The following is a 72089-nucleotide window of genomic DNA, read 5'->3' as shown; positions in this document are numbered from 1 at the left end:
GGTACTATTTCTGGGTTAGCTGAGTCTGTAACCTGAAGCTTATGTAACTTGAAGCATATGTAACCCGAGGTACCACTGTATTCATTTCTCTACATTTGAGATTATATATATATATATATATATATATGCAGGTTTTGGTGTCCTCGGGTGTCTTCCCGTGTAAAAGTTGGGGTGTCTAGGCGACGTTTCGACGAGGTCTCACTCGTCATCTTCAGGCTGGTGCTTTCGGCTTCTTGTTACTGGAACAGAGCTCTGGCTCTGTTCCAGTAACAAGAAGCCGAAAGCACCAGCCTGAAGATGACGAGTGAGACCTCGTCGAAACGTCGCCTAGACACCCCAACTTTTACACGGGAAGACACCCGAGGACACCAAAACCTGCATTCCTATACCCGTGAAAATCTACGAAAGCATATATATATATATATATATATATATAATCATGAAAACCATCAGCATTTTAGTGTGACTTTCTCTTACTAAACACATTTCCATGTACAGTTTTGGTGAATATATACATTCTGTAAGCAATTTTCCCAATTGTAATGCAGAAGAAGATGAGAGAACACTATGGGCACATATGGAGTGCAAGGAGCTTGTGGATTGCAAGGAGCCATCTGCCTGCAGGAAAAGAGGGGGGGGGGGAGAGATGGCTAGGATAACTGTGGGGCAGCCCAGTGGCAGTGGAGAGGGAGAGAAGTGAGTCTGAATTATAGAACACACGCAAAAATCTCTTCAGGAGAGGAGAAAAGCGTTAAGTGGGAAGTCAGAGAGATCTGTGGTGGCGCAGAGAGATGAGAGATTGCTCTATAGGGCACACAGAGAGAAGATACCTGTTCAAAAGGAGAAGTTAACATTGTAACCAGCATTGTTTCCTGTGGTTAATGTAGCAAGATGGCCCTCTTGAGTTAGCAAAATTAGAAAAGTGGCTCTCGGAGTGATGTCCGTCTGCACCCCTGGATCAAATATGTACTGTCTTTCAGACAGATCTTTCTTAGCTGTGTATCCAGGTCTGGACATGTGCACCACGTGCCAACAATGGACAAGTGCAAGAGGTTCTGCAGGCTCATTCAAGTTTCCCTCTGTTCATTTCTCCCACTTTGTTTCCTCTTATTCCATCAGAGGAAGCACCCAAAGGTTCCCCAAATTCTGGGATCAGTTTATCTGGCAGTGCAGGTACCTTGGGTTAGAAGGGATTCCTCTAGTCTCCAGAGCAACGCTGCATGTGTGGCAGGTCCCTGCAGACGTGCAACAATTCTAACATTATTCACAACCTTTGTATCTCACCCTCCTTTCAAGGAACTTAGGGTGGCCTGCAAAGGGCTATCCCATTTTAACCTCACAGCAAGCCTGTGGGGTAGGGTAGCCTAGCTGCTTTGTCATAACAGTCTCCTTCAAATTCTTTGCCGTTTGATTCTCTGTGGAAACAATGCTATGCTGCAGCTTCTTGTTTTCTGCTGATTCCTTTGGCTGCCATTCCATGCATACTTTCATATTAAAAAAAAAAAGTGGTAAAAAAACCAATTCTCCTGGCAAAGGCTAGAATCCATCTAGGACAGTGTGTCAGATAAGGACAGAGTGACTGGCATTTCCTTATCTCTAGAATAAGTGGGATATGGAATGTATGAATAAATGCTTGAAGGTCCCCCCGGACACATGAAGAGATATGTCCCTTCTCCCATCAGGGAGCAAAAGAAATGATGACTATTCCTCACTCGCTGTTCTTGCCAGATATTTTTCCCAGGTTGTGCATTGCTGAAAATATGACCATAAATTCAGAAAATGTGTGTGTGTGTGTGTGTGTTTGTGTGCGGCGCGCGTGCAAACCAATACGCCCTTGCTCTTGCAATTCATCTTGGACTGAAATCCTAAAGATGGTCACAAAAGATGTATGCTTGCCTCCGTATGGATAACACTATACAGTATATACTGGGTAGAGTGGGTGGGACTGTGGTCTAAACCACTGAGCCTCTTGGACTTGCTGATCGGAAGGTTGGCAGTTTGACTCCATGCAACAGGGTGAGTTTCCGCTGCTGTGTCCCAGCTCCTGCCAACCTAGCAGTCTGAAAGCATGCCAGTGCAAGTAGATAAACAGGTACCGCTGTGGCAGGAAGGTAAATGGCATTTCCATGTGCTCTGGCTTCTGTCACCATGTTCTGTTGCGCCAGACTATTCCTCACTCGCTGTTCTTGCCACATGCTGGTCACATGAATTGGAAAGCTGTCTGTGGACAAGCGCTGGCTCCCTCGGCCTGAAAGTGAGATAAGTGCCGCACCCCATAGTCGCCTTTGACTGGACTTAACTGTCCAGGGGTCCTTTACCTTTACCTCTCCTGGGCTACAGTTCTGAAGGGTGTTGTGAACAGGTGTGTGTGAATCTGAACTTCTGATATGATTTATCTCTGTAGATCATGGCTTGAGTATAAGATTGACATAACAAATAGGACATGAGATTCTCCATCTTGAACCTTGCTTGACCTTGGCACAAGCTTGAAACTGGCCTCATCACAGGAAATATGTCACACCTTGAAAAGGTCAGCACATGCAAATCCAGTTGCCAGCAAAGTCTATTCAAACTATTGAATGGATGCCTTCAAGCTATGGTGTTACAGGAGGCAGACAAAGAGATAGCTAGGCTCAGTCAATCAATCCCTCACTATCACAAGTCTTTCGCCCTTTTGTTAAGCGAAACACACACAGAGCAAGAAGCAAACAGGATTGCCAGTTTTTAGCCATTTCTCACTAGAATGAGCAAGATGAAAAATGAGCAGGAATTCTGGGGGGAAGACAGAAATCGCTCATCTCAAAGCCCCTCCCGTCCCTACTAGGAGGCATTAACTAAGAATATTGTTTAAACCCCAGACTTTCCAGCAGTTAGCTAGCTCTTCTAGCTCCAACAGAACATAACTTATCCAAGAACTTTACAAGACTCAGCACACTTCTGCTTTGCTTTAAGGAAAGGTATACTTTCCTTCCCTATCCCATGTCTCTACTGCTAGGCTGGGTTTACAATAAAATTGTCATGCCCACCTTTCTGTGGGCTTTAAAAACTGGGCAACCCTCATGGTAATTGTTGAAAAGGAATTATGAGAAAGAGAACGTCAAGCAGAAATACCAACTTTCTGGTTGCTTAAAATATTGGGCTTGGGGAGATAAGTAATATATGCAAGTAATGCTGGTAAATAGAGTGAGTTGGTCACACAGCTGGAGAAAGAGGAAGAAGAGGAAGGCAGAAAAAAGAAGCCAGAAGCCAGACTTTGGGATCAGAACAAGCTACATGCCGAGAGGGCTGAAAACGGCTTTACTGCTAAGTATTGCCTTGGGCAGGCAAACATTCTGGACTAAGATTAGCCAGATGAGTTCTCCTATGTTATTTTCATTTGCTTTTATGGTTAACCATTCAAATTGTTTTAAAATAAGTTTGCTTTTAATAATATTTCCACCATTAACCGTTTAAGCTTTGGTAAAAGCATTTTGTTTTAACTTACCTTTGTCTGGGGCTTTGTTGTTTGCCTGATACTTGATTACCGTAATTAAAATCAGTGGGACAGCATCTGCTTTCCAGGCCCAAACCTGGGCATCTTCAGGAAGGCTAGGAAATATCCTTCCCTGAAGCCCTAGGGAACTGCTGCCTGCCATCGTAGTGTGGACAATACTGAGCTCAATGAAACAAGAGAAGAGATCTCCCTATGTTCCTATGTACCACCCTAGCTAGTACAGAGAGTTGGCTGAGCTAGCAAGTACCGTATTTTTTGCTCTATAAGACTCACTTTTTCCCTCCTAAAAAGTAAGGGGAAATGTGTGTGCATCTTATGGAGCGAATGCAGGCTGCGCAGCTATCCCAGAAGCCAGAAAAGCAAGAGGAATCGCTGCTTTCGCTGTGCAGCGATCCCTCTTGTTGTTCTGGCTTCTGAGATTCAGAATATTTTTTTTTCTTGTTTTCCTCCTCCAAAAACTAGGTGCATCTTATGGTCTGGTACGTCTTATAGAGCGAAAAATACAGAAAGTGTTTTTTAATAGAGGCAGCCAGGAAATAAAGGTATCTGTTTGGTGGTAGTAGGAAGGCCCAAACCTGGGAAAGTTTGGCCCTACTCCTTTTGATAACTCTCTCTCTCCAATGCCATCACACTTCTTTGCTTAATTCTGTAGTTGCCACCATCTTTCAGGATAACAAGGGTGGACTGGATTAAATACCTGTTCCCAAACATTAAGAATCCATAGAAATTTTGAGGAGGAAGATAAAAATCTTCTGTTCTTTACAAAAGCATCAGTAGAGCTAAGGAGGATGCCACACCATCTATGGTCATTTATTTTCTTTTATATATTTGTCTATCACCGGCACATCCTTGCAACAACCAAGGGTATCGTGAGGATTTGAAACTGGAGTGTTCACATAGAAGAACATCCCTGTTTGAAGTCTAGTGAGCAGTATCAAGGCGGACACAGGTTGCCAAAAGAAGGGGTCTTCACTTTTACTCTGCTCATACCCTTCTGCTGCTGACACTGCCTCTTCCAAGGGTCCCCAAATTCACTCTGGGGCAATCAGAGCTGGAAAGGGCAGATGCAGCAATGGTGCTTATTTCAACACTTGAGAAGCCTCTTGTTGAAAGGCCAATAGATTGTTAAGTCTTTAGAAGAGCAAGTCAGGGGGTGGCAGCTCTGATGTCAAGAGGAATGAATCTGTTAACTTTTATTTTAAAACTCTTTTAACATTAAACGAACTCTGAAGCTTTCCCCCTCTTTTTGTTCCACCCTGTTAAATGACTATATTGTTCCTAAAATGTGATGTACCGAATGAGATCTCAGCCCACCGGAGAGTGTGAATGGGGAGTTGTCGTGTGAGCCTCCTACACAACTTTCATCCCTCAACTTCCTACTTGGGAGAGGCCGGCTGTTCTGAGCGCAGATGAGCCACCCGTATCCACCCCTATTCTTCATGATAGGTAAACATGTGGACAGGTTTGCTTTGTAACTCCAGAAGAGGAATACTGAGTCCCCCTGTGCATGTCTGTAAGCCCTGGTTATGACCAAGAAAGAGTATTGGATTGCAGTCCTCCAGGCTGGATGTGTCAAAACATTTTTGCAGTCTGGAGTTCTGACATCAACAACAAGAGCCAGGGTCTGAATACAGTTGTACCTTGGTTGTCGAATGCCTTGGTATTCAGACGTTTTGACTCCCGAACGCCGCAAACCTGGAAGTAAGTGTTCCAGTTTGCAAACTTTTTTGGAAGCCGAACGTCTGTTTCGGCTGTCGGCATTGTTTCCGGGGCCAATCAGAAGCCGCACCTTGGTTTGCGAATGTTTTGGAAGTTGAACAGACTTCCGGAATGGATTAGGTTCGACAACCAAGGTATGACTGTACTGGAGAACAGCTGCCAATCTGGAGAACAACCAGGTTGGGGGGGGGGGAGAAAGGGAAGGGTTAATCCTTTCTTCTTTCCTTTATCTCCCCCCCCCCTCCTCCTCTGGTCTTGAAATAACAAAAACAGATGTTTTAAGTGTGTGAATTTATTTAATGGGTGAAATGTTCAATGTTCAGTCTGAACAAGCATATCAACTTGCCAGGCAGAACAATCCTCCCTCCCCTCCATCCATGTGCTGTTTTGAGGGTTTCCCCGATCCAGCTTCCAAGCCAATGTTGGAGGGAGAGCAGAGAAAGCCCTGTTGCATAAGCGTAAACCCTTGTGCAGGACAGTAGAGCAGAAGACTCTTAAACCATGGGTTGGCAGATTCGTGTCCCATGTTGGGCAGAAGATTTCTGCATTGCAGGGGATTGGACTAGATGAGTGTTGTGCTGCCTTCCAACTCTACAGTTCTATGATTCTATAACACAAGCATAACCGTGTTAGGCTTACTCCCAGACATGGATGGGCAAATCTATCAATTTTTGTTTCTCCCAGTTTATCATTTTTTCAAGTCTTCAGTTCTCCATATTAGTTTGCAGTTTGCTTTTTAAAAAATCATCAATATTTTAGGGTAAATTTCTCCTGACATACACATTTTTGTTTTCCCCTAATACACCCATTTCTGCAAAGCAATTTCCCCTAATATAATGCATATACATACATTTTTGATTTACACTTTAGTACATACAGTTTCGGATACATTACTTGACTGGAAAACTGCATCACAAAATACTGAGAAATGTAAATTTTGATCAATAGCCAAATAGTGTTTTGTCTTACATGCTGCTGCAGAAAGTGTGAATTGGTTGCGTTTGCCTTTAGATGTGAACTGTATCAGATTCCTCCCTCGGCCCTACTCCCAGGTAAGTGGGGTTGCAATCGCAGCCTTAGTCATGATTAGCAAAGCTGCCGCCTCCTTCACGTTCCATCTACGCTCTGCAGCGTTCTACTAGCCTTCTCCCACCACTCCAATAATACACTGGCACTGCTTCACTTTCCTCCTCCTGGGTTATCTCTGAATGACTCTTCCCCCTTCCTGCGGCTTACCTTGTTTGTTATTATATCTATAGCTTTTCCATAGAAAAATATCCTTGGGTGGTCATGATGTTTTGGCAACCCCATATTGAGATGCCTCTTAATATGATCTAGCATGATTGCAAATAAGTTTCTGGCAGCTCCCCTGTCTGGATTTAATTATTTGCCTCTTTGTCACCGGGAGAAGCACTACAATTTCCTAGCCGATCAGCCTTCTGTCATCCTTCTTCTCTGCATTTGCGAAGTTTTCTCTTTGCTCGGAGCAAACCTTCTTCTTTCCTGTCAACGGCCACTATGAAGAACGGTGCTTCTGCCTGCTAGTTTTGCTCTGTTTGGGGGGACAGGGGAAAATCTACATATCTCAGCATATTAATACAATTTCTTTATCAGCTTAGGGTGGCAGGGGGGAATAGTTTTGTTTCAGCAGAGCTCCGAAGCAAGTCTTGAAAGTGTCCCACTCTATATATTATGTTTACTTTTAATAGATTAACACAAGTAGGAAATATAGCAGAATAAATGTCTCTCCCGACCCCTCCAAAGATTTACAGGGAGGGATCAATTAACAATTTAATATCAAAACCACTGAATATGGATGAACTAGTGGCATAAAATTGGTTTAAGACTAGGGAAATCAGAAGCTTCAGAAATAATTTCAAACAGCAGCAGATACTGTTAATAGGAGAGATGGAAAATGTTTGGTTTAAACCATACCTGCTTGTTGATTCTGCATCTACTGTTAAGTTACTGTAGACATAGGGGGAAAGGCAAATTATATTCCTATAGCATTAACATGGCTCAGATAAATTTGCAGTTGTGATCCATAGCATGAATGCTCTGCATGGCAGAATGCAGCATTGTAGCAGCAGCAGCAGCCGCAGCAGCAGCAGCAGCTGGGGGGGATTGTTTTATTTATTTTCCAAAAAGAAGGGCAGTACAGTACACTGGGGGGAGAAGAGGGGAGGATGTTCCATCAGACAAGCAAAAATGCTTGCACTGACTTAGCAATCTCCTGAGTTGAATTCCTCCCAAAGTTCTGCATGTCTCATTCATATAACAGAAACCATGGCTTCCCATTATGACCAAACAAGGCCTTAATCTGAGGTTTCATTAGCTTAAAATATGTTGCTAGATACAGAAATCTCATTGTTTAAGGACTTAGAAAGCTGCCACATATGAAGTGGGGCCTACTGCGTGCAAAGCAGATTATAACACTATTAAGCATATACATATACATTTACTGGCTTTTAATATTAGCAACATTTGCTCCTAGTACATTCTTGCTGTATACCATATCTGCTACATGCACTTTGCTGTATATCACTGTAGCTTCAACATCAGCAACACTAATTTGGACTTTTTAATCATATGCAGATATTTGCCCAATGAAGAAAAAGGGTGTATTTCCTGCTCCGTTTGTTGAAAATAAATATATTGTTCCTTTACCCAGGTTCCTAAATTCTTTCAGAGAAGCTACAAGTAAAGGAAATAAACCTTGCTCATTTCAGGGGACTTGTTTTCTAAATGTCAGGTTTAGGAATCAAGCTGTTAAATGGACAGGTCAGATTTAAGATGTGTCTGTATCACGTCAAATTTAATTTTAAGTACATTATTCTGTATTGCAAGATTTCAAAGGCTGTCTAGTGGAGCATCTGGTCCAATGCAAAAACTGGACCGTTCGTGCATATATTAATGTATTCCCTCAGTCTGGCATATCGACAGAAGCTATTAAATCTATTGAGCTTAGTTACAGAAGATGAAATGACAGAGTGTCATCTCAATAGATCTCAACAGACATTAGCAGAATACCTATAGATGGATTACATGACTGAGTTCCCATTAACAGTGACATCTCGTCTGAGAGCTACAATGGCACAAGGACCATGTTACAACGTGTTGAAAATTTGTATTAACCACAACACAGGCAGTTAATAAGAGGGGAGCCAGTTTATGAAACACACCATTTTACGCACCCAAGCTTCTATAAAATGATAGCAATTTATACATAGCTACAAGGGAAAGTGAAAATTGTCTAGGTTAAAGAAAACTTTTATGCACACAAAAAATTACTTGGTCAAACAGAAAACTGAGAAATCAAGACTTTTAAAATTATAGTTAATAGCTAAATGATAGAGGGGGTAGATTTGTGGGAAAGCATCCCATAATTGTAATATAAATCTGGACAAGGTGTCTTACAGGTTTCATTCTGATGCCTCCATAGTGATAAAGTGATGCTAAAGATTGCTGCTTTCACCACCCACTTGAAAACTTAGGGATTCGCCCAACCCCACTTTTCCTTTTCCACTGATAAACAAACAGAGACAGCGAAGCAGGGCGGTACAGCAGCGGTGGGGAACTTCCAGCTCATGGGCCTCACCAGGCCTGGCAGGCCTCCTTATTTCGCCCACCAGGTCAAGTGTAGGGTGGGTGAAGTTGCATCTCAGTTGAATGGAGGTCTGCAAGCACTGCTGATCAGCTGATCAGTGGTGCCTGCAAAACCCTGTACAAACTGCTGTGCAGAGTGATTGACAGGTGCCAACGACCAGCGGCTCTCACTGTGCACAGGGCTGCCCAAGACCTGATGACCAGGTGGCCATCAGGCCTTCCAGAGTGCTGCACACGAAGCTTCACAAAACCCAACCATGACTTTGGGGAGGCATAGTGACAACCACTCACGGGTCTGTGAGGGAACTTGCACATCTCAGCAGAGCCACCAAGCTACCAAATGTTTTTGCCTTCCCCTATAGCATGCTTTTCCCCACAGCTATCTTCAGTTCTGACATCAGCTTGACATGCAATAAGTTACTGCTGGTTAATACTATTTGGGTGTGATGATATGGATTTTTATGTTTATTTATCATGTTTTCTTTATACACTGTGAATGATTAATAGAACTGCAGTCTTTTTTTTAAAAAAAGAAATAAACATCTATTCAGCTAGCATTTCTGTGAGGCACAGAAGGCTGTTCTCTGCTCATGGCAACAGATATTATTATTGTGTGAGCCAAACTATTTGTGGCAGTGGGGTGTGTGTGTGAAGGGATGTAATGTAACAATAGACTTGCTTTACAATGTATGCTCCCACCATAAGGACGTACTAGCTTCCCAGGACTTATTTAGCTCATACTAACACTCTGATTACTAAATATTGCTGAAGAGTTTTCAAGCTTGGGGTTTCTTGGGAATTTTCTTGTGTTCTTTTCTTCCTTACACATCAGAAAAATCAGCTTAGCAAGATCCGCCTTTGTGCTGGATGAGTGCCTCCAGGCTCTATACCCAAGTCAGTTGCAACATGCTTTGGTCAGACAATTATAAAATTAATACAGAGTTAAGTGGCATGTTTAACAATAAGTACCAAGCATCAGTGCTGTGCAAACTCAATTCATTCTGATGGAGATCACAGGGGAACTAATCCCATTGAAATGAACAGAAGTCAGGCGGCAGCAAGCGATTATTATTTCGGGTGTTTTAAATATGACTTTTCAGCATACAAGAGGGATTTAGAGGCAAATACTGTGCATGTTTGTTCAAAAGTAAGCCATACTGAGCTCAGTGGTAATAACTCTTGAGTAAGGCTGCCTTAGAATCCTCACTCTCATTTTATTCTATTTACTCTTCCTCAAAACTCCCATGAGGCTGATTAGGCTAGGCTTAAGTTCAAAACTTTGAAACGAATAGGAAAGAGAAGACACACAAACTACTCAGGCTTCTTATTTCCTCACTTCTGTAGCAACACCTAACAGATCTTGTTCAATTCACGAGAAATTGTAAGGGGGGGGAGAGAAGTAAAATAGGCTCACATTTTTGCTTTCTCCATCCAAAGCCCAGGGAGAGGTTCCATCTTCTGAATGCAGAAGATTCCAGGTTCCAGGCATCTCCAAGCAGTACTGAGAAAGAGTCCCATCTGAAACCCTGGGGAGTGGCATGGACCAGCATTTCCCAACCTGCTGCCTTCCAAATGTTTTGAATTACAACTCCCATTAATCCCAGCCAGCATTTGGGAGATGTTGGGCAAAACATTTGAAGGACACCAGGTTGGGGAACACTGGTCTGGGCAATAATGAACTAGACCGGCCAAAGGTCTAATGCAGTATAAAGCAACATCCTATGGTGGGGAATGTCTTTGCCATCTAGAACCAAGGGAACTCAGCAAATAACTCTATTGGGGCTCTCACTTTATTCATGACACCACCCTGCTTTATACTTTGTCTCTATGACACTTCTTAACATCTAATTACCACCATTTGCTAAGGTCCCTGTTATCTTTTTCAAAAACGTTCCCCTCAAGCAGTGATTGCTTTTTGTGTGTGTGCAAAAATATTGGAATATATTTACTGCAATCAACAATTCTTCCAAACATCTGGCTCAGAATTCAGAGGGGAATGTTGTCCTATCCTAGTACTCTCTGTTGCAAATAATGATGTATGTTCTACTATCTCATCTCATGAATATCCTTATTTTCCTTTTTGCTTCCAACACCAAAAGCTATTATGGATCTGTTTGCAACTCTGAATAGTGAGTTTTAAAAAATGCTTACGTAAGGCAGAAGCATGCCCTAATTCAACAGAAGGTACACCAGGAAAGCAATATAGACTCAGAGCTGAGGATCCAGGAATCGATTTATAGTGCTGGGTATGGGATTTGGATGGACACAACATTCTGCAGCATTCCCAAATGCTATTACTGCCCCCAAAAGTAGTGCATGCAGTATTTCATATAGTTGTGACACTGCTGGGGTGTCCCAATGCAACAGTGCACTGCAGTTTTGTATGAAGACATTTCAGCAGGGGCTATTTGTCATTTTGTAATACTTAAACAATAATAACAAAAAGCTACACCTGCCAAAATTCTACGGATGGTAAGTATAATGGTATTGTCTAAACTGAACATGGTTGTCTCACAAGTTCTTGGACAAGCTAGCCCACAAAACAGGGTTGGCCCTACCATTAGGCAGAGTGAGTCAGCGGCTTCAAGCAGCTTATTTTGGGTGTCAAGAATTGCTTATTTATTATTCTTGTATTTTCACTCCCAGGAAGAAGTACTTGTAGGATTCTTGTCTCAGGGGCCAAAATAACTTAGCTAGTCTTAGGTACTATGCACCTTAGGAAGAGTGACATTTGCCCTTCAACCTGAGGCAGCAAAATGTCTTAGGAATGCCCTTAATGCCCTGCTTATTTCACATTTGACCAGATTTCCTTGCAGAAAGCCTACATGATGGTTAGACTACATCCAATCTTTATTGAGCATCTAGTTTGTTTATGGGCTAGTTATATGACAATGATAATTCATCCTGGTTTGCTTGCAGGGAGTTTAGTCACTTGTTCAACCCACACTCTTTAACACACTTTGCAAACTTAGAAAACTTTGTAGTTCTTTTTAAAAAAATATGATTTGTTGCCCTAGAGCAACGTAGTACTTTAATCCACTTTAAATATGCAAACCTGAAGCTCTAGTGAGGGATGAGGGTGGCTCTGTGGATTAAACCATTGTGCCACTTGGGCTTGCCGATTGAAAGGTCAGTGGTTCGAATCCCTGCGATGGGGTGAGCTCCTGTTGTTCGGTCCCTGCTCCTGCCAACCTAGCAGTTCAAAAGCACACAGTGAAAGTAGATAAATAGGTACCGCTCCGGCGGGAAGGTAAATGGCATTTCCATGTGCTGTTCTGGTTTCTCCAGAAGCGGCTTAGTCATGTTGGCCACATGACCCAGAAAAACTGTGTGCAGAAGCAGACAAACGCCGGCTCCTTCGGCCTTTAAAGCAAGATGAGTGCCACAACCCCAGAGTTGTTCGCGACTGGACTTAATTGTCAGGGGTCCCTTTACCTTTAAAGCTCTAGAATGTACTTGAAGCCCTCTTGCCAAATACTGAGCATCTAGAGCAGTGTTTCCCAACCACTGTTCCGCGGCACACTAGTGTGCCGCGAGATGTTGCCTGGTGTGCCGCGGGAAAAATTAAAAAATTGAAAGATTTTTTTTTTTAAGCCAAATTTTCGATTGGGGCGCCGTCACTAGATGACCCCTGGGGTTCCCTCCCTCCCTCCCGCTCTGCGCCTCCCTCCTCCTCCTCCTCGTCCGGGGAGGCCCTTCCTGGCTCTCGGCCAAGGCTTGGCGGCTGCCACTCACTCACTCGCTCGCCCACCCGTCCCTCCATCCCTGTACCCGGCCTCTCCCCCTCCGTCCCCGGCGCGGGGGCTGCCGGGATCCGTAGTCCCCTCGCCCTTGGGCTCTGCGCCCGCGCGGGGTGCGCGAACTACGTTTCCCAGCATGGCCTGGCGGGCCGGGCGTTTTGTTTGAAGCGCTCTTCTCCCGGCCATGGAATGAGCGCAGCGGCGGCGGCCGGGCGGGCAGGGGCTCTTCCGCGCAGCCTGCCTGCGCCCCCCGGAGATCGGGCGGCAGGATGGAGCCCGGGGATCCCCGCGGAGGCGGAGCGGCGGAGGCTGCCCCCCAGGTAGGGCTGCGTCGGGGGTTTTTTATTTTTGCAATGCTGCATCCGCGCCGGAGGGGCCGCATCGGGCCGCGGGGAGACCCCTTGGCGGGCGTGCAAGGCAATGCATGCGTTCAGGCGTTGCATGGAGTGCAGTGCAATGCAATGGCAACGCGGCGTCCTGCATGCATGCATGCAACTTCCACCGGCGCTCCGGACTTGGCAGGTGAGGGGGGTCCCCAGTGGGTGGCAGAGAGAGCCGGGAGGGCGAAGGGGAGCCGGGGGGGAGCAGCGCTGCTCCCCGAGCCGAGCCCGGGGGGAAACTTCGGCGTCGTTGCGCCGGGTGTTGGAAGCGGAGGCTGGCGGGGGCCCCTCACCTGCAAAACCTGGTCGCCTCTCATATATTTCGTGCATTGCATTCATCGCCCGCTTTCTCCTCCAAGGAGCTCCTGGGGGCGCGCGTGGTTCTCCCCGTGTTATCCTCGCAACAACAGCCCTGCGAGGTGGGTCAGGCGAGTGGCCCAAGGGAGCACCCAGGGATTGTCCTGGCCAGGTGGGGTGATTTGAACCCTGCTCTCTGCCCGGTCTTCGTCCTCATTTAGCCCCCACATGTGCATGACTGTGCATGACTGAGGTTTTCCCCCCTCGTCTTGGCTATGGTGTGAGTCTGTGCTGTTAATTAATGGGGTTCTGCCTTCGGAGAAGATGAGCCAGCCCTCAAGGAGGTGATTATGTAATTTGCTAGCATTTCATGTCCCTCCCGGCGTGACGCTGCGCGCTGACGTCACGGGGCTGTAATGGTGGTGTGCCTCGAGATTTTTTTTCATGAAACAAGTGTGCCTTTGCCCAAAAAAGGTTGGGAAACACTGATCTAGAGGCACCCTTAGGCCACCACTGCTGCAAACAATTGGCAAAGCTCTTTGCTGAGAAGCACTTGCTTACAAAGGAGGAGAACAAGGGATTAGGCATTTCCATTAAATGACCCACATGGGGGGGGGGGAAACATTTAAGTAGCCTGACCTCACATTTCTTCCAAGTGTGAGCAGTAAAGCTACAACAATCCTTTGTGTGACTACACAACAGCCCCATCGGTTCCTCCTGCTGTGTGGTCATCCTGACTACCCTAGTCGTCATCATTCAGTTTTGGAAACAGGGTGGCACAGCAAAACAGAGAACTGCAAAAACTGAGACAAGACACATCATTTTATGGCTTTCCTGAAAACTGCTAGATTTCTTTCCCCTCCCTAACTGTAAACAGAATATATTTAATGTTTCCATATTCATCATTTTATGTTCCTCCCAGAAATAGAAAAGAGCTGGACTGTGAACAAGAACCAGATACCCATTTAAATTATGACCTTACTTGTTTTTTCAACTAACACAGAACTTGATCCGGCACTGACAAAAAGTCTGAAAACAGAACAACACATTTTCAACGTACCAACTCTAAAACATGTCATTGCCTTAAGGAAAATATTTTAGGGGAGGGAGAAACAAAGCTGAAAAATGCATATTTTAGATCAAATGATCAAAAAGCCTAACACAATTCTGTAAGGCTCCAATAACTAAAAAGGGAACTTTGAACTTGCATTCTTTATTAATTGGCTTTCCATATTTTAGCTCTGAATGAATATTTTATTCTGACTTCTAGGTTTGCAGAGACTGCTTCATAGGAATGGTATAGAGAAGCATTCAAAATGTGAACATTCAGCTTCTTTGGACAAGCAGAACACCTTTATAGCCAGGTTGCACTCGTCAAGGGCTATGGGAAAGGCATTAAGGTTCTCTGGTTACACACAGTTGGGTCTCACCACCCACAGAAGGCTCTTTGAAGGAGCGAGGAGGTGATACTAATTCTGTCTTTCCTCTGCAGTCCCCAAATCAACCCCACAGCACTGGGAGAAGGGGCTTTGGAACCACACAGTAGGTGATGTGGTAGCTGCAAGAGGAAGGGAGAATTTATAAAAATCACATCTTTCCCCATGTTGGACCACAGAGAATTTCCATGAACTGGGGGATACAAGCCATAGCAGTTCTTACAAAGCCACTTCTCTTATCACAAGGCTAACTATGGCAGATCTTGTGTTTAAATATTTGTGTTTCCTTGCAAAAAGTACACAGGTGTGTTTTAACTACTCTGGATCCTTAGCATTTCTAGTCATCTTTGCCGTGTTCAGGCTTTTTATGCAATTATTCCAGCAATTTCAACTTGCAGGGCCCAATCTAGAGAAACTTAAGTCTCTTTCAGACACATGATCAATGCGCCGAGGAATAAAGTCCATTCACTTGCTCACCTTCTTACCCCAATGGTTCCTTGGTGAACAGAATCTCTATGCGTACATGTTGTATGTACGCTGAGTACACAACTGGGCAAAAATGCATTTTGCACGTTACCAGATCGCAAGCTGAAGTACCTGTGTGCATACAAGTTATCTTCATATAGCTCTACTGTATTTGGAACTCATGAAAACGCCCTTAGTCATACTTTGAAATCACTGGGTCGAAAGTTAGGGCTTGTGCATACTTCTTGTCCCGCCACTTTCCCCTGGGAAAACCCGCTGTTTACTGCTAAATCACAATGTCAACAGGGTTTTCTGCAGATTGCTGCTTGTCCCGATCCAGCAGGAAAGGGCAGATGTTCTAGGTGAAAGTGGAGGCACAAACGGAAAACCTCTCAGACCCATGCCTAGAAAGCATGGTGGAAAATGAAAAAACCTCTCAGACCCATTTTTTTAAGGCACAGAACAAGTGGACATGTGGACAAGCCCTTACTTCTGTTTACCCTAAGTCCCATGTACTTCATTGAGTCTTAAGCCCAATCAGTTTCCTCTGAACAGGAAAACTGTGAGAACTGATCTTTAAAGATAAAGGATTCTCAAAGACTCTGGCTATCTCTTCAGATGAGAGCAGTCACGTCATCAACAGGCCTCCCATCTTTTGTGATTCAGCAGTATAGAAATGGGGGAGGGGGGAATAAACACACTCCATGATTTGAAGAGAGAGGGAGGGGGGAAACCTCTAGTACCAGAATGCATAAGAAATGAGGGCTAAGTTCTTCATTTGGCTGGCAAGTGAAGTAAACAAATCAATACTGTTTAAATTATTTCCACGTTTAAGCAAAACTTGTTTTTAAAAAGTGCAGAGCTTGAAGGGAGAAGAAAATTATTATCGTAATTGTTAATAGCCCCATAGCAAGTATTTTAAGCCAAGTGGAATGCAAGTTCTCAGCATACTTGTTATATAGAAGATCCTTTTATTCTTAGTAATAAAATATGCATAAGTATCTAGTCCTAGTGTTATGTAACTGCATCTCAAACAAATATTGGAATTATAGCTTTAAAGCAGGGTGCCTAAAGACTCATCTCTCCCTTTAAAAGCAAAGAAGATATCAGCAACTTGCAGAGGAGTAGCAATGCTCATTTGTTGCTTTGCTACAAAAATGAAGAGTCTTGTGGTGCCTTAAAGACTAACAAATTTATTCTAGCATAATCTTTTGTGGACTAGAGTCTGAGTGGACTCTAGGCTATAGAGTCTTAGGCTATAATAAGATTTGCTCATTTTTAAGGTGCCACAAGATTCTTACTGTTTTTTCTCAACAACTTGGTTGCTGATCATAGCTGGCAACGTCAGTCATGATTAATCGTTTTTTTCCTAGTGACTCATCATCAAATAAGCCTTACCTAGACAATATGTCACAGTCAAGTGATCTGATAAAATACCCGCATCATCAGTAACACAACTTCTATACTCTTGAGGAACACAGTAAAGCTTTTTTTTTATTGTTTGAATTTCAGTTACATTTAGGATGAACACTCACAATGCAATCCTATCAAAGCAAATGGAACATAGTCTGTTTATTTTATTTTATTTTATTTTGCCTGCTGGGCTTATGTAAAGATTACTTATCTATTATTATAAAAATAATGAGTAAAAATATATAATGAAGTAGGATCAAATTTCAGTAACATCAGTTTATTCAGATTTCGTATTAAGCATTTATTTTGCAGGTGTTGTGGTGGGGGGTGGGACCTCCTTCAGCGTTGTATAGAATCAGAAGACCAAGCAGTCAGCTTCTCAGATGGTTCTAGAGTTCTCAGTGTTTGATGAGGTAATGATACAGATATGAAAAAGCTATATAGTCACAGCATCAAATGGCTACGTTTATTCCCAATTGGTTAAGAGGACTGGGGGAGGGGAGAAGACGGCACTTTCACGTTTCTCCTCCTGTGTTGTCAGAGGCAGGAACACAAGGTGCTTCACTTATCGAGGAAACAGTAGTGCAAACAATACCAGTCATTAATGGATAGAAAAGTCCATTGAATTCCCTGCTTCAGTTCCAGTCACGTGTGTGAAGTACGTTGGCTAAATTCTAAATCTCTCTGCTATTATATCTGCATTTGCTACATATTCTTGAACGCCCCTCTTCTTTTCACAAACTACAAACTTGAAGAACTTATACCACTAAGCGTATGGTTCATTTAAGTGCATTTCTGGTCCTTCAGAATGAGAATAGCAACTGTTTCAAATTAAGAAAAAGGGGGACTAGTGGGAAAATAACTCCAAACATGATTAAAAAAAAAGAAACAAGACCCAAATATCTGAACTTTGTGAGAAGACACATGTAGATCAAGAGATAAATGGAAAAGAGAGTTTTCTCCCTATATCCAAGTTCCACACCAGGCTGGTCCTTCCATCACAGGAAGAGTCACCATATTTTTTCAAACCCGTGAGCTTATTTGAAAAATAGAGGAAGTGTTGCTGCCACCATGAATGCACTGCAACTTGGTATGCTCCACAACCATGCACACACTGCAACCACATTGATGACAATCACACACAGAGAGACATACACTCACTTTCCCACTGCTAGCAATTCTTTTTAGGCTAGAGCTTGGGGGCAGGATATCTTCCCAGAGAGTTAAACTTCCTTCCTGAGCTGCACTATCCATGAAGATGGTCCATACCCGACATTTATACCTGGGGAAAGTGTTCTATTGAAGCCAATAGAAGGCATTTTCCAAGCCTAATTGTAATGAGGGGGCAACTGTTGGGGAATTTGGTATCCTTTCCTCTGCAGCTACAACCCACCCCTCAAAATAACCCCTCTTCCATTCTAATTAGGCTTGTGAGAAGCCTTCTCTTTTAGTCAATATAATAATTTTCTTTCCAGCCTAATTGTGACATAGGGGACATTTTTGGCATGCTAGGGTCACACCTGGAGAAATATCCCCCTGCTACACATGGTGCAGTAGAGCTTGAGAAAAGCTTTATATTGGCTACTATAGGAACACAGGAAGCTGCCACTGGTCCATCTATATGCAGGGTTTCAGGCAGGGGTTACTTCTGGCCCTGCCTGGAGATGCCTAAGGACTTTTTGCATGCAAAGCAAGATGCTCTACCACTGAGCTATACTTCTTCTCCAAAAGATGTTTCTCTCAAGTCCAATTTCAGCCGGGGGTGGGGCAGAGGAAACAGAAACCTGAGGGCACAAGGAAAGGCCCCTGCGGGCACCCACAGGTGCTGTATTGGTGATTCATGCAATAGTTTTATATTTGATTGGCAGGCTTAAAAGGTGGGTAGCATTCAGCTATTTTTTGTGATATATACAGGGTGAGTCTTTTAAAAGAGGCCCCATGGAACATGTGTACTCTGTATCCATGGGGCCTCTTTTTAAAGGACTCACCCTGTATAAGGAACACACACTTCCTTGCTTTTCTGGCTACTCTCCCCATAATGGTAAAAAAAAATCAGCAACTTCTGAAGACTTTTTGTGAAAAACCATAAGGTTCATAGCCTAAACTTCTCTTTTTGCACCCAATATTAGCAAATATTGGAACAGCTTCTCTTCCAAAGTCATTGAACCGAATTTAGACTGAACTTAGTAACTTACACACACATGTGCTGGTATTTCTGAGCATCAAGGACTTTAGACAACAGAACTGTTGTGTCTTTGTAATAGCAACTTGATTCTACAGATAAACAGGAAAAGAGGTGCACAGAACAGGTCTTTTCATAAGATATTTCATAAGAACATTTCTTTCATAAGAAATAGCACTAGCATGTGTATCTGTAGACTCTGTATTACAGACAGAGTACAAGTCTGTAAAGTACAGATTTTCCATGTATAGCAAGCCTCCTTTAGGCTACATACATCTTTATATTTATCCTCTTGCTTTACCCTTACTGAAAGCTAACAATTTACATTTTGGAAGTTCTAAGAATGAACATTTCTGGATGCACAAATATATCTGCAAAAGACAGTTACTGCCATTCTTCATTTGACATCTGAACAAAAGCCTACTGGGGAGGAGAAGGAAAAAGCTTTATTCTGAAGGGGTTTGGGATCAGGACCCTCCCACCTGGTGAAGTTCTTATTAAAACATGTTTTACTATTTTTAAAAGTGGGGACATGTAAAACCAGAAGACTTTCTTGCATGTATTATATAATACAGGAAGATGTAACTGGATTTTCTAAGCACAATGCTTATTCAAAGCAGGGAATACTATATAAAACCTGACCTTTTTGCACCCAGATATTAGGCAGACAATTGGGGAACTTTACAGTTCTCCAAATACTGAAGCTGAAGATAGAGTCTTACTGCAGACAGTGTTAATAATAAGAAGTTGCTGTAGTTAAATTAATTTCTACCTGCTTATCAGAGTTTTTTATGAAAGGGTCACAGAGGAGGGAACGGAGTGAAATGATGAAGAAAAAGAAAAATGTACATAAGATTTCTTACTAGAGCGTGTTCCAAGTATTATTCTTTTTAGAGGGGGAAGACAGTACCCTACTTAATGGACCTAATGTACTGGTAACCTGGAGAGCTGAAATGGGAGGAATATGCATGTGAAATCAGTGCAAGGGAAAGTTGCCGTGCATTTATTTGGTGGGCCAAAGTCCTTTTCAGAAAATAACTAAGATGGTTGATTTAATGTGTCATTTTAGCTATGATGGCTTCATAATCAGCATCAATGCAAGGATTAAAACACCAGCAAAACTGGGTTGGTGAGCAAAAGCAGATTTAGGTTTAAATGGCCTGTATGTGTTAACGCACATATTATCAAGAGATTTGTGTGTGAGTCACTTATTCAAATATGCAAAATGTCAGGAACATATAGCACTAAAATGAAAAATGGAAGCAGCTTGCAAGCTTTGGCACTCAACTGTGCAGGCAGACATGCATGTGAAAACACACACTCACACTCACTGTTTGATTTGTGGGTTACAATCTGACAAGTTGTTAAACAGAAAAGACACAAACAAGAATGAGTTGCTTTTCTCACACTGAGTTCTCATTTGATCCCCCTGTCTCCTCCTATACTTGATTTGCTTCCCCAGTGTTCCTCAAACCCATTTACTATCAACAAGTCAGGGACAGTTCTCGCCAGACTGTCAATGCCTATTCTTTCAAGGTCTTGGCTCTGTAGGACAAGTAAGGTTTTGAGCAGCATGCGCAATTCATTTGCAGTCCACTCTGCATAGTCTTTAAAATTAGCAAGCTAGCAGGGAAAAAGAGGAGTGAAACATTGGCGAAAGGCTTTCAAACACAGATGGCTGAGAGGCAAAGGTCTCCTAGCAGAGGAGACTGGATGACAAACTTTTAGTTCAAGTGCAGTCACGCTGGATGGAGGCGTCTCCAAAGAAGTTGTCCCAAAGCAATCCAATTTCTACCACAGTGGGTCTACAAGGCATAATCCAGGAGAAACAATCATTTTTTTAAGGCCAAAACTACTTTCCTTCAGCAATTGTTAATGGGAGTATAATAAGATGCAGCAGCATTTTTAAACCAAGGCTCAGAGAGAAGCTACTTTCACTCTGAAAGGGAAGCTACACTAGGCTTGCATGGTTCTCCTCTGCACCAAACTCTGCCATCCAAAGTACCATTTTTCCAGAGACGAAGTAACATGGTAATAATGATCTACCTACCTGCAGAACCAGACATACAAAATGCATTCAAGCCCTCCTGCCCTGGAGAATTAAACTTAACAGCATTCAATACTCAGCTTGTGCACCGAAACCGTACCAATTTATGAAATGCCTGTTTGAAGTCTTCATTGGACATGGTGTAGATGATGGGGTTGATTAAGGAGTTAAGATATCCCAACCATGTGAAGAAGTCAAAGATGGCCATGTGAAACCAGCAAGCATCTTTACAAATAGGCAACACCAAGGTGATGATGAAGAAGGGCAGCCAGCACACAATGAAGGCTCCTAGAATAACCCCTAAAGTCTTGGTAGCTTTCCGCTCTCTGGCGGCAGTCAGCTTCTTTTTTTCCAGCAGTGCATCAGACACCTTCACTTTGACTTGGTTCATGTACACAGGAGACCCCGTTTCACTAGAAGCCTCCGAAGCCTTGCAGTTTATGGACGTGACTGATGACGTTGAGCCCGGGGAATCTGTTATTAGGTGGGCTCGGGTTAACCTTTTGCCTGTGTTCTTTGGTGTCTGTTTCAAAATCCGAGACCTGGCTTCCACGTAGATCCTTCCATAGAGGATGATCAGAAGCAAGGTGGGGAAGTAGAAGGCCCCCACCGTGGAGTAGACGGTGTACAAGATGTGATCTGTGTTCACCACGCAATCGGCCACCTCTTCTTCAGCTTTCGACTGGCGCCAGAACAAAGGGGGCATCGAGATGGAGATGGAGAAGACCCACACCAGGGCAATCATGACAGCCGCCCTCTTGGGAGTCCTTTTAGTAGAGTACTCCACCGCATCGGTAATGGCCCAGTACCTGTCCAGGGCGATCACACACAGATGGAGAATGGAAGCAGTGCAACAAGTAATATCCGAAGAGAGCCAGATGTCACAGACGATCTGGCCCAGGGTCCATTTCCCAGTCACAGTGTACATGGTGCTGATGGGCATGACAAGGATGGACACCAGGAGGTCCGTGACAGCCAAAGAAGCGATGAGATAGTTGGCCGGCGTGTGAAGCTTGCGGCTCTGGTAGACGGTGGCGATGACAAAAGCGTTGGACAGCATGGTGGCCAAGGTGATGAGGGCCAAGATGATGGTCAGCACCACCTTCCAGGAGAGCGGGGTGCCATCTTGGTAGGCGGCGCTTTCTTCTGCACCGCCGCCGCCACTGCAGTTCCTGGCATGGTGGAAGGAGTCATTGGTGTGGAACACATCCACGGAGGCTGGGCAGGGTCTGGGCTGCTCCATGCCTCCACACAGAGGCTCTGGACCGACGGGGCTGCCGAGAGGAGGAGGAGGAGGAGGAGGAGGAGGAGGTGGAGGAAGAGGGCAGCGCCCTCACAGCACGCTACATCTCCAGAGAAGCCCGCGCGCCAAATGTGAGACGGGAGTCTGGGCGGATGTGCGGGGGAGGGCATGCGCGCGGGGCTCACCCAATGGGGACGCCTCCCGCGCCCGGGCGGACAGGGTCTCGCGCCGCCGCCATCACGCGCTCGCCCGTCCGCCTACCTTCCTGCCGGCGCCAAGCCGCCGCCGCCTCAGCACGTGCGGGCTTCCAAGCGAGGCCATCTCGGGTGGCGGTGGTGGCGGCGGCGGCAGTCCATGCCCTGGTCGAGGCGAGGCAGCATCTTCCCACTTTCGCGACGGCAGCAGCGAAGCCGGCGGACGGAGAAGTTGGGAGCGGCGGCGGCGGCGGGAGTAGGAACCCACACGCGGGCTTCTCGGAGGGCGGGAAACGGCGCCACGGGCGGCCAGAAGCCTCTTCTCTTCTTCTCCGCGCCTCGCCCAACAACTTTTTCCAGGCGGCGGACGGAAGGAAAGTAGGCGGCGAGGCGACCCCTGTGTTGGGAAATGTTCCCCGGGTCCGTCTCTCTCTCTCTCTCTCTCCCAGGCCAGGAGAGCGAGGGTCCTCCCGGCAGACGCAGCCGGCGCCTCAGTGAGCGAGCGCAGCGCCAGCCTCGGCTATATATACGCCGCCCGCCGCAGCTCCGCTCCGCTCGGCGCGAGCCCACCTCGGCAACTCGTGGCCGCTCTCGCCCAGCTCCGGCTGCCGGCCTCTCGGCCCCGCCCCGCCCCTCTCGGCCCCGAGAGGATCCCGCCGGGTCCTAGCGCCCTCCCATCGCACCTGCCACTGGAGGTTCAGCTTTCCCCTCGAACCGAGCTTGCGCCTTCCTTGGACGCGGACGCCTGACGGGCTGCTAGCAGCATGGGGCACCAGCGACATCCAAGGTGGGGCAAAATGAGGAGGATGGTGTCCAACCACGAAGAGGTCGCTGCCGTTAGATGGGGCGAAATGGCCCCTGGCCTTGAGGGCTCCTTGGTGCAGGGTAGGTCTATCCACAGCTCCTAGCCGTAGCCCATCGTGGCTAAATGAAGCCTCCAGTGTCAGGAGCAGTGTCGCGCGCGGGAGAGGTCTCTTGCCCTCACGTGTTGTTTGTGGGTTGCAGGACGCTGGACCCAGATGGGTCCTTTCTCTGATCCAGCCGGGCTACTGCTGTCGCGTCTGGATCGCTCTTTTCTTTTTTGTGTGCTCCTGCCTGATCCACAGTCCAATTATGTCCTTTGCGCTTTGATGTAAGCCAACTTTACCCCGTTGGCTCCGCTGGCTCGACTCCAAGCCCTTCGGCTTTTAATTGGGCAGCGTCGCGAATCGGGCGGCTGCTCTTGCTGTTTTTTGGAAGGGGAAATTCTCTGAAAGTCTTCCCCGAAGAGCATCGGCTGAATGGGAACTGCTTTTATCTCCAGCCGCGGAGGGTTTGCACTCACGCCGAGTGCAAACGTAAGCATTCCGCCTTCCTCTGCCCACCCACCCGCGCTTTGAAATCTGCAGTCTGATGACAGGCATTTATGGGGACTGGCAGCAGAACCAGAGAGCATGTACCCAGGACAGAAGCTTAATAATACTCCTCCTTCTCTCTGACACGAAACACCCGATCCCCATTATATGAGAGTCTAGGGAGACTTACTTTTGAGTAAGCACGTTTGGGATTCCTCTGTCTTTTCGCTCGCAACCTACTTGGGCGCCGCGCGCCTCATAAGCCTTGGCTAGAAGGTCCAAGCTCTAAGCTCTCTGCGTTTTTATTTCCTCTCATTTTGGGCTGCTTTTGGAGTCCAAGGCGGTTTGCAATGGAAACAAATATATAACAGCAGTTGGCCGTCAGAAACAATTGCATGGCCGAACGATTTACTCGGTTTACTTGCGCGCGTTTACTCGGAAACCAGAGCCGCTGGGGCTTTTCTGCAGCTGAGCGCGGATCGCAACCTCCCTTCGAGGGTGGTTGCATCGCACGTGCAGAACCAGACCTTCCTCCTGAGCTCTGTTCACACGCAGCAACAGTGCACGCCTGGCTGAAATCAACAGGCTGAGAAAGGCAGGAGGGTTTCTTCCTTGGGCTGCGGGGGGCGTCCATAAACGCCATGGAACCAGACTGGAGAGAGGGCTATGGGCCCCCGGGATATCCTCAGCTAGGCTGCCTTTGGCAGAAGTAGGAAAGCAATACAGTGGTACCTCGGGTTAAGTACTTAATTCGTACCGGAGGTCTGTTCTTAACCTGAAACTGTTCTTAACCTGAAGCACTATTTCTGGGTTAGCAGAGTCTGTAACCTGAAGCGTATGTAACCCGAGGTACCACTGTATTTATCGTCGCCTAGAAAGTGCTCAACCTGTGTGTGTGTGTCAAGCAATCTTCCGAACTCAGTTGGTTAAAGCAGGCACCCCCAAACTCGGCCCTCCAGATGTTTTGGGACTACAACTCCCATCACCCCTAGCTAACAGGACCAGTGGTCAGGGATGATGGGAATTGTAGTCTTAAAACATCTGGAGGGCCGAGTTTGGGGATGCCTGGGTTAGAGCATGGTGCTGATAACGCCAATGTTGCGGGTTTGATCCCTGTTTGGGACAGCTACAGATTCCTGCCTTGAAGCGGGTTCGACTAGATGAGCCTCTACAATTCTATGATCCGGTCAGTAAACGCCGGAAGAGCATCAAAATCGGTGATTATGGAAGCCTTTATCTTTTCCCACCGCCCGATCTTGGCAGGTTGGGAAACAGCTCGGCGTGCTGACTGCAGAGCCGCGAGCTTTTATGGACTTACTCAGGTGGTGCTGTTACGCGTTTACGATGTGGGTTTTTTACAGTCCGAAATGCGATCGTTAAAACATTATTGCGCTGCGTCTCGGGAAAAAAGGCTGCCCCCTCAACGCGTTTGCTCAGGAGTAACTAACTCCTACCGAGTTCCAGGGGGTTGAATGCGATTGCATTCACCCTATAAGCGAAGAAGGGACGGATCCTGGTAGAAGTGGCGAGTTGGAGGTTCGCGGCAGCCACGTGCCGGCTCGTTCCCACAGGCTTGGGTGGGCGCTTGCATTGGTGGGCGACAGATTGCCTGAATGACGCGAGCAAACAGGGTGGAGAGGGAAGGTTCTCCTCCCGGATTTCTGTATTGCATGCGTGGCGCACGCACATCCCTAATCTACCGTCATCACCTGTACAAGGCAAGTGATCCACGATGCCGCAGAGAGGTGAGATCCGATTCCGAGCCCAAGTGAATTCTTGCACTAAAGTTGGCCGTGGGCATGGAGTGTGTGCACTCAGCACTGAACTGTAGGCAATCACAGCTCCCCTTTGTTGCTTTCACATGTTATGCTTTCTAGGTGCACTTAAAAGTAATCCGTGAAGCGGCCCTTAGTTCGGTAGAAATGTGTTCCCTCTCTCCATCAGCGGTTAACTGCTGCCAGGAGCTGTGTTTTAGGTTATAAAACTGCCCTCGGGTTTCCTTAAGGCACCCCAGAGAACCAGCTCTCTCCCTGATGCTTCTGTTCCTCAGGGCAGCCGCAGACCATCTTATACCATGGCCTTGTCTGTGGCCATCCTTTTTGCCTGGGAGCCCCAGAGTATCCTCAGTGTCACCCCACCTTCCAGGCTCACCCTTCGTTGCACTTTCCAACCAGGGCAGGTTAACAGTTTTGGTCCGGACAGCATTGTGAAGGGGCCCTTTTATTCGTGCTCAGAAAGAAACTCTAGCAAGCCCCCGTCCTTCGTTCAGTAAAGTATTGTTTCCTGCCTGCTGAAGCTCAGCACCAAAGGAAAGCAGTTTAACTTTGCCCTTCCTCTTTCCCTTGCTCACCCTCTTGTTTATTGCTGCAGCTGCTTTTTTCTCCTTTTCCAAAACTCTGTAGGACTTTTGTGGACCGTAAGCCATAATATAGTTAGAACTGGTTGAGCCTTGCTTGCCTCAACACAGTAAAATGTCCAAAGTTATCTCCCTTGTCTCGTCACATTTCTAAGGAAAATCCACGAGCCCCTTAAATCCGTGCATGTGCCCTTAGATGGGCTTAGGGTGCAATTCACAAACAGAAGTCTTTGTTTTGATGTAAGCCAGTGGCGCTGCTTCTGGAGTGAAAGGTTTGAGTATCATACCCTGGCACCTCTGGTTTCAGCGAAACTTAATTCCCATTCAGAATGCCCAGATGGAAATCATTAGGAAATGAGTTTCACTGGTTATAGTGGCACTTACACCTACCTGATAAAGGTGTACTTAAGCTAGACCAGGAGTAAGAACCATCAAACACAGTGCGGCTTACTTCCAAGCAAACCTACAGAATTGTACTCTTAAGATCTCCAACCTTAATGCAAGCTGATCTGAAAGTTGCAGCTGATGTGATTTTTCTGGACTGGGTCACATCTGGAACTGGGTTGATCAGAGCTGAGGTGGGGAATATCTATTAAGTCACAAGTAAAAATGATCTTAGCATTTCCTTTTCATCAAAAAGTTAACACCATTGATGGCAGAGACAGGAGGAGGATGAACTTCAGAAAAGCAGCTGGGCAGGTTAAAAGGCATCTCCCTGAAATGGTGCAGTTAGCTAATTTTTGACACTCCCTCCACCCACCCCCCAAATTACCTTTAGATGATAATGTGTATTATTTCAAAATGTGATAACGCAGCCCTGCTGTGTTTGGGTCCCTTCCTGCTTATTCTGGGGCCCTGGACTTCTGCTCCCTTATTTGCCCTGAAGGCCCCACTGTGCTGCTGATCTAGATCCCAACAAGGTTTCCTTTAAAACACACATGCACACAAATGGCTCACAGACCAAAAATAGGAGAGGTTTGCTCCATGTCTCTGTGGCTTTGCAGCAGCTGGTAAGGGAGCTGTCCAGCAAACAGAGCGCCTGAAATGTCAGCACACCCAGTGTGTTTCTGGAGGGCTGGGGCTGATGATGCAGATTTCAGTCTCCTCCTAGGAAGAAGGCAGAGTTTAAGAGATGCTTAAACACCTCAGCTTAAGCTTCAAATACTTGTTTGTGAAAGCATCAATCCGTCTTCATCAGGTTAGGAATGCTATGGGACTTCCACAACATGCAGCTTCTCAGAGCTTCTGTTTGGGTTAACTGGGGTATGTTTGTGCTTGAGGGCAGCAAGCATATTCTCTCTCCACCTCTGTGAATCAACATTTAACATGTGATACATCCCCAGTACAAAGATAATAGACATCTTTGAGGTTATGCAGGGTTGCTTAGTGTCCTCTCAAACTTGGGCCATGGTTCATCTTGCGCCGCATGGGGATTGTCATTTTAAAATGCAGGTGATACAAGAATTTAGAGTCCCATTTGTGTGGATAATGCCTTGTGACCCACACAGTGTTTTTCTCACATATGACATGGCACCGTTAGTATCAGCTTTACAAACTTAGATCACTCCAGGTACTGGGATTACTAATGGAGAACTAAGTTTGAAGGTAAATGTGCAGTGACATTATTACATTCTTAAACTGTAGTCAAAATCTGCCCTACAGCATGCTAACAATGGTAATCAAGAAAGATGTGTTAAACATAACTGAATTAAATCAAAGGAAAAAATAAAGAGTGAAAGCACACACAAGGAAAATGAACCCACATTCCCAGTAAGTGATTTATGAAGAAATTTTATTAATTAAAATTTGGACATAATATAGCTTGTGCTTGTTGAATTACTTAAGCAACTAGGTGAATTTGGAACATGGCATAATTCAGTAGAGAGCCAGTGTGTTGTAATACATAGATGGGTGGGGGAATGTGCATGCTACATGGAAATAGTTTTCTCAAGGTTTGAAGATTCGTACCCAGGGAAATTTTCAATCCATGCATAGTCTTGATCTGGCTGTGGCATAAATATTAAATAAGATACAAGCAAAATTGAAAAAAATCCCCAAGCTCTGGGAAAATGGAAAAGATAGTTTTAAAAAAAATCAAAACACCTGAGTTTGTTTCTGTTTTAAAAAGAGCCAGGTATGATGTATTGCAGATGACTATAAACACATCTTATTCATGGACCCAATCATGTTTTAATTAAAATAATATGTTTCCCTAGAACTCAAAACTCATATTATATCTGAGTCTCCAGATGGAGACTGCATGTTTCAAAGTTTATTCATCAATAGGCAGTGTAGAAATCTCATCCATTGTTGCTTCAGGCCATATTTTACCTTGACAGTAAGACGTTCTGGCAGAGGGTTAATTTGTTACTAAATCTTTCGTAGGAAGAAAGATTTCAGAGGTGGTGATTTATTAATCTATAATAAGCATCTTCCAATATAGTTAAAACAAGATAGAGGGGGACATATTCATATCTCTCATGGACCAAAGAAATTCTGATGTTGTTGTAAATTGCAGGACCAAATGTGTATTTGACTAGATATTGCAGCTGCTGTTTGCATAGCTTAAAAAATCCCAAACACAACAGGACCAACTTGCACATCCGTGAGCAAGGAAAGCTGATCAATATTTTCTGTGAACTAAGAATTCCCTCAATTAAAGAGAAGTTTCCATTTTGAATGTTTTTTGGCACATAATGATAGTTTAAATTTCCATCTTTAGCACCTCTACTTGGAACTAAATTCAGTTTCTGCTCTACATAAACTACTTGTGGCTTAACTTAAGAGGCCACTGAGCACAAGCATCATTTAAAACACCCAACTTCATCCTCATGCCGTTCAGTAAAAAACCCACATATTAGCAGTAAGTCTGAACTTAGAGATTTTATAATAATAATAATAATTTATTATTTATACCCCGCCCATCTGGCTGAGTTTCCCCAGCCACTCTGGGCGGCTTCCAATCGAGTGTTAAAAACAATACAGCATTAAATATTAAAAACTTCCCTAAACAGGGCTGCCTTCGGATTTTCTGTGGAGTCTTGCGATTGTTATAAATATAATCCAGTATACATGAGATTGTATATATAACCAGCTGGAGTAATCATAGGAAGAAGTTAAGAGACCTAGGCCTCATTAGCCTAATAATGAAGAAGTAGAAAAAAATGTTTGATTGCACTCTATAAATAGCAAGAGAGAGGGGAGCAAACTCTTAAGGTGGGGGGGAGGGAGTAGGTTAGAAAGTCAGCTCCATGCTATGTTCAAAGCATAATTTCAGCACTGGGCATCATGTGTTGGTGCAGATGGGTATCTTTCCCCCTTGCTCCAACATTACTAGCATTTGGTAAAACACAAAAGGCATTATCATGTTCAGAAGCACTGCAAAATGGGGGGGGGGTGTTTGGAGAATGAAAACAGGGTGATGAGTGGGTTGAGAATTCAAAAAGTTCAGTGGTGATCCATGGAGTCTAAATTGATTCCTTAAGGCTTTGGGAATATCCACATCCTCATAGAGTTGTTTGTTGGCAGGTGTTTGATCCTAGGAAGGGATATGAGTTAGACAGCTGTAATAGGTACAAAAATGCCAGTGACCATAGTCAATTAATATTGAATACACTTGGTAGAATTCGACATCATGCTATGGTGAAGTGCTGTCAGAGCAAGCATTGCAACTTGACAGGTGGAACAATCCCCTCTGCCGTTCCTCCCCTTATATGCTGTTCTGCAGGTTCTCTTGACTACCCCAGCAACTGATTTTGGGGTGGGGGGAAGAAGCTGTATCCTATTTGGCCACTTAATCTTCCCAATACACCACTTTCCTGCATTGGTTCATCAATCTGACTAGAGATGGGATGTTGGGTGTGCTTAGTACACCACTAAGAGGCTAGGAAGAACATGAAGTACATCTGTCAAGGGCAAACATTTTCCATAGCATTCCATTCTTGTTAATAGTTCTACATAGCTTTTTAAAAAATGTACTGAGAACATGTTTTCTTCATTTTGTTTATCCTCCAGTCAGCCCCATCAGGTCAGCCACTTTTGTTCCTCTTTTACAGAAAATAAACTGAAGCTGAGATTATAGCTCACTGTACAATCCTTTATACACAATACTTGAGCTGTACAAACCAACAAGTGTACACTCCTGCACACAAATCTTTGTCCGTGTGTAAAGACAGATTGTACCTGTGTTCAGTGTAACATATTAAAAAGCCTATTGTGATTTCTCAGTGAGTGTTTGGCTGGGCAAGGCTGACGCAGTGATTTTGCTGTGGAAAAGGTAAGAAACATGTGGAGATTTCTACTAAAGTGTAGTGGCTAGGAGGCTGAAACCTGCACTTTCCCAGTCAAAATCTCATCTCTTACATGAAACCATTATGTGGGACTTAGCCAAATTAATATCTTCAGTCTCAGTTCCAAATCTGCAACATGAAGATCGTAATAGTAGTAACCTTCTCTGCAAGGTTTTTGTAAGACTCAAAACTAGATAATCTTTGATGGCTACTAAAACTTCCACCCTGAATCTCAGTTTATTGTACGCAACAACACTTCATTGGTTTCATTTTGGTGTTTTGTTTTGGATTTTGAGGTTATTAATTTCTTGGTGAATTTTAATATGTATGTATGATTTTATTGTTGATTTTGTTGTACAAATACTCTGAGAGATATTTTACCTAAAAAGTGGTTAGGGTTGTGTGTGTGTGTGTGTGTGGCACCAGAAAGTGTGGGACAGCACTTGCTTGACACAACTTCATATAAATTCCCTGTAAAGAATAAATAAAAAGATGACCAGGAAGAAACCTGAATCTGACCATCTAGGTGTCATGCTCACTTGAAGTAAACAGTAGCTGCAGTAAAGAAGGCAGAAACAGACAGCTTTGCTTTTTGTCAATGAGTTTTTAATCACAGGGGTCTCAGTAAGAAAGGTGCCTTAATCTTAATATGGTAGATTTCCCTTTCCATTACCCTGACCTGCCTTGGGGCCTTTCTAGACAAATGCTTTATTGTAAAATGAATGCACAGTTACAACTCAGTTGTTTCAGAGGATCTAAAAATCTCTAACAATCACACCTGCTGTGGAAAACATCTGCATCCAGGGATCAATATTTATTATGTTTTCAATGGGGAAATGTCATGTCCTTTTCTAGCTAGTGTATCAGCTGATATAGTGAGTTCATTGTGGGGGAATGTGTCTCATGAGTGTCAGTGAACCGAATGGTTGATACTCCTTCATATTTGTGCCTTTGGTGGTGGTGGTGGGTTTAAAAATATCTATATCTAACACAGGTAGATGGAAATAGACACATATATTCTGTAGTAACTGATTACTCCTCTATTGTAGAATTTAAGTGCAGGAGTACACATTCTGCATTTTAAAAATTAAATAGATATGGCCATAGCTCAGTAGGAGAGCATCTGGTTTGCATGTAAAAGCTTCAAGGTTCAATTCTCAGCTTTTCAAGGAAGGGCTGGGAAATATCTCTTCCTGGAATCCTAGAGAGCCACTGTCCATCAGTGTACACCAGTGTTCCCCAAACTTGGGTCTCCAGCTGTTTTTGGACTATAGTTCCCATCATCCCTGACCACTGGTCCTGCTAGCTGGGGATGATGGGAGTAGTGGTCCAAAAACAGCTGGAGACCCAAGTTTGGGAAACCCTGGTGTACACAATAGTAAGCAGGGCTGCACCACCCATGAGGCAAGGTGAAGTTACCATCTCAGCCAGCAGGATCCACAGGGCCAGCAGATCCTGATGTAGATCTTTGTTCTTCCTATGCTCCTGATGTAGATCTTCACTCACATCTTCTTACCAGGCGGGGCAGCATTTAGTTGTTCACCTAAGGCACCACAATGTATTGGGCTGGCCCTGATACTGAGCTATATAAACCATTGAAATTATTCTGTGCAAGGCAGCTTCCTATGTTCCTAAGTGGCAAATGGTAAACCTCTGCAGGGCTGCTGTTTTCCCCCTTGCAGCAATGGCCCACCACTTCCTGACATTTTACCTCCCACTACTTAAAAAAATGTAGTTGTTTGAATCTTGCACCCTTCCTCCTCTCCAGTACTGCAGTGCATATCGTCCCTGTTCAATTTAGAACATATGTGGAGGAAAGGAACTTTAGGCCCCTGGCTATAGTCGTTGCAGAAAATCATCTTCCACCCATTCTAAGAAAGAATAGACACTGCAGGGCCAGATTTAGGTTTGATGAGGCCCTAAGCTACTGAAGGTAATGGGGCCCTTTATATGTCCAGCTGTCCTTTGTCAATAACAAATTGTCTCTGTTTTTTGTGTTGGATATATGCTATATGGTAATTTATGGACCTAATAGGTCTCTAAAGCCATTTGCACATAACAAAATATGTATTTTATCAAAGTAATTGTTGAACTGAAATACAATTAAGAAGTATATTAATAGTGATATAATTATTAAGCTCTAACTGTATGTAGGTTTTATTTTATTTGTTTTTTATCTTATATTTTGGAAATGTAAATCCAGGTGTTTTTTCTTTAGGTTTTTTGGGGGGGGCCCAAGAGAGTGGGGCCCTAAGCTATAGCTTGTTTAGTTTATACGTAAATCCGGCACTGAGTCACTGTCTCTCCAACCTAAGCTTGCTCAGAGTCACTTTGAGGATAAAATGGGATAAGGTTGGTGTAGACGACAAATTCAACAAATTCTGGGTTTTTTACACTGTGGTCTCGAAAGATCTATGGGGCATAATAGTTTTGTTTTTGGTTATTAAAAGATACCTATGCATTGTGTTCATTTTCTTGTAGCAAAACTAGGCCATATATCATGCAGCAGCAATAATGTAAGCAATTCCCTGCATTGGAAATTCTTTTGCATAGCAATTCTGCCACTGCAGTCCTGCACCATCTAAAAAGTTGCTTCTGTCATGCATTCACTTTTGCTCTCTGAAAAGTGTTTCACCTGCTCTCTGCTCTAGCTCTATAGAGAATAATTTATTCTTCCTTATTTTCTCGTTGTATTATAACATACTGAATCTAACCACCAGAAAGGGTATATGATGGGCCAGTGTACCTGATTCATCTGCACTAATTCCACAGTGCAATGTGATGGATTTATTTGGGTCTTAGCAGTTATTCCATCAAGCCTTTATTGAAAATACTGTCAAACTAGAAATATAAGGATCTTTGGTGTAAAACTTTCTGGAGTACAACTTTCTAACTCCAGCAAAGGTGTTTTTCAGCCAGCATCCATGCAGTTTGAGAAATATAGTCTCTGTGAATGAGTATCACTGAAGCATTCTAAGGAAACACAACTGTACTTCTCCTGGGAATTAAGGAGAGAGCTTGTATCCAAATTATTATTGCACCATCTGTATTGTGCATCAAGTGTGGTATAGTGGATGAAGTGTTGGAAAGACCTTTGTTCAAATCCCTACTCACTCGTGAAACTGACTGGGTGACTTAGGTTCTGTCACTCCCCTTCATCTAAACCTACCTCACAGGGCTGATGTGAGCATAAAAGGTGAGAGGCACCATGTATGGAACTCTGAACTCTGTGGAGGATAAAAATAAATATATGATAAAAATATAAATAGTAATACTGCATGGATGAGATATAAAATCACAAAACATGTAGCAAAGTAAAGCCTGGAAATATAGATGGTTAGACCTTTAAGATAACCCCTTCTAAGTTGCTTCCAAAGTTCCCCATTTCCCTTAGCATAGAGCATAGATTAAAAATGGTTTATTTCAAACTTTTCAAAGGTCAGATTCATGTGCTTTGCCATACAGCAGCAAGTAAAGACAAGCAGTATAACAGGATCCAAATTGGCAAAGGTTTCTAAATTATTTGTATAGAAACACAGTGATGGCTTGCTAAAGCCATTTGGTTTAAGCTTGGAGCATCCAGCTTCAACCTCCTTACTGGTAGGGTTCATATGGTGGAATGGGAGAAAAAAGGCTTGATAATCCTTCCTAGTGACCTAGCTAAACCTGGCAGGACAGCTTACGGTATGGTCTTAACCCCTTCGTGCATTAATTAGAGCTAAGCATGTTGGTTATATGAGGCTGGATAAGCCACATATAGCTCCCACTGATATAAATGAATGTAACATATTCACTGGCAAAAAGCAATGCATACCAATTAACTGACTGGTTCTTCCAGCAACCATTGTATGATAGCTATTTTACTTGAGTTTCACAGAAACAGATATGCTTGAAAAGTACCGGCTATTCATTCAGCACCTGGATTTTCTTCTTAACTCCAGTAAAGAGTTACTGGAGAGTAGCATCATCGCACCTATAATTTATGCCTTTGTCATCTCCAGGACTGATTACTGTTGAGTGCTTTGCTTGGGGCTGTCCTTGACGTGTGTCCAGGACTGTCCTAGTAAATAGCTTGGGAGCGTCATCTAGTGTAGAAAGAGGAAATGGAAGACATGCTGATCTTGTTGAAACTGCACGGCCAGCCTGCTAGCTGACCTATAAAGCTCTAAATGGCAGAGCTGCGCACACCTTAAGCCCAATTTCCCATTATAGCCTTCTGGAGAGGTTTCTTTGTTGCCCTGAGTTTAACCGCACAATAAGACTCATTGGTACCTAACTCTTCCAGTGTCCAGAACGCAATGGAAAGCTTTAAATATTTAGACAGACATTTTGCACTTAGAATCCCCATAAGGAGGATTGTTTTCTTTTGGTTTTGTATGTTGATGGGGTAGAGAGCACCATCCATGGAGCTGCCCTGGAAGAGAACTTAGAAACGTCAACCGGTCCAAAATGTAGCAGGTTACTGGCTGGGGCTCCATTTAAAATAAGCAAAACCCTGAGTTAAAACAGCAGCACTGGTTGCCAGTTCATTTCAAGCTCACATTAGTGTTTAAAGCTGTTCATGACTTAGGCTCCAAATATCTGAAAGACTTCCTGCTTCTGTGCTGACCTTCTAGGATCAGCATAGGAGGCCATCCCTGTCAGAAGTTTGGAAGTCTGTGGCAGCCTCTAAGTTGTAGAATTTCCTCCCCACAGTGGTGTGTTTGGCATCTTCATTATGTACTTTCTGTTTTATGCTGGCCTTTGATATGTGAGAAGTGTGCTTTTAGGAACCATCCTATTATTATGACTCTTGCCTATGAAAGTTTATGTCATGATGAATTTGTTAATCTTTCAGCTGCAACTAGACATTGAATTTTATTTTTAATAGAACAAACCATCATCATTATATAAAATTTATTAAGTTCCAACTTAGTTTTAAGAGTCACGTGCATCTTTGTATGGGGGTGACTTTCACTTTTACGTTCTGGGTAATGAAATTCCAAGTCCTCATGAATAACCTTCACTATGTAAATCAATGCACTGGTATTTTGTTGGGTTTCCCAGCAGGAAAACTCCAGTGTATGTGTGAAGTTCCCTTGTGCTCATTTTGAAATAAAGCTGAAGCTGTTTAAATGTCAGCATTTTAAGTCACCAGTCAACATAAAAATTCTCAGTCTGGGTTACTGAAATTTAATTATTAGGGACAGCTGGGGCTGGTTTTGATTTTTGACTCTGAGGATCCATAAAAAGAAATTCCGTCTCCTCTCTGTCACACATACAGTCAGTCAGACTTTCAACTGAGAATGGTGAAGAAGGTATTCATTTGTAAAAATACAGTGGTACCTCGGGTTACATACGCTTCAGGTTACATATGCTTCAGGTTACAGACTCCGCTAACCCAGAAATATTACCTTGGGTTAAGAACTTTGCTTCAGGATGAGAACAGAAATTGTGCTCTGGTGGCGCAGCAGCAGCAGGAGGCCCCATTAGCTAAAGTGGTGCTTCAGGTTAAGAACAGTTTCAGGTTAAGAATGGACCTCTGGAACGAATTAAGTACTTAACCCGAGGTATCACTGTATTTTTATTATTTTATTATGCATAATATAACATAAAAGGTAAAGGTACCCCTGCCTGTACGGGCCAGTCTTGACAGACTCTAGGGTTGTGCGCCCATCTCACTCAAGAGGCCGGGGGCCAGCGCTGTCCGGAGACACTTCCGGGTCACGTGGCCAGCATGACAAAGCTGCTCTGGCGAGCCAGAGCCGCACACGGAAACGCCGTTTACCTTCCCGCTAGTAAGCGGTCCCTATTTATCTACTTGCACCCGGGAGTGCTTTCGAACTGCTAGGTTGGCAGGCGCTTGGACCGAACAACGGGAGCGCACCCTGCTGCAGGGATTCGAACCGCCGACCTTTCGATCGGCAAGCCCTAGGCGCTGAGGCTTTTACCCACAGCGCCACCCGCGTCCCATAATATAACATATGCAACCATAAACAAGTAACATACCAACAAACATCCTTACAAGATTGCAGGGCACAAATTTATACAAGCTTTATATAATAAAGCAAGTCTTTCTGAAAGGAACATAGGTATCCCTAGTGGTTTGAGATATTCTCCTCTCCTCTGTATCTGTGTTCAGTACTGGAAAAATGGATACCAAATTTCCAAGGAACTGCTACATTTGGTGTTCCCCCATGGCAACCTGCTGTGATGTGTTAAACATTAACATTCATTTTCCATATCCAGTTAATCAAGGCTTGAATAGAAAAACCACACTGTGATTTCCAGTTTGGGGGCTATTTCTAACTGGAATAAGCAGAAGGTGAGCAATCTCTTTATGGAGCAAGCACTTAGGGCGATATATGTTCTGGTGAAAAGATTCAGTTCCTTGCCCACTTTTCATCTCTTTAGTTCTTAAATGCATTCAGATTCCAAGTTCACGACATGCTTAATAATTACTTGGGAAAAAGTAGATGCCAATACCAAAAGTTAAGGGCCCTGATCTTTGATAGAGACGTGTATTTATTATTTGCACCTCCTGCCTATGTGTGTGCTAGTGTTTCTGTGTGCTCAGATCTCTTTTGTTGGATTTTAATGAACATCACTCACTTACTGACTCTAAACATTTACACTGCTATGCCTGCTTGCAGTACTGACATAAAGCCACTATAGTTTACATGTGGGAGCAAGCTTGCTGCTGTTATGCTCCTGTGGTTTCCGAAGCAGTCATGGAATGGCGCAGTAAGTCCGAGAAGTAAAGTAAAGGGCAGAGGTGGAGAATGTTTTCCCCCCTGTTAAGGTCCATATTCTGTTATGGGAAATCTGATGGGCAGCACATGCTGGCAGCCAAGAGTTAGACAGGACTCTCTCTTCTTTCTGCCGCCACCACCCCTTTGCCCATTTTTTCTATCCTTGCCATCCACAGGAACTCGGGCCAAGGCTTCATACAGCCCTCAAGGATCAATACTATCAAGGATCAATATTATAGAATAGCTTCATGGATTTCACTCTGTCTCCATATGCACTGTTCGTAGCTAGCAGCAAGTGTCACAAAGCAACAGCTATTTTTGTAGACAATTGAATAGGCAAACAAAATTTTGCAAAACAGATATTAGGAAGGACAAAGCAGTTGCCCTTTCAGTTGAGATCTTTAGAGATACTTCACCCCTGAGTATAAAAAAATGCATTACTTTCATAGCCTTTTAACTATATGGTTGAATACTGGCTATCCTGCAAGATTCTCAGTTATTTTCACAACAGTTATTATCCTCTCCTTTCCCTAGTTGTTTATAGTATCAATGTTTGCTCAAGCTGTAGACTCATTAACAAAGGAGATGCCCAAACTGTAAGGATATAATTTTAGTGCCCAAATTAAGAAATAATTTTATCAAAGGGAAGGGATTATGGGGTGTGTTGTTTTTTTAAAAAAAATGACAGCAGCAGCAGAATCGTTTCACTTGCTCTCTGTTCTTTGCCCAAATTCTAGTTAAGACATAAATGATTTTAGATTTTCAGCTTAAGGTTTCTGCTGAGCAAGGCAGACAAAAGGAAACTGAAGATTTCATTTTAATCTATTAGCTTTCATATAGCACCTAACACACTCCATTATTCCTCTGTGTTAGGTTATAAGTCACCTTTAATGATTTATTGGCTGCATGCTTCTGTCATATATAAAAAAGCTTATTTTATTTTTCCCTGGTCTCTTTGTGAAGGCAGGTGAAGACATCTTCCTTTTATAAGGTATTTAGCTGGATATTCTTACCCTTGCTTTTATGAAGTTATACTTTTATCCTATTTAAACTGGGTTGATTATATATATATATATATATATATATATATATATATATATATATATAATTCGACTTTGGGGTGCGGCGCTCATTTTCGCTTTCAGGTTGAGGGAGCCGGCATTTGTCCACAGATAGCTTTTCCAGGTCATGTGGCCAGCATGACTAAACCGCTTCTGGTGCATGGAAGACTATGATAAGTCTCTGAGCGCATAGAAATGTCGTTTACTTTCCCACCACAGCAGTACCTATTTATCTACTCATGCTGGTATGTTTTCAAACTGCTAGATTGGCAGGAGCTGGAACAAAGCAACAGGAGCTCACCCCATCGTGCGGATACATACACACACACACCACTTTGTGAGCATTTTGAGTGACAGGCAAACTTGAAGTGCAAATAAATATAAAAAAAAACCCTACACAAATGCAAGTTTCACCAGGCACACATTTTTCCTAATTTTGTATTATTAAGTAACACTCAGTTCCTCTCCAAAATGGAGTAGCTAACCGGAACATGGTTCTACTCAGTGATCTGTGTACTAATGATATCCAGGTTAAACTACTGTAATGAAGTCTACATAGGACTACCTTTAGAGATACTTCAGAAATTTAAACTGGTGCAAAATGCAGCAGTCTGGCTACTGGAGGTTACCAGGCAGTCAGAACATGTGGCACCTATATTGCACCACTTGCTCTAATTGCCTGTGTGCAAACATAAGGGGAGGGGAACGTTGCCAAGTGACATTAGCCATCAAAAAGATTCCTTCAGTCATGATTTAGCACTATAAATTAAGACAGTCATTATGGCCAAATGGATATCCAAACAAGATTGGAAAGTCTGGAGAAGACGGGATAGACGACCCCCTGCAATTAGCAGTCCATGGGAAAATCCTACTCTATAAAATATATGGAAAACCAAGCTTCCAAGAGATTTGGCATGCAGTGTGTACTGGTGATACCTATAAATAGAAGCAGTGGGAGGCTCAGTGCAGGGATGGAAACCACCCCAACATGATGGATGCTAATCTGGGACTCCAGCAGGGCACTGGTACTCATCCTAACCTTTATCTGAACTAGCCAAATTCTTCCTATAAAGTCCCCTTGGAGGCCACTGAACCCATGCAGTCAATTCCCTCCCACTAGATTTTTTTTAGCCAAGGGAAAGACAGGGATCGAGAAGGCATGTAGTCAGTTCCACCACTGCAAAGATCTTGTCTGCAGCCTCATTATGTATCCTGCATTGCATGTCTGTGCTTCAGGCTGGTCCAAATAACTAATCCAAAGGACTCAGAAAATCTTCTAATCGATAAGGAGTGACCTTTAGTGCAAAGCTTTGCCTTACATTTATGTAGAAAAGGTGCAGGAGTTGTTTCAATTTGATGGAAGGTTTTGATACAATTGCTGCTTCACACCTTTGTGAATGGATATATTACATGAACCGAAATAACTCAGTCTGTATGAGTTTCACCTTTCTAGTTTCACCATACTTTCTGAAGACAGGTTTATTGTGGGGCTGATCCGCTTGTGACCTCATCTTTCTATGCTGCTCATGTGTGCCCTGCTCAACACGTGGGGATCTGTTTTCCAGATTAAAACAAGGGCTATTGGAAGTGAGATAACCCTCCTAAGCTGGGCTCATTAGCACACATATTTAGTTCAGGGTCGCGGGACGCGGGTGGCGCTGTGGGTTAAAGCCTCAGCGCCTAGGACTTGCCGATCGAAAGGTTGGCGGTTCGAATCCCCGCGGCGGGGTGCGCTCCCGTCGCTCTGTCCCAGCGCCTGCCAACCTAGCAGTTCGAAAGCACCCCTGGGTGCAAGTAGATAAATAGGGACCGCTTACTAGCGGGAAGGTAAACGGCGTTCCGTGTGCTGCGCTGGCTCGCCAGATGCAGCTTGTCACGCTGGCCACGTGACCCGGAAGTGTCTGTGGACAGCGCTGGCCCCCGGCCTCTTGAGTGAGATGGGCGCACAACCCTAGAGTCTGTCAAGACTGGCCCGTATGGGCAGGGGTACCTTTACCTTTACCTTTACCTTAGTTGTTTTCAAGTACCAGCACTACATCTGCCCTTCATGCTCTGAAAACTCAATAGCATATCTATGGGATATATAATGAAATGCCGAATTTCTATGAAGTGTAGCACTGAGTCACACGGCGGAGTAAATATCTTTCTGGATGATAAATATTCTCTACAGAACTTCTGCCAAAGTGACTTGGTTGTTTCTTACTGGTTTTTGGTTAAGTTAAAAACAATGTGGCAATGATTCAACCAGTACAGAAACATATGGGGACAAAAGAAAAGGAAACAATTCTAGAGGCTTTGCATTTTGCATTTTTTAAAAGCAATGTCAGTTTTCTTGCCCTCTGCAATTTGGGGTACTTCAGTAACGATGATGAGGCAAATCGCTTTGCAGTGCCACCTTCTTCCTTGAGTGCTTCGAGGGTAGGACTTACCAATTAAAAGGATCAATACAAGATGTTACAGTGCCCATTTTCACTGAAGTAAGGTGTCCTTCCTTTTGTTTTGTTACTGATGGAATGCATTACATTTTCCTGGAAATCACACACACAGCTAAAAGGAGAGGGTGTGCTCTCTCTCTCTCTCTCTCTCTCTCTCTCTCTCTCTCTCCTGAGCCAGTGTGGTGTAGTGGTTAAGAGTGGTAGACTCATAATCTGGGGAACTGGGTTCGCGTCTCTGCTCCTCCACATGCAGCTGCTGGGTGACCTTGGGCTAGTCACACTTTTTTGAAGTCTCTCAGCCCCACACACCTCACAGAGTGTTTGTTGTGGGGGAGGAAGGGAAAGGAGAATGTTAGCTGCTTTGAGACTCCTTTGGGTAGTGATAAAGCAGGATATCAAATGCAAACTCTTCTTCTTCTTCTCCCCCCCCCCCATGTGCTGTATTTGTTTAATGCTGAAAGTGGAGGTTTGGGGTTGCTTCCAGGGTTAGTGCTAGTCAGAACAGACCCACTCTGTTCTGTAAAGTTCATTAATTTAAGTGGCTCCACACTGAGTTTAACTTGGTCAGAAACAACCCTTGGAAATGCAGTCAGGTTTGTTCTGGGTTTGATGGGCTCTGAGGCAAATACTGATCTTGCCTTCAGGCCAGTAGTGTTGCTTTTCCTTGATGCCACATTATGTAAGTCTGCAATGGTTTCTGCTTCCGCCCTGCAAATATATGGAAAACCAAACCCTGATTTATCAATTAATGCCTAGAGCTTCTGGCTGCCCAGGGAAATGGGAGCAATAAAAACTTCTCATACAATCCTGTCCATTTACTCAGATCATCACCAGAGGCCAGGCAGCTAACAGGGCCTTTTCTGTGTTGGTGCTGTGCCCCCAAAACACCAGTCCAGAAGAAGTCATTCTGGTGCCTGCAGTGTTATTTCATACTCCCATATTTTTGTTGAAATTGTACTTAGTGTTTCTGCTTCCTTTTTCACTTGCGATTTTAATCTAGACCGTGATTTTTTGATCTGATAAAAATGAAATTACACATGGAATTCAACATTGTGCTGTGGGGAACATCCTGTCAGTGCTAGCATTCTAGCTTGCCAAACAGAACAATCTCCCTTCTGCTCCCCCCACATGCTCTTCTTGGGGTTCTCCTGACCCCCCAAGCCAGTTTTGGGGGTGCCAGGAGAGGGAGAAAGCCCCATTTGTGCAAGTGGAAGCCCTCATGCAAAGTCTGTGCTGATGGGATCGGAATCCCACCCTATATGTTTATGGGATGGCAATTCCACCCTATATGGGGTTTTTAAAAAATTGTCTCAGAGTTTTTAATTCTGGTTGTTTCAATTCGTTAAATGCTTTGTACTGTCTGGAAAGCAGAGTTAAAGCATTTTAACTAAACACAGCAACATTTGCTCATTCTTCCTCCCAGTTGGCATATACTGTATGCAAACAAGTCAAAGCTTTCACCTATTTACCCCTGGGGATTTCCTTGTTGGCTTTTCATTCTCTACCAACCCCACCCCCCACCCTCCACCCCACTTGACACCACTAAGGCCATCCTAGGTTGTTGCTTGAGCTGACAGGGGTTGAATCCAACAACATCTGGAGGGCCACATTTTCCTAATCCCTGCACTTTCCTCAGGTTGAGTGTAGCTGCTTATCTAATCACCTGTATGCTTCCTTAATCTTTTCCCAGATGCTGTTCCAGTGAAAGTTGTCTCCAGACTGCCGCCTTCCCCTCTCAACCCTCCTCTTTGCTGTGTCTGCTCTGATCTTTCAGTTGGCTTTAATGTAAGTACCCTAGGAGAGACTTGCCTTTTATTACAGACCACGCTGTTTTTTGACCTGTTACTGCCTTTGGAGCCACTGACTTGCTGCCTTGTCTCTTGTGCTTCTCGGAAATCAATCTTTCAGCAACACCGGCAAAGATTGCCCTGCACATTTTCAGGTAACTAGACTAAAGGAAAAGCAATTGTGAAATTCAGACCACAAGTTGGGCTCATTATAGCAGATCAATCCGGAGCCAATGATATTCTCAAAAATAAGCTACTATACCAATAAGCTGTCTATATAAGCTTCCCCATCGATAAATGGAGCAGTGCAGGTTGTGCCTTTCAGCTAAAATCTCAACACTATCCAATCTGAAACCATACCTGTCCTACTTTGTAATATTTACGAAGCACTTTCAAACCCACTGGGACATAAACACCTTATTTTGTTGCTGCCGTTGTTAAACAGGAGCAAGGCAACATTTTCACTTTTGATCTTGCCTCTCAATTCTTTTTTAAGCCTTTTAGCATCCCACCTTATGGGACTCTCACACAAGCCTCCTGTGTTAACTTTGCTGCTAACTAATTTGTTGCAGCTCCAGGCAAGGTGCCCATCCTTGTACCTTTGGACTCCTTTCCAGGAAATTCGTAATGGAAGAACAGGTCCCCCATCCCTCATCTCCCTCTCGTTTTTCCCTTTCTGTCTCTGGAACTACTAAACTACTATTTTGTCATGCTTTCTTAATAAAACTCAGTTCCTTGAAAAGTTCTGATCTTTTTCTCATCTTTGGGCCCATCCAAGTCTGTGACTTCCAGCAGTACCCACCGTGTACACCAATCAGGTTTTCCACAAGTTGACATTTATTCTGGTTCAGCAGTAAAGAGCGGATTTTCTTGGGGAAAGTAGTGGGACAAAAGAAAATCCTATTGGGGCAATGCCCAGAAGTCATGGAACAAAGGGAAGACACGGCAGGACAAAGGGAAATTTAGGCGAGCCCATTGTTACTACCCTGAGTACTCTGCTGCCTTGACGAAACTGTCTGAATTTATTTGATGCTGGCTCTTTCTGAGGTTTGTTTTGAGTGACAGCTTCTGGGCCAGCCCTACCACTCAGACAGCAGCAGCCTGCCTCTCAGAACACATCATTGAGCAAAGTTCCCATTCATGCTCTGGAAAAACTTATCATTTGAACATGGAAAAGTTTTCTGCAGCTGTGTTTAGAGAAAAAGTGGCCCGTGAAAGGCTGGTAACAATACTGCAGATATGGGGAAGGAGTGGAGAACCAAAGGCTATGCTTTGTGCAAGGCCCTTTGGTGAGTGCATGATGAAAGACTCCTCTATAAATGCCAAATGATGACCTGGCCACCAACTTGCTTTCCACTTGGGAGAAATGATAGTAGGGCAGTGGTGTGTCTAAGAGACCTGCACTTGTTCCTGAATTGGGATGCCAGTAGGTCCTGTTTTCACAGCTAACACTCTTTCCATACACTTCCCTTATCTCTAGGTTGGCAAAAAGGTTGGCGGTATGACCCAGAGACCCAGAAAGGTCCTGGGATGCAGTTCACTTGCTGACCCCTTAATCTAATGGTTTATAAGATACAAAGGAACAAGCTACTGGATGCAGATGGAAATATTGTGCTTCCACTGTCTTATCCAAAAGCTTTTAACCCTTTATATTGCTGAAGCTTGGAAACAGGCATTGACTTAGATGAATTATTTCCAGGCCACTAACAGCTGTAAATAGCTGCTGTTTCCTGGAGGTCCTTACCAGGGACAGTGAAGCATGTGGCAGCATAACAAGCCTTGATTATGATAATTTTCCTCTGTTTATGATAGCAATAAAGGAGGTGATCCTTATTCTAATAAGTATTTCTACTGCTGTCAGTGAAAACCTCCCTTGCTCAATGTCAGTCAGTATAGATCAGCCTTTCCCACACAGTGACAACACCAGTGTCATTCAGACAGGTAATGAACACAACATCTGCAGAAGGACATGGTGCATTAGCACCGTCTCTGAAAACAGCCTACCTTCACTGGCTTCTTCTTTTGAACCAAAAGTCATGGGAGCAGCCTTACGTACAAAGTTGTTCCGGCAGAGGCAGTGAAGTAGCGTTCAGAATTCCCCACTACCATCACCCTGAATCATAAGAGTATCTCACAGACAGGATGTGCTTTGCAGAAGTTATTTTTTAAAAAAAACCATAGGTGAGCAGCTCATCCACCTATACACAGTGGGTCAACCACAGATGCGATATCCAGAGGATTGGCTGCATCATCTACAGAAGCTGGCCTGCGCAAAATGGTAAAGTCTGGACTTCCAACCTGAATAGGTAAAGTCCAAGAAGAATTGCCACATTATCTTCTGGTTGCGTGAACCAAGCTTTAATGAGCTTTCGAAAAAGACACTGCAGTGCTATCAGTCCATGGGGTGACATGACTTTTAGTATAGCTGGCGGAAATGCAGGAAGTTACATGGTTTGTTAGAGGGAAAATAAACCCAAATAGAGTGCTGGTATGTGGTTTGTATATAACACAGTTTTGAAGCTTGGGAAAATTGATCCCAGAGAGCCTCAAAAAGATTCATGTAAAGTTATTTGCATAGTCACATTTAAAAGCTGCAAGCACTTTTAGTCAGGGTTCCCACAGACTTTTGGCTGGTCACTGTGAGCACTGGCATAGATGGGGCATTGGTCTGATCTACCAGGCTCTTCTTCATTGCACTCTAGTTATCAGAAAGCAGAGCATTCTCTTTGTTTCTCTGTGTGACTTATTAAAAGAAGAGCTGTGTGTATGTGTGTGTCCTGTGAGTTAGAAATAGTGAAAGAGGAGAAATTCACCGTGTTACACAATGTATCAGTGTGGATTTCAGTGCAAAGTCAGTTCTTTGGATTGCAGTTTGCAAGTGTAACAGTTGGTGGCAGCTTTGAAACAATTTTTGCTTTTCCAAGTATTGCTGCCATCTGCATGTCTTCAAAGAACAACAACAGAATACTAAATCACTCTTTTTATGTTGATTTAATTGAATGGAATGATACAAACACTCTCTGTTTTCTTGGACCACTTGTTACAATTATGTGAACTAAAATTTGATGGTTCACATTTACCAAAGTGTCACAAAGTGCTTCTGAGCAGAAGGGAAGAGCTAATGTCAAAAATAAGTTGTTGTTGTTGTTGTTTTAGAAAGCAAATGGAAGCAATAGCAAGGTAAGTGAATTCTGTGTAGGACTGTTTTAATGTCCATTGAGCTTACTTACTCCAAACACGTGACAAAGAAAGTCGAAAGACTGGTTTTTGTAGAGCACCCTACTATCATTTACCGTAGTTTGTGAGTCTGTCCTTTAAAGTATACAGGAGTTAAAGGCTGAATGAGACAAAAGTAAGCCCTACTGAGTTCAATGATATATGTATATAGCAAGGATGGGGAACTTGCGGTCCTCAATATTTCTTGGACTTCAACTCCTATGAGCTCCAACCAATATGGTCAAAGGTCCAAGATGATGGGAGCTATAGCCCAGCTACATCTGAAGGACCACAAGTTTCTCACCTCTGATTTATAGGAGTGCAACCTAAGCAACCTGGTCTCATGAAGGATGTTAATATCATAACAAAGAATTCTTAGGCTTTCATTAGAAAACCAGTAAATGTCTAGCCTGAGAGCTATTGGCCCTGCTATTAGTATGCAGAGACAATGTAACATCTATAGTAATATAATATGGGCATAAATGATTGTCTGTGCATGCCGTCTGAGGGCTGAAAATGTTGCTAAGGCCTGTTCCTCTTTTGCATGAGCAGGGTGGGAACTGTTGCTGCTACAGTTGCTACAGCTCCCCACACCAGTACACACCCCAAGGCCTCATGGGAACAGTTGACAACTTTTCTTCCATTGCTAATGAAGGGGGCAGACTAGTACAAGTGAACAGAAGATTATTGAATGAGAAATAACCAAATTTTCAATGCATTTGAGAGGATACAGCCCATCTTCAAGGGGCTACATCAAAGAAATAAAGAGACTATCTATAGCAGGGGTAGGCAACCTAAGGCCCCAGGGCTGGATGCGGCCCAATCGCCTTTTCAATCCAGCCCGCGGACGGTCCGGGAATCAGCATGTTTTTACATGAGTAGAATGTGTCCTTTTATTTAAAATGCATCTCTGGGTTATTTGTGGGGCATAAGAATTTGTTCAAATATAGTCCGGCCCACCACATGGTCTGACCATGTAGAGCAGCCCACAGTGGACCAGCCCATGGCTGAAAAAGGTTGCTGACCCCTGATCTATAGGTATGGGTATGGCCATCTCAGTTTCATGTCACTGTGCTCAGCCTTGAACAAAAGGTACAAGGGACTTCCTCTTTCTGCCTGCACCAGGAATGGAGGTCTCTCTCAACACCCCCAGGGAGAGGCAGATGGAGATAAACAAAGAATGATGGGAAAAACTATTACCTTGAATTCCTCTCTGGGTGGGAGAGGAACAGGCATTCACCTGTGGATTGCCCTGTGGTCTGACACTCGCTTCCCTATAGAATGCGAGGGCAGGCAAAGACACTGGGTGCATGCAGCACTCCTACTGACGCAAAGCACATACACACCCCAATCCATTCCTGGAAGCAGAAGATATCCTGCTAATTGGGCTTTAATTGGAGTAATTTACAGGCACGTGCTAGAAGTGATGAGACGACAAACTGCAGAACATCTCGGCTACAAGGATTTAAAGGTTGGAATTGAGATAAGGTTTCCTTCCGTGCCATAGACGGTGGGGGGAGGGGAACCTATGGTTGTTTTTTCAAAGTTTTTCTTCTACACTTCTGATTCAGTAACCCTCCCCAGAATGCAAGGTTAAAATATAATATAAAAAGTGAAGGTGGAAGAAACTGCATTAATAATATGAAATTTAACATCAAACTGGAACTGTGTGTGAGAGAGGAATGGAATGGAATGGAATGGAGAGAGAAAGGGAGTTTAAAATCAGACCGCTCTTTCTAGGTTGGGAAAAAATGGCGAGGACAGTCTATTTGTTGGAACAGAGGAGTCTCTAAAAAGCTCTTGAATCACAGCATTGTGTATTTGCAAGGGAGGCTTGCTTTCACAACCAATTAGCAGTGAGAGCCAGCTGGGATTGGCTGAACTGCAGAGTTCACTCTGCAGGGCAACCAATCCAAGCAGAAAGTAGAGCTTGTTGCCCTCAGGTTGTCTGCACTACAGTGTTCCTTTTGAAGTGAATAAAAGGTAGGGAAGAACTTCCTTGTCCATATATTCATGTCACACAAACTCTTTCTCTGCGCTGTCCTGGAGGTGGACAGCTCCACGATTCCCTTTCCCCCAGTCTTTAAAAGAGCAGGCCAATTTAGTAACATGGATAATTTATCTAGCATGAAGTACTCTATAAAGTTCCCATGGCTATGACATTATCAGATAATGACAGTCAGCCTATCTTTGGGAATCTATATTCATCGTAGGTTCTGAGAATACTGCAGAAGGCCAGCAAGTCATCAAAACTACAAAGTTTTGCCTGATGTTGCCGTCTAGACACACCAAAAAAGAAAGTTTGTGTTAGAAAGATCAATGACTTTGAGTTGTCTCTTGTTTTTAGCTACGGTACTCTTGGGACTCCTGTACTAAAATGCTTTGGAGTTTTCCATTTCTGAGTACAGTAGTACCTCGGGTTACATACACTTCAGGTTACATACGCTTCACGTTACAGACTCCACTAACCCAGAAATAGTACCTTGGGTTAAGAACTTTGCTTCAGGATGAGAACAGAAATCGTGTTCCGGCGGCAGCAGGAGGCCCCATTAGCTAAAGTGGTGCTTCAGGTTAAGAACAGTTTAAGGTTAAGTACGGACCTCCAGAACGAATTAAGTACTTAACCTGAGGTACCACTGTACAGGAATGCAGATACTTTTTGGTTATTGTGGTGTTTTTGTCACAGAAACATTACATTTTTCCAACACTTATTGCACCAGGGGTGGGCAAAATTTACTCACAATTAGCACTTCTGTTGGTGCTGTGAATGCTAGAGGTGTGATATCTAAAAGGTATATGCTTCCTAGAAATATTGAAATTATAAACTTTTCATAAAATAAAATGCTAAACTTTGTGCAATAATGTCTATGAACCAATTTTTATTATTATGATCACAGGATCATAACACAACAGTGTTGATAATGCAACTTTGTCTTAAAGAGTTCCAAACTAGGTTTCTTTCCCTTTTTGCCATTTGGCTGTGAGTGTTGTTCGATTATACTACCAGGATACTGTAATGCACTGCTTAGTTTGTCAGAAACCATGATGTTCAAATTTGATAATTGGACTCCCTCTGGCAATGTCACTCTAGACACCCCTGTGCATGACAAGCTGACAGTGTGGCTTCTACTTTAAAAGAAACACAGCAGTTGTAACCAATTGGAGGCACTGATTATTAGGCAAGGGCTGCTAAAGGGATGGTGATTGGTGAATGGCTTGTTTTCCAGAAGACTGATGTCCAGAGGGATGTGAAAATCATTGTTTTGAAGGCAGCTAATTTGGCATCATCACCAGAAGGTTCAACAAAATGTGATGGACTCCAGGTCAGAGCTTGCTGTCTGGCTTAGCTCATTGGTGGTGGCTGTTGGTGGGGATAGGACCACTGATCAACAGGATAGCAGTACAGTGGTACCTTGAGTTACAAATGCCTCAGGATACAAAAGCTTTCAGCTTACAAACTCCGCTAACCTGGAAGAGTTACCTTGAGAACTTTACCCCAGGATGAGAATGGAAATCGTGTGCTAGCAGCTTAGCGGCAGCAAGAGGCCCCATTAGCGAAAGCATGCCTCTAGTTAAGAACAGTTTCAGGTTAAGAATGGACCTCTGGAATGAATTAAGTTCGTAACTAGAGGTACCACTGTACTGCTAATCTGCTGACCAGCAGAAAGCTATTGCAAGCACTTTATTGAGCTTGGTCAGTACCTAATTTCTAGAAAATGAGATACCTGGGCAACAAATATTTCTAGAAGCACCTTACTCTGATTGAGAGACACAAACCTTTGATGCATTTAAATATACTAAAGAGTAGTTGGAGAAGTTACACATAGTTGAACCCTAGCACTGAAAACTTATGCTCAGGCTGAATGATTTTGAGCCCTTGCAGTAATAAAACTCAGAAATGGTGGTCTGAGATTGAGGCAGACAGAGGCAGAATAAAAAGGCTGCTATGGACCCACAGTTTATGCCGGCATCTGTTTCTGGAAGCAGCTGTGGGTTGATTGGCTCCAGCGCTGCCACTGGAACCAATCAACCCACAGACACTTACAGAAACAGATGCCGGCAGAAACTGCTGGTCCTTTCCAGTATTTTTCTTCTGCCCACATCTCCCTCTGTTGGCTTCCCTCCTCCCTTCTACTGTTGTCTCTCCCTCACTGCTGCTTCCTTGTCAGTCATGGCAGCTAAAGGAGTTGGGTTGCTGCTCCATAGTCTTTCCTTCTCACCATGACCACTGTTTTTTGAAAACAACAACATTAGAGTGTGCCTGGACACACCTTTCAAACCTCATGCACATGCCTATGTCACGGAGGAGGGCATGGCTGGCTGAAACAGTGCACAATACACTTCGTTGCAGGTCCCACCTTTATCTGCATCTCCTAGGGTGCACACTCACAAAGTCTGCTGCAACTGCATTCAGAAAAGAATAGACATTTTCATTTGGACTTCCTAATGAATATCAGAAAATATTAGTAATTCTCAATGGAGAGCCCAACTAGAGGAATTTAAAGAACTCTCCCTCTTCATTTGGATGTTTTTTGGGGGGGAGGGCCAAGGGGTTGCAAGTATGGCTGGAGTGTTCTCGCTCCTTACTAGCAGTGGGAAATATTGCCCTCAGTCTGATCTGGCTTTTTGGTGACAACACATAACCAATCAGATTTGATTACTTGCCAACCTCATCAAGCCAAATTAGGTGATGGTAGGAGCTCCTGCCCTTACTCTGATACAACTAAAGGGGTGTGTGTGGATAAGTCTGATACCAGAACATCTGATACTTGTGTTTTCATGACCCCCCCTCCCATAGCATCAAAGCCACATTTGCAGGATCAGGACGGCCAGTGTAAAACAAGAACTCAGGTGGTCACCACAGTACTAGGAGGTAATGTGTGTCTCCAAAAAGCTGAGCCTGAGCAAGATCTTGATGGAGGCTACTTCTAAGGCTGCTGATCCTGCTTGGCCAGCTTTATAAATAGCTAAAATGTGTAAATCCAATCTGAAGGAGCAATCTGTGAAAAAATAATATTCTCTCCACCACCAGCAGCACACTCTTTTTTAGTGATATAGCAAATACAAAGAACCCCCGGGGATTAAAAAGTGAAAACTTAAAGGCATCCAATTCAAGGAAAGATGCATAGTTTCATATACCAGGGATAACAGAAAAGTAAAATACCCAGCAGTTAATGATATTATATGCTGAGAAATCCCTTTGAAAAACAGCGAAGTCTTCTGTGAGCAGCAGAGAGAAAAGCAACAATTGTCGCAGAACACCTAGTACTAGTCATTCGCTGGAAGAGTAGGGAAAAGGGCAGGAATTACGTTCAAGTTACTGTACTCTGAATTAGAAGAAGAAAAAGTAGTATGTGCTGGGGGAGCAGGGCAAAATAAAAAGCAACCTAGAATTACAGACTACCCAGAACTTTCATCATCTTCTAAGCCAGCCTCCCCAAACCTCCAAATATTCAGCTCTCTTTAGCCCCAGCCAATGATCAGGGATGATGGGAGTTGCAGTCCAACTCAGTAGGCTGCTCTGCAAAGAAACATTTATGAGCATGCTCAGAATGGAAGAATGACTGCAATTGGCTTGCCAAATTGCCAGGGCGTTGGGGTCAAAAGCTCAGGCATTTGGGGAGCAGGTTTGGGTGGCTGCTTGATAGCTCCTGTGCTCTCATAGTTTGGATTGCCTATATGGATTCAAATTAAGGTTATAAAAACAGCAGAAGTAAATAGGAGTGCCCTAGCAGTTGCTACATGGATGTGTTTTCCTTCCTGGAGATGGGTGGGAAGGACTCCAGGCCATAGCAATAGCTTTACCTTGGGATTGGCTGAGCAGTGGAAAGAAGTGATTGGCCAGAGAATGGGAGATAGGCATAAATGTCTGAAGCAGTTCAAATGTACTGCTAGGGAGCATGCAAGGATCAGAAATCGTGTGCTTTTATTATTTTGGTGAAAACTTTTATCCCCACCCCCAGCTTTAAACTTCATATGATGGAGTGGTCCTAAGTTACGAATGTCCACTGCTTGTACCGCATTGACAGTCTTCCAAAGAACCCTGGGAACTGCAGTTTGTTATGGGTGCTGAGTTATTAGATAGCCCCACTATAATACAATTCCTAGCAACCACAGCAAACTACCAAGCCCAGGATATTTAGGGAGGGCTATGACTTATTGTGGTATACCCACTGTGACCATATCCATTCATTCATATATAACAGGGCCACATCTTAGAGGTTACATTCCTGGAAATGCTCTAGGCTCACTAACTGCAATATCATGATTCAATTGTTTTTTGTATCGCCAGCTTAAAGTAATCAGTGCACTTAACTAAAAAAAAAAAAAAAAAAAAAGCAAAGCTCTAACCATAATTTAACCAGTGCTGCAGGGAAATGCAGAGGCAAAGAGACCCTAATACAGCTGCAAAGTGACAATCCTAAGGACACATAGTGCATTGATGGATGAGGTTAGGCAACATCATTAAAGCTGTTCATCGGACAGTCTTAACATACTGCTGAAGTGAACACCCCCTCCAAACCCCAACAGATGCTAAAAATAATCCTTTAAATATGGGATCATTTTGACAAAAAGACATGGTCTCCTTGACCACATCCAAGTGGGTAAGTCCAATTTTAAATATGATATAGTCAAAGTGGTTTGAATTTTATATTCTACTTTGCAAGATTGCCCCAAACTACGGTATATACCGGCTCTGGGTAGCTGCTAAATATTTTCCCCTTACCAGGTCATAGCTAGTTGTAATAATCTATTGCTTTTATTAGCCAAATACTGTACTTTTCCCACGAACACTTAATGGGCTATGCCTAACAACTTAGGATCCTTATAAAAGATTTATGCATATGCATCATATTTTTCAGCAGTTTAGAAATCTAGAAATGGTAAGAAAGTTCAAAACTCATTGTGCAAGAGCCAGATTACTCTTACTCTTTACTTATCTTTACTGAAGATTGAACAGATGTGTTTCCAGTTTCAACTTGAGCCGTGTCAGCTTTGCTTGTTAGTGGTTCTCGTTGCTACAGTTTCTGTGCTTTTACCTCTGTAAGCATGAAACCACTAGATGGCACTGCGCAAGGATGTTTTACAAACCCCAAAAGAAACTACCTCCTAGTCCGGATAGGAACTCAAAAGGAAAAGCCAAACTAAAGGGTTTTTCCTCCTTTCATTGTGTGCAAGGAAGACGGAAGCATAGCTGTGTCTGATTTAATGTTTGCCCTCCTACAGCACCTATTTGGGGCAGTAAATTGTAATGCAGTACTGACAGCACAAGTTGTGTGCCAATGAAAACAAACAGAAAGACACATGAAGAACCTGTCCTCACAATTCTGGCACAAAAACTATGCATGTATACTAAAATCAAAAAGATGAAGTTGTGGGTGTTAGAGTGCTGGACTAGGACCTGGAAGACGAGGGTTGAAATCCCACTCAGCCATGAAGCTGACTAGGCAGTCTTGGGCCAATCACTCACTCTCAGACTAACTTAACTCACAGGGTCGTTGCTGTGAGGATAAAATGGGGAGAAGGAGATGTATGTACATCACCTTGAGCTCCTTGGAGAAAAGGTGGGATTGAAATGTATTCATAAATGTAAATCAATCACACACACACAACTTCATCCTTTTGCTTTTAGTATCCATGCAGAGGTTTTTGTGCCAGAATTGTGAGGACAGGTTCTTCATTTGGCCCTCCAGCTGGGAGGGACTACAACTCCCATCATCCCTAGCTAACAGGACCAGTGGTCAGGAATGATGGGAACTGTAGTCCCCAAACACCTGGAGGGCCAGGTTTGTCCATCACTGGAATAACCTCTTCCACTTTCTTTTATCAAACCTGACATGGCCATGCTGAAATATACCATATCTTTGGCTCTATAAGACTCATTTTTCCCTCCTAAAAAGTAAGGGGAAATGTGTATGCATCTTATGGAGCGAATGCAGGCTGCACAGCTATCACAGAAGCCAGAACAGCAAGAGGGATTGCTGCTTTCACTGCGCAGCGATCCCTCTCACTGTTCTGGCTTCTGAGATTCAGAATATTTGTTTTCTTGTTTTCCTCCTCCAAAAACTAGGTGCGTCATGTGGTCTGGTGCGTCTTATAGAGTGAAAAATACGGTAAGTGCACTTTGTTTCTGCTTGTCCGTGGAGCACTGGAGAAGTAATACCAGTGCAGACAAACCATTTCCTTGCTGAAGAGGGGGAAATTTCAAGGTACTTGCAAGTACATCAACCAACTCCGAAGTATACATAATAAATAAGCAATACATTACAGTTTACAGTTCAACCCAAAACAAAAACTAGCCAAATTTACTTCTGTATCTTAGGGCAGCCTACCAGCACTGCATATATGGTGCCTGTTTTGCCACATATTTTCTAGCTTCATGAATGGCTTGCTGATAAGTGAAATTTGATTGGATGTTAGACAACACCTTGATTCTAATTTTAAAATAAGTGCTCTAATATTCAAGGATGAAGATTTGAGAGGTTTACAGCCATATTCTGTTCCATGCCTTCCTGCATCAGTTTGCAGATGTCCCTTCCATTTTTCTACATAAGATGAATTATTCTTCGAAAGATAATAAGGATGAAAATTTTTACATGGCAGGGAAATCTGGAACTGCATAAAGAAGACAATACGCCATACCTCCTAAGCTAGCCTGCTGCCTTCAGGTGTATTGAACGACACTGTCCCATCACCAGTTTTTGTTTTTTTTAAAGATTGCACTTCCCATCTGGTTGTCTTCTGGAGGTGAAATGAGGGGATGTTGGTGACACTTTGTCGTTTGCTGCAAGCAACAAAATATCTTGGTGCAGCCCTACAGAAATCTCCAGTCACGCCTTTATCAATGTACAGTGGTACCTCAGGTTAAGTATTTAATTCGTTCCAGAGGTCCGTTCTTAACCTGAAACTGTTCTTAACCTGAAGCACCACTTTAGCTAATGGGGCCTCCTGCTGCTGCCACACCACCGGAGCACGATTTCTGTTCTTATCCTGAAGCAAAGTTCTTAACTTGAAGCACTATTTCTGGGTTAGCGGAGTGTGTAACCTGAAGCGTAAGTAACCTGAAGCGTATGTAACCCAAGGTACCACTGTAGATTAAATTTCATTAACAATGAAAATAGAGGAATTGTTGCCCTTCAAATGACCCTTATCTGAGATCCACCGAGAGTGCACTTCTACCCACTTCTACTCAGAGATAAGTTCTGCAGAGTTCAATGAGGCTTTCTCCCAGGGGAATAGGTATTGGATTGCAGCCTAAGTAACCAGAAGCCAGCATGGCATACATTCTCAACACACTTCTTAAAAACAAACATTTTAACACAATCACACAGATTCTCCAACCGTGGGACAACTGTCATCATCTTCAGCAGAAACCTCAAGTCTGCAATCAGCATCTTTAAAGAAAAGGGACAGAAATACAGAAATTGTAGCTAGGGCTTATTCATTTGCACCTGGGTAATACAAACTGCACGTAGACATGGGGAGTGGTTTTCTCCTTTTGGAACAATCCCCTAGATGAACTGATGTTAGTTTATCAGCAGTACAGAAAAAAAGTACAACAGAAAGTTTAATGCTTAGGAAAGTATATGTTTCACAACATATAGGGTTTTCATCTGAACCTCTTGCACCAGTTTTAATTCAAAGTATCTCCCTGGGTGGGACAATCACTCAAAACCAGGATCAATTTCATCGATCAACATCTTTTCCAAAAGTCTAAATGGGCAGTTTTTCATTCCCTGCGTGTTCCAAGCTGATCTGCAAGCAGACATTATACTTACTTACACTGCAACTGTCTACTGTTTGCAGCCGTAACACTTTTGTACTGGGAGTTGTGCAGGTTACATAGGAAGACAAATATTAGGTGATTTTAGTTGCAAGAACTGATGGCTATCATTTCTGGAAAGAAATTCATTCGCAAGTCTAAATCAGCAAATTCCCCTCCAAATTGGAATTTCTTGCTATACGGAAAGCAACAGGAAAATGCACTGGACAGTGTTGATTAACATTTATGTAATGCAACATTGTCTATCCTGCAGCATTGTCTATCCTGCAAATGAATGAGAATAATGCTCAATAAAGAGTCAACTGATATCCCCATAAACAAACCAGGACAAATGATCCTTTAAAATGTCACCTGGAAGTGACTTTAAATTTCATAATCTTCCATGTTCCATAAATATGTTTTTCATTTTGGACTGCTTTCAGTGCCCAGTATACTGATCTATGTAAATTACAGAAATCCTACTTTTTTATTGTAGTCCAAGGTAATATGCAGCTGAGGCATCAGATAATGATCAACGACACATTTAAACTTAGTGGTTGACATAGTCTCATCCTATAACATGATACATTGAGACAACCTGCGAAAAGGTTATGATAACCTGGACAAGCTTACCTTGCTATAGGCAGTTGAGCTTCAGGTATTTCTTTCTGTTACAAAACACTGAGGACATACAGTACTAATAAAGTGGCTAAAGTGTTTTATCTGCCATCTGTTTCTGGATATTTTGTCTTACCATTTTATGACAATCACTCTGAATCACCATCAAGTCATCCAACGACATTTTGGTAGGAGGGAGATTTTTTATTTTTTTTTTATTTTTGCCTTTAGGCATTTGGAAAGGCAGGGAGATTTCAGGCTCATGTATATTTCATAAAAGTATACTGGAAGCTGCAGATGATATGCCATTTGAGGCTACATTATGAGAAGCATTGTATGCAGCACATAGGAGGTAGTAACAGTGCAACTGTTCTCAGCCCAGATTATTGTGTCCACTTCTGAGTGGCTACATTTTAGGAATACAGATATACCACTTTTCATCACAGATAATTCAGAAAAGAGAAGCAAAGCTGTTAAAAGATTGTGTGTGTGTGTGTGTGTGTGTGTGTGTGACACACATGAAGAAAGCTTGCCAGGAACTATACCTTTGATTAGTGCTGCTTCAAATCCCTGCTGAGAAGCCCATAATTTTTCAGTTCATTTGATTTTTCAGTGAATAGGTTTCCTCCAGAATTTCGGGTTCATGATGAAATTCATTGAATTATTGAGTATGTGCACTTTGTAGAGTGAGATATCTCTCTCTCACACTCACTTTCCCACACAGAGAGAGTAATAGAAAATTTGTAATATTTTGGAAGATAGAAACATTTGGATTACTGTTGATTATTTGTTGGGTACATATACTGTATTTGGTACTGGGACTTAAGAGCATTGATTATGATAATTAAGGACACTGAATAAGGCAAATTAAAGCATGCACATACATGGTAAAGAAGACTGATTTCCTTCATTTCTCCAAATTTGTTCTACTTGTACTGCTCCACTCAATTTCACATCAGCTCACATAAGTCTATTTCATTAACACCACCTCCCTTCCTTGTCACCCCTTTAATTTTCTCCTTTCCTTGATATCCTTTGATTACCTAATTGAAGCTTTTCTTCTCCAAAGTACAAGCTGACCCTGTGTATTAGTACTTTGTGCTAAAAACTTTCACACTTATTCCCTTGTTTTCTTTTGTTGCCTTTTGCTTCTATAATGCCATTTTGTTTTAATTGATTTCTGTTTCCAGCTGAACTTCATAGGCTCTTTTTTTACTCAATAAAAAGTTTACATTGATACGTAATACAACTGGGAGTAATACTCTTAGGAGCAATGAATCTTAAATTTCATTGCTGTCAAGAACAAAGGCTCAATGCCCAAAGATCACACAGATATGGGGGGGGGGAGTGTGCATACAATACAACACATGTTTGCATAAGGTGCAAGAAAATAAAAAAGGAAAAAACTGGGGGGGGGGGGATGAAAAAAAAAACCATATAATATTTTATGAAAGCCACAAAGGAGAGACCCAAACTGGCAGAAATCAAACTCAAATCAAGCAGTTCCATTATGAGGCCAAATGAGGACACAAAGAAATTTGATGTGAATGGAAATGGCTCAAAAAGGAGCTCACATTTTTCACAGCAACATGCTATGGCCCTGAGGTAGACATGTACGGTACTGCCCGCCACATGCTGTTGGATTCCAACTCCCATCAGCCCCAGCCAACCTGGCCAGCAGTCAGGGAAGATCAGGGTTGTATTTCAGCAACATCTGGAGGTCACCATGTTGGCTCCTCCTGGTCTAAGAAGGTAACCTCACGCTTTGATGTGAGCAGCTTTTGAGGCGAGAGTTTGTACAGCATTTGACGTAGGCCTCTGTGGCTCAAGTGCCATATCACTATCATTTCTTAATTCTTCAAATGGCTACCCTGCCTTTTCTTACCTAGCACTCAAGGCAGATCTCCACAACAATGGAACGCAATTATATATTGATATGATTATCGAATCATAAATATCAGAGAGAAAAGTTTATGAAAGGAAGAGTGTGTGACTTAAGTTTTTAGGAGTGCTATTTATTTATTTATTTATGCAAAATGTTTATATACTGCTATTCATCAAAAACATCAAGTGATTTACAACTGTTTTACATAAAACCCTTCCAATAAAAACTATGTAAAAATCAGAAATCAGCTAATTTTTATGAAAAGATAGAGTCTTAATTGCCTGCATAAGCCTGAGGGAATATACATGGTTTCAGCAGGCATTACAAACTCATAACAGAAGGCGGCTACTTATTTTTATTTTTTTAAAAAAATGTCTTAAATAGGTTGGTATTTTATGTTTAATTTAATTGTTTTGCTATTTTGTTGTTTTCCAGTCCAGAGTCCTTTGGGAGGAAGGGTGGATAGAAATTAAACAAACAAGCAAACAAACTCGCAGTGAGCTCTGACTTTCTCAGCCTGCTTTTACAGATCTGTTTTTGGACTTTTGCCCTACAGCTGTTATTTATTCATCCTAGATAGCAGGTCTTCAAAACCAGTGACCTAGCCTATTCGAAGTATTTATCATTCATACCGTACACGCTAAACAAAGTAAACCACTGAAGCTCATCAAATATTAGCAACTTCTTTCTCACCCCTGAACAAAGGCTGGAACTGTTTATTAGGAAATTATCTGAATGTTCATAAAAGGCTGTCTTCCATACTCTGTGAATTTTTCCTTTGAGATGAGACCAAATCCTGACATCTTTGAATTCTGGTTCCCAGGCTTTGATGACCTGTCTGCATTCCTGATCCATTATCACCTTTGCTTTGGGTGCAATTCAGCATTAGACCTGATCCTGTTTTCTCTTCTGGGTGCTGAGCTCCTGCAAATGGTGGTCCTGTCCTGGGAAAGAGCTCATTTGGCATGCATCTGCAAACTGAAGAAAATGAGCAGGGTTGAGGGTGGGGGGGATTCTAGAATAATTAATTTGGATGTTAAATTGTTGAAAATTGAAAATAAAATATGGGGGAGGGGGAATATGGAAAATGAGCAATGGCAGGAGTAACAATCTAAGCCAGATTCAGAGGAGTCAAACAATGTTTTTGCATTGCTATGCTATTACATTGTCATAATGCAGCACCAGCTAAGCTATAGTGCAGGCATAGTGTGCTGGACCCGGGGGGGGGGGTGTTACCGAGAGGCGTGGTCGGAGTTCGGTCCTGGGTCGAGGGTCTGGAGACTGTCCACCAAGGGTGAAGCGGGGTCGGGAACTCCGGAAGATCAGGTCTGGGTGCTGGCAGAAACAGGTTTCCAACGACGTTGCTCCCGCAACCTGGGACTGGGCTGACTGGCCTTTATCTCCTCTGAGGCCAGGGGCGGTCCCGGCCCACAGGTGACCTGCCTCTCCTGGCCTTAAGGCGAGCACTCCTCCTGAGAGAACTTAGTTCCCTCCGCCTCTCTGCCCTGAGCCTCTGCAGCTCAGGAGAGGCTGGAGGGTTACTGGACCCAGGGGCAGCTTCACGTTCCCCTGACAGGGCTGGGAGAGGCGCACCTGCAGGCAATGGATCCTCAATCACCTCCGGAGCCAGAGTGGATATATCTGGTGTCTGCTCCTGAGGATCCGGCACAGGTGCAGGCCCTTCAGATTCAAGCCCCTGCCCCGGCTCAGCCGGCCCTGGGGGCAGGGACTCCTGTGCAGGCTGGGATTCCTCAGGTTCAGCTTCTGAATCAGATTCCCAGGCCATCACACATAGGCAAACTCGGCCCTCCAGATGTTTGGGACTACAATTCCCACCATCCCTGACCACTGGTCCTGTTAGCTAGGGATGATGGGAGTTGTAGTCCCAAAACATCTGGAGGGCCGAGTTTGCCTATGCCTGCTATAGTGGGACTGGCACAATTTGTGACCCATCGAGCTGAACATGTCACACCCTCCATTCCAAGGGTAAAGGTAAAGGATCCCTGGACAGTTATGCCCGTCAAAGGCAACTATGGGGTGTGGCACTTATCTCACTTTTCAGGCCAAGGGAGTTGATGTTTGTCCACAGACAGCTTTCCGGGTTATGTGGCCAGCATGACTAAACCGCTTCTGGTGCAATGGGACACCGTGACGAGTGCCAGAGTGCACAGAAACACCGTTTACCCTCCCACCACAGCAGTACCTATTTATCTACTCACACTGGTATGCTTTCAGACTGCTAGGCTGGCAGAAGCTATCCCAAGGACTTGATAAGCATTTTATTTTCTGCTTGCAAATGTAGAAAGGAGGGAGCCACAAATAGTGACCTGACAAGCCACAACACATGGCTCGTGACTGAGAATCTAGTCTAGGACACCATTATGTTAATGCCTCAATTAGCCCCTGCTTGAAATGAGATATGGCTCTAGCATTCTTTTCAGTGCCATCCTTCACTGATAATTCCACTGGGACGTCAAGACTTAAATATATTTAATATATTAATTCCAGGGCTGCTGGAAGCTAATTTAACATTTCAGAAACAATTATAAGTGAAAAGTAACCCAAGTCTAGCATTGCTGAAATAGGTTCTCCCCATCAGAAGAGGTTGAGAAAATGGAGTTAATAGGAGGAAGATGGTTTCTCTTCTTAGAAAATTGTAGTAATGAATGCTGGGAGAACCATCCATATGGTAACAGACTCATTTAATGAATGGGAATTAGAGGTTCAAGGGGTTGGAAGTGTGTTTCTGCTCTGTACAGTGGCTGTGGAATTACTCACTTCTCATGAGGAGAGGCTCTTTCATTCATTTATTTATTTTGCAGAGCCATTGAATAAAAGCAGGGGTGGCCCAGATGACATCAAGGAAGGGGGAAAGTTTATAACTGGATTCCACTAACAGAATTGGCAATAGAATTTAGCCAGCAGGGCCTTTTTATTGATGATAGGAAGAAACTGGAAACTAGTGTGCTCATATCATCTTTACAGAAGTGGCCGTGGGATTTTTTGTTGTTACTTTGACAACCTGGTCTTTTGTCTACGTAAGCCAATTTTTTTGAATTTGAGTAGAATGAGTTCCCATCCATTTCAGCGGCACTGAGACTGTAATCCAGTAAGTACACTTACTAGAGAATTTCCATGAGGAAGGTCAGGTTAGGATGCAATTCTAATCCCACTTCCCTGGGAGCCAGGCCTACAGAATTCAACAGGGTTGTGTATACCTAGCAGTTTAAACTGTTTTAAAAATCAACATAAAATCATGTTAATTAACTGTGGGTGTACTGAAGTAAATCAGTACTGAGTGCTGATTTCCTTAAGAAATCATGTGAATAGTTTTTTGTTTTGTTTTTTAATAGGGGTGGTGATGTTTTGGTGAGCACCATCTATCACCATGCTTCTTATTTCTGTTGTTGAAACACTCCTGGTGGGGCAAGACACTTTTGCTTTTGTTTTTGAACCTGCTCTTGACTTGATGATCAGAAGGTCGGCAGTTCAAATCCCCGCAACGGGGTGAGCTCCCATTCTGGGTCCCTGCTCCTGCCAACCTAGCAGTTGCGGCTTAGTCATGCTGGCCACATGACCCGGAAGCTATATGCTGGCTCCCTCAGCCAATAAAGCGAGATGAGCGCCGCAACCCCAGAGTCGGCCACAACTGGACCTAATGGTCAGGGGTCCCTTTACCTTTACCTTTACTGTATCAGAAAAAGTACCTCAAAAAATAGGGGAGGGGGCCAGAAATCCATGTCTATGATGTATTTCAAGTTTCTGGAACTCAGGTGGGCAAGGTGAACACACACATGCTACTATTTTGTACAAATCTGATATATCAGAAAACGTCTATCTCAGGGAGGAAAGCAGGTAAAAAAAATACCTTTGTGCATGCCCACAATGAACCCCAGGTTTCCAGAACTCTGGGAGGCTGTGAAAGTACTAACTGAGAGGAGGAGACAGTAGCACATGACGCAAATACATCCCACCCACTAGAGTAGACAGGAAACATTGAGATCAAGTTCCATTTAAAGTGCTTATGTGTGGAGGAATTTACACAAAAGCATGCATGGAAAAATAGGGTCTGTGTGACCCACTAGGGTATAAGCATGGCCTGGGACACACTTCTGTGGAGCCCTGGTTTGTACTACTAGTCTGAGACAGTAGAATGAACCAAGAGTCTTGTGGCACCTGAAATTTTTATTTTGGCACAAGTTTCCGTGGAGTAGAGGCCACACCCCCAAGTGCCTCTAGTCCTCAAAAACTTATGCTGTAATAAAATTGGTAGAAATCACTGGAGAGTGTCCAGCTGAATGCAGCTTACATGAGAAAGACTTCAACAGCCCTTAATTGAAATCCAAGTTATTCAACCCAGTGGCGTAGCGTGGGGGGTGCAGGGGGGGGCGGCCGCACCGGGCGCAACATCTGGGGTTAGGGCAAATCCACAGGTTAGAGGGTGCAAATCCATGGGTTAGGGGGCGCAAATCCACGGGTTAGGGGGCACAAATTACTTGCCTTGCCCCGGGTGCTGACAACCCACGCTACGCCACTGATTCAACCAAATTGAGTTGCACTTGCTTATATATCAACTAAGTACCTTTCAGAAAACTTTTTAAGCACGTACATAGATCCATCATGATCACTTCCAAAAGGGAGCTAGTATGTTAAGGGACGCGGGTGGCACTGTGGTTTAAAAACAGAGCCTAGGACTTGCCGATCAGAAGGTTGGCGGTTCAAATCCCCGCGACGGAGTGAGCTCCCGTTGCTCGGTCCCTGCTCCTGCCAACCTAGCAGTTCGAAAGCACGACAAAGTGCAAGTAGATAAATAGGTACCACTCCGGCAGGAAGGTAAACGGCGTTTCCGTGCGCTGCTCTGGTTCGCAAGAAGTGGCTTAGTCATGCTGGCCACATGACCCGGAAGCTGTCTGCAGACAAATGCCGGCTCCCTCGGCCAATAAAGCGAGATGAGCGCCGCAACCCCAGAGTCGGTCACGACTGGACCTAATGGTCAGGGGTCCTTTACCTATGTTACAGAAAAGAGGATAAATACAGTGATGGCAGAAGCAATCCCAGTATGTTGTTGTTATTGCAAATGAAATCTGCTTATGCTGTGAGATTTCTATGGGCTAGTCTCCAGTTCAATATATATAAGAGTGCATTGTGAACAGCTTTTAGTACATTCTGTCTGAATGCTGGATGTGAGATCTCCCTCAGGAGGATATTAGAAGAACTCTCTCTGGAGGAAAGAAGCAAGTGTACATTCTGTTTTAATAAGGGGACCAGTGCTTTATGTTTATTTATATTGCTGTATGGGAATACACTTTTGTACCTGATACCTGTGTTGTGATATCCTGGGGTTTCTTGAAAATAAATAGATCTGATATCTCTGACTGATCCTTAACTCTCAGCACTGACTTATGCATTCTAGCCTGCAGTAACATCTGCACACTGGGAGCAAATACCAGACCTTGACAGAGTCATGATTCTATTTGAAGAGTGGCGTATTCCGGAGGAGGAAGCCTCAAGTACAAAGAAAACATTCTCAGTATCAGAATTAATGTCACCAGAAACCGACATTTGTCCTAACACTCTGAGGTATGAAGTGCATACATTTCCCACATAACACATTCCTTTCTCTGTCAACAAAACCCCCATAACTTAGTGCCCCTTTCCACAGTAAACAGCTTCTGGATTATGGAAAGAGATGGGGGCAGGGGGAGAGAGGGGGGTATTTGATTTCTGGACAACCTGAGGTCTGGGTGTACTGGATAAATGCAGTTTAGTGGGGCATTTTTTAAAGAACAGGCCTGTATGTTAAAAAGCTATTGCAACTAAAACAACAGGGATGGGCTAGAACCTTTGTCTCTGCTGTACTTGCTTCCTTATTTGCATGGGAAAGCATTCAAAAATTGTGTGCCCCCTCCCCACCCTGCGCTGTTATCTAGAGTAGCACGGTCCTCTAATAGCCCCTCAGCATTCCACCACCTCGCTCCACTGCCTGTGTAGACCTAGATGCAAACTAACTCTTTTTGAAAATAACTTCTGATACTCTATTCACTCATAAAGGTAAAGGTACCCCTGACCATTAGGTCCAGTCATGGCCGACTCTGGGGTTGCGGCGCTCATCTCACTTTACTGGCCGAGGGAGCTTCCGGGTCATGTGGCCAGCATGACTAAGCCGCTTCTAGCGAACCAGAGCAGCACACGGAAACGCCGTTTACCTTCCCACCGGAGCGGTACCTATTTATCTACTTGCACTTTGACGTGCTTTCCAATTGCTAGGTTGGCAGGAGCAGGTACCGAGCAATGGGAGCTCACCCTGTCATGGGGATTTGAACCACCGACCTTCCGATCGGCAAGTCCTAGGCTCTGTGGTTTAACTCACAGCGCCACCTGCGTCCCTACTATTCACTCATACTAGGAAGTAATTCAGCTATACAGCTACAAATGAAACGTGTTGTAAAGTGCAATATACAAATGTGACACTAGATGGCGACAGTGAGCTATGCCAAATTCAGTGAATTTTCAAAAACCTTTTAAAAAGCATTTTCACAGCATTTTTTAATATGTTTGTCGATTCCACCCCAGTTAATTCTGAGGTATTCCTTTTTCAGTATACCCTCATTACATGTCATCTTAGCTTAAGGCCATGCCAGTGGGCCTTTCGTTTTACTTTACAAATGATGCACTTTATCCTAGCAGGTTTAGATCTACATACTAGAGAATGTGACATTTTCCTAAGCATTATTCTGTAACACCTAGAGTTATAATGCTCAAACCTTACCCTTAGTTAAAACAAGTGGCATGGTGGGGATGGGGAAAGCTTCCACCAACATTATAAGCCTCAAAGGTCTATTTGTGTTTGAGCTCATAACTTGAAACACAACACACATGATCTATTTGATGAGGTCTACAAAGGCAGCAAATGTCAAACTTATCCAATAACATTGTACAGCAAGTTTTTTTAAAAAAAGAAAAAAGGGCTGAAGATTGATACAGATTGCCTTTGCAAGTTTTATACAGGCATGTCATATATTTCAAATGCACTCTTGCCTTATGAACCATCTGAGCCTTACTGTATTGCTAGAGAATGAGAAAAAGGTGTGGCTACATGGAGGGGAAGCTGTAAGCGAGCTCAGTTTCTGACATCGCACAATATAATTGCTGGTCACAGGGCACTTCTGTTAAGGCATCAGCCTTAGCTGCCAATTTCCTGGCTTTGTGGAGTTTGAGCCAAAATGAGATAGCCTTAATTCTGATCTTAAACTAGCAGGGTTTTCCCCCACTCAGGCTGGGTTTTTCATTGAAAGTTGCTGCTTTTTCCTTTTAATGGAAGTTTGAGGCTTACAGTGGACCTCAGGAATTTCTCTGTTAAAACATTCTCTCTTATAAACTTATAATGACTTTTTAATATAAAAAACCACCACCAAAATTCTTCTTTTCGCCAACCTAGCTGTTTCGAGGCCTGTATTCTGGATCCATTCCAAAGTGTAGTGTATTTTTCCATCTGTCAATTGCAATGGAAAACATCTCAGACATTCACAATAATCTGTTTAATTATAATTACTAATATTATCATTTTTTTAAACTGCCATTTTTTCCACCCTCAGAGGGAAGTCTACATGCCAAAGATTGACACAGAGAGGCAGAAGGGTATTCTGAAATGTAGTTGAAAGCTTTAGTTCAAAAAATAGCTTATTCATGTTATTATCAGGGAAAGATCTAAATCAGGGGTGTTTATGGACTCTGATTCCTATCAGTCCTAGCCAGCTAGTGGTCAGGGATGATAGCAAAATAAAAAATAAAAATCTTTCCAGTAGCACCTTAATGACCAACTAAGTTTGTTATTGGTATGAGCTTTCGTGTGCATGCAAGTTGGTCTCTAAGGTGCTACTGGAAGGAATTTTTTTAATTTTGTTTCAACCACGGCAGACCAACACGGCTACCTACCTGTAACTAGGGATGATAGCAGTTGTAATCCAACAACTTTTGATGACCCCTTACTCCATACCCCCACTTCACAGCTCCCAAGGGCTTCATATATATGCAAAATGCACTGGAGACAAAATGGAATGCTATGGAACCCCACAGCAAGGCACCAAATAGAAGCTGGTTCTGCAGTTAAGAAAGGAAACACTGTAATGCTCCCAATCCACAGAGCCGTTCCAGGAGGTTACTATGGTCAATGGTATGTAAAAGCCCTCGATCAAGGAGAACTAACAGGATCACATTGCCCCTCTCCTTCACAACAAAGGTAAACAGAGTGACACAGGGTCTTGATAATCAGCTTCATCCTGTCACACCGATGCTGCCTCTTCATTCCACACAGACAAGTCCACCACACAAGAGTTGAATTTTGCTTCAGCAGTAGTGGTACAACAACATTCACTATTGCACCTGAGGGCAGCAACAAACTTAGGGCAGGCTGCTGCAGGGCACACAGCACTGGAATTTGGGGCAGGGGCGGAGTTCAGGAGCAATCTCAGGGGTCCTGCCACTGCTACACACCCCAGGACCTATCAGCTGAGGCAGCATCTTCTCCCTAATGATAGCGTTGACTCTGCCGCCATTTTGGATTCCTTTCTGGGCTGCAGCACCAGGAAACGTCTTGTTGCTGCTGCTTTCCTGCTGCCCAACCACCCCAGAGCTGCCCTGTACAGCTTCTCAAAACCAACAAATTTGGCTTGCACAGGGAGCAGCACAAAGTTTTAAAATTGCAGATCCATAACTAGCAATACAGGCAGAGTATACTCTTGGCCATTTTCATAACTGACAGCTATATTACGCGGGCAGCTGTATCGACATGGCCTTCTATCATCTTGTAGAGTATTGACACTGTTCTTGGAATTTATTACCACAGAGAGTTTGACTGGAAAATTAAATAATAGGAGAGAGAGAGGGTGAGAGAGAGAGACTCTTGACTGGTTAATATGATTACATGACTCACACTCTGGCACAGCTACACTTAGGATTTAGTCCCTGAGCTTTGTAATCATCTGGAAATGTCATTACTGACAGTTATCTCCCCTCCCCAATTAGACCTTGGCAGTCTCTTCCTGTCATCCAATTAGAATGTAGCAGTTTCTCAATAGTGCCGTGCATTTAACATGTCTAGATAAGGAATAGGCAGTGTTGCAGCATTCACCCTGCGAATAACATGCTTGCTCAAGCTTGATGCCTTAGTATTTTACTTACATGATATATATCAAAAGGAGGTTGCCTGGAGAGTGCTCTCCTCCCAACTGGTTTGGAATGAAGGTGCTTTCAACCAAAAATAGCCCACGCCCCAGTTCCACAGGCAGTTCCACAAAACTATTAAATAGATTATTAAGGAAGTCAGCATTAAACTCAGAATTGATGAGTTATCTCAAGCAAATGGTTACTGTCATCCTTGTCTTAGTAATAATAGCTGGCCTTACAGGGTTGTTGTAAGATACAGTTGCCCGGGCATAGCTGGGAATCGGCCATCGAAAACAGTGTCCCAGTGGAAATCTCTAAAATGTCTGGACATATGCCAGTCAGTGGCGTCGCAATGGGGGGGGGGGGGAGGCGGTCACCCCGGGTGCCATGTCGGGGGGTGGGTGACAAGAAGGCACCCCACAGGGGCTCACAGTGGTGTGAGCAGCCATCGCTCCGCCGCAGCTGCATGTGGAGGATCCTCTGTTCGCGTCTACAGTCGTAAGCAGAGGATCCCAGCGCTGACGGCAAACCGCTATGTACAGCGCATGTGCAGTGTCGCATGCGCTGTATGTAATGCTGTTGCACATGAGCTCTACATAGTGGTTTGCTGCCAGCACCGCTCGAGCACCATACAGACAGCAGTGGGATCCCTCCGTCGCCGCTACAGCCGTGAATGGAGAATCCTCCGTTCGTGGCTGCAGCCATGAGCAGAGGATCCCAGCACGAGCAACGCTGCCAGCAAACTGCTATGTTCAGCGCATGTGCAATGTCGCTATGTACGGCGCATGGCACTGTATGTAGCTATGCCACACATGCGCCATACATAGTGGTTTGCCGCCCCGGGTGTCACAATGCCTTCGCTCGCCCCAGATGGCAGTCCATTTTGGAAAACTAAAAAAAGAAAAAGCTCAATGTAAGACAACAGGTGTGGTGTCTTTTAATCCTAAGAAGTGCATGGTGATGATAATGGTTGCTACTTATATGACAATTTAGAGGGTTCAGGACTTAAATGGAACTTGTATGTTTGTAATGGACTCTATTATCATTTCCATATTCCCACCCCCCACCCCAGATAGCTTTTGTTCAAAACCCTAAACCCAGGAAGTAACTACCATGATAAAAATGCATTTGTGATTAAGGAGGGAAGAGTTCAACATGAGCACCTATCACCACAATTCAGAGCTGTAGTAAGCCTCAATCAGTCAGAATCGTCTGTGCTTTTATGTGCTAATTGGATAAGAGTTGGAGGTTGTGGTATTGTCAGCATGATGGATTAGGTACACACAAAAAAATCTTTTTACCTCCTCATTTGTATTTTAATCAGTCAGCTGCACCTGATAGACTCTTCCAAATGGTCTTTTCGTTTCTCATAAACAGGTTGGAAGCTTACAAGTATGTAATATAAATATGTCAGATGCTGCCTGATTTGCCACATCCACCTGATTTCTTTTTCACAGGTGCCAGTTCTCTTTCTTCCTCCTCACAGATAGCAATGTGGATGCCCAATTTTTTTCCTCTCCCTCTCTCTCTCTCTCTCTCTCTCTCTCTCTCTCTCTCTCAACTACCATAATTAAGGCCTTGAAGAATCATACATTCATTTCAGGTTTCTATGCGCTTAGTATTCTTAGTATGGTCTGGTGTCAGACTGACCTTTTTTAATGTTAGCTTCCACATTCTGAGAACGTTTCTTAAGAATTTCTATGCTTCTTTCCTGATTTTAATGGTTGTGTAGATACCTATTGATTGTGGCAACTATCTTTCTTGTGTTTTATTCTCAACTGACTCCCTATACTCATTCTTTGAGTCAGTATTTTGGTTTTTTGCTTGAATTTCATCTTTAGGCTTTTTAGTGTTTGTGTGTGTACACACACACACACACACACACACACACACACACACTTTCAATTCCTGCCTGCCAACAATAAAACAAAAAAGATGAATTATCTTTATTGGTGTCAGTGGTTTATAAAGTAATGGCCGCTGGTGCCATAATTCAGACACATTCTGTTTATTTAGCTGAGTCAATGGAGATATTTGCCAAAGAATTCAACTTAGTTTGTTGACTAATTAGGTTATTCTCTGCATGCTGTAAAAGAGACAAATAATTCCCTGACATATATTTTAAAAAGGCATCACTAAATCTATCTTGGTTTTTTAATACGAGACCATGAGGTGACCATTCCTTTTGATCTCTGAGCCTGGACTAACGGGTGTCTTGGAAAAGATGTCACGATGAGCTGATGAGGCAGTAAAAACCCAACTACTGTGTCTGGGATGTACCAATTCAAACGGTGCTGGGGGTGGGGAGAGATTCCTATGGCAAGAAGTTGTCTCACTAAACATTGTACCCTACCAAAAACAGAACAGCTTGAAGCCCTTGTGTAAACAGGGGAGATAATGAAGGGTTTAATGCAGAATAGCAACTCTATTTTCAGCTTACTGTGCTCCTTGAGGGGGCGCGGATTGTTTCTTCCAGTTGACACCCAAGTAGATGATATGTGACACAAATCCACAATGTTGGAGTACTCAGCAGACTTCAAAGGTCATGAATTAAGACTCCTATGTCCATTGTCCAATACCAGGCTGTGATGAAATCTAGAGGAAATATGAAAGATATAGATACTCTATATCAGTGGTTTCAAGTTGGTGGTGTGTGGACCCCAGGGCGGTCCGTGTAACCCACCCAGGGTGTCCGTGGCACCATTCACACAACAAAAATTACTATATATATATATATATATATATTTATATAGTAGGGGGGCATGGCTTGGCTTTTCAATAACAGGGGGTCTGCAGTACTTAGCTAATTGGGAACCACTGCTCTATATGATCAAGGCTCACACTTATAATACTGTTCTATATAGTACTATTCTATAAGTGGCCTTGATGATGCCTGAAATATTAGGTCAAATGATATTTCACTTGAAACTATGCTGGATAATCAGAGTCTTTTCAAAGAGAACCACTGATCTTAAGAGGCTGTTGCTGAAGGAATTTGTCATCTATGAACATCAATTAATAAATTATTGAATTAGCCTCTCGAAATAATAAACACCATGAAGGTTTTGCTTTATTCACGTTGAAAACGGTGATATTTACACTCTGTCTCTCTATGTGTCTTGAAATCAGAGCTTTGCAAACTACCAATTTAGGTTCAAAAACATTTTACTACATTCAGCCTGTTAGATGTCTTCATGGTTTACAGCCCAAGCTTCGACTTAGCAAGCTCTCTCTATTTGTTTGTCATCTTTGCTTCATTCTCAGAATTGTTTAGCAGGGGGAAAATGCTTAATTTTACATTTTAATTAAAACAGAGAGAATGATTCCCGGTTTCCATTCTAGCTGTTGAAAGAAAATACTACCCCCTGTGTAATCTGACTCTCTTAATTATCTTATGAAAATTGATCTCCCTTTTACCTGCTCAGACTTTGTTCTTTCTTTCTTTCTTTTGCAGTTAGAACTACCATCAAATGTGAGAAGCATTTATGAATGCAGCTGTAATTTGTAAAGGGCATAAAGCTATGTCCGTAGACTGAGAATCAACATTGAACGGTCAGAGAAGGAAGAACAAGGGGGGGGGGGGAATCGCCAGCATGGATAAGCTGACACTTGTGCCTACTCGTGTGTAGAAAATATAGTATACAGCATTTAATGGAAGAGCATTAAGCAAAGAAAACAACCCCTCTCTCACCTGCTGCATATTTCTTTTTTTGCCATGACAGTTGTGACACATAGAAGATACCGATAGCAGAAGCAGATGCAGTGATGATGGATCTTCATACTTCCTTTTTTAAGAGGCCATCTCTTCTCAGGTTCCCAGCTGTATGGGCCTGTTTTCAGACACTGGTCTGTGGCTTGCATTCCCCCCCCCCCCTGATGCTATGGAGAAATAGAGCTGCATGACATCCACATACTGATGTTTTGGGATGGGTGAGGTGGAAGCTGGGGCTGTTGAAAGGCAGGAGCTCTGTGAAATGGAAGGGGATCACCCAAATTTGGGTATGCACAGAAATAAGCAGAGCTATTTTCCAATTCTGAACTATTTCTCCCTTCAGCTTATTTCTGAACTCAATATGAAGAGGGTTTGTGCGCCTGGAAAGTGGGGACTATTTAAGTTTCTGGACAGTGTGTTTTGTTGGGAAGAAAGGGCACAATGACCAATTATATGTGTGTATGTAATAGTAGAAGTGTATAGATTTCCTGCTTCAAAAACTGGAAGAGTACAGCAAATTACATCTATACTATAAATAAATATTTTTATTATTTATAAATAATACCAAAAATATATAAATATATACATAAATAAATATATATATAAATAAATAATACTATAAATAAATGAATGTCAACTAACTAAAATCAAATGCAACAGCACCGAGACACAAGACTCTTCTGCGTTCCATGGTTCATTAGGTGTGCATTATTTATCTCCTATACCATCTTTGCACATTTGCAAGGCAGCATAACAGAAAGGGGTCACTACCTTGAGAGAAAGTGGGGGTGGGGGGAAACAGCAGGGATATAAGTGAGCCCAGGAAGTCACCATGCCTGAATGTCAATGCTGCATACGTAGTTATTTCTGGCATTTCCACTCCCAATGTAGCTAACAAGGAATATTTGAAATAAACAAACAAACAAAGCAAGTAATGAACTACAAATAGCAGAAAAGTAGAAAAACAAAAGTCAACAACATAAAATTGCACCAGCAATACAAAACCAGTTTCAATGAGGTTTTAATCTTGGGCAAGCTCAGTTGGTTGGTTGGTTAAAAGGAAGGACCTTCAGTTCATGCAGGAGAAACAAGAACACTCAACTCCAGTGGCTCCAAGGACAAGTCCTCACTAGCTAGAAGCAGCCCCGCCAGTAGCCACAAGCAGTTGTGGACTTGGGGCTCTCAAATGTCATCCGTGCACTGTGTGATGCTAAATTTTGGCACTCCCCTCACCTCTTTTGCTCCATTCTACAGCATTGCTTTGCTGACCCTTGTGGCATGCCACCCAGTGCAACCGCACCAATCACGCTACCCCATAACTACCTCTGCCCCACACTTAACCTCTGGACATGTGTGGGGTGGGTGGGGTCAAAAGGAGGTCCTCCAAATATCATCTGGGCATATGGAATAGGCAGGTTGGTGTAGCTCAGGGGCAGCCAGGGGGTGGGGTTGCCCTCCAAATGTATTTGCACTTCATCAACCCTAGCTGACATGGGCAGTGGTTTGGCAGATGTAGTCCAGC

The 72089-nt window shown here is 43.5% G+C and overlaps 1 protein-coding gene and 1 long non-coding RNA gene across 2 annotated transcripts; one reads left to right on the top strand and one right to left on the bottom strand.

Annotated features, from left to right (window-relative positions):
• Positions 1–16612: 16612 nt before the first annotated feature.
• Positions 16613–22163, bottom strand: HTR1B (5-hydroxytryptamine receptor 1B). The gene has a single exon (XM_028722818.2). The coding sequence runs from the start codon at positions 22019–22021 to the stop codon at positions 20855–20857; it is 1167 nt and encodes a 388-aa protein (XP_028578651.1). The 5' UTR covers positions 22022–22163; the 3' UTR covers positions 16613–20854.
• On the top strand, positions 22162–71074 carry LOC144327290 (uncharacterized). The gene is made up of 3 exons (XR_013392307.1): positions 22162–23100; positions 42112–42206; positions 70310–71074. It is a non-coding gene; the product is annotated as an uncharacterized LOC144327290 (long non-coding RNA).
• The last annotated feature ends 1015 nt before the right edge of the window (positions 71075–72089 follow it).

The sequence above is a fragment of the Podarcis muralis genome, chromosome 3, assembly GCF_964188315.1.
Source record: "Podarcis muralis chromosome 3, rPodMur119.hap1.1, whole genome shotgun sequence".
NCBI lineage: Eukaryota > Metazoa > Chordata > Lepidosauria > Squamata > Lacertidae > Podarcis > Podarcis muralis.
This window is presented reverse-complemented; position numbering and strand designations above follow the sequence as displayed.

What these genes read in the sequence shown, in the direction of transcription:
- HTR1B (XM_028722818.2), bottom strand. Translation starts at nt 22,021, where the DNA reads ATGGAGCAGCCCAGACCCTGCCCAGCCTCCGTGGATGTGTTCCACACC.